Genomic DNA, 72,089 nt, shown 5'->3' on the forward strand with positions numbered 1-72,089 from the left:
CTTTGTTCTCTAGGTCGGCTTGTACAAAAGACGCGGGACCTTGAGACAACAAAAGACGCGCTGAACAACCTGCAATTATGGATTGCAACAACGTTCCGGGGCATGTGACATTAGATTTCTATTACTGCCTTTACGCGAAACAACAGCCTTAGCAGTGTACCAGTAAATTTCATGGTTATAGATTAGGTGACGGTCACGCTTCAGCGCATCTATCGCCTGTTCTTGCTCAGTTATTAACAATCGGTGCAGAATAAATTTGGAAGCGTTTTTATTTCGTCGCTTAAAAAGTGAACAATTCACCCACTTAACAAAGAAATCGGCATAGAAATTGTATCTGAAAACCAATCAATTCGAATAATAACGATGGTGGGTGAAATATTTTATTTGTTTCTTTGCGATTGTAGTTGCTTATACAGAAGTTAGGTTACAAAAACTTTATGTTGACAAATGTCACACGGACAGTGTTATACTTTGTCGAAAAGCAAGTGAAAAAAGTATTTGACCTCATGAACGAGGAAAAGCATTTTGACCCTGCTTCCCAGGAACATATTTTTTTATAATATCGAAGTTCTGGCCTAATACGCGGATTTAATTCGAAATCCTACCGCGTGTCCTAAGAGGAAAAACAGACCACAAGACTTGCATTACTTGTAGAAGCTGTTGCATGAGTAAAATGAAGCCGTGCTTTCTTTCCTCTAACGTTACTTTTCGTTTTTCCTGCGTCCATCAGCCTGCATGCTTTTAAATGTAATTTCCATTACCTATAGCAGACTGAAACACTCAAAAGTGAAAGGTAATATAGCATGACATAGCAAGAGCTTTATTTTGGTTCAGAGAAACTATAGGGTTCGAGGGCAAAAGACACATGGCTAAGTCGGTGGCTCCGCCCCCGCTCCGGCACCAGTAGGCCAATTAAGGCATTTCTGATAGCTGTCCGAACGGCCAGGAGCTATCTCAGAGGACTTCGCTACATATCCGCCGAATCCAGTCCTCTGTACTGTTGAGAAGCAAAGCCCTTTCTTGGAGCACAGCCAAAAGATATCAAATAGACACAGAGTGAGTCTACAATTTTTACATAGCGCAGAGAAATCCCCGTCAATATTGTTAGGCTCGAAAGGTGCAGGTCACAGACTTTTATACGTCTGGTCACGATTTCAAAAAGCTTTTCGTGCGTCCGGTTTGTTAAAGGTTGGCAAGATGCTTTCACTCATAACATGTCCAGTGACGAGATTGGCTGAAGTTTTCTCCCAAGAACATTTTTAGCGTAAGATGATTTTTTTAATACGGAGCATGATCTCCGAGCTTAACTTAACGCTGACAGCTTATGTTCGAATAGAGAGAGAGGTGTACTGATACTATGAAAAAAGCTGTGGAGGACAGCGTACGCCCGCTCAGCACCGATAGGAAGAAGGTGAAAGCGGAAGCCCGTCAGTGATCGGATGGTTTTCAGTTTTATGTATCCCTCGACCTTTCTCCTGTAAAACTGGGCATCTCTGTGCCCATTACAGAGTATACAATACAATACAGATTCATTCACTTCATAATAATTTAGATGTATAGTGCTAGCCCTGCTGAAATGTTATGTATTTACTCCAATAGTCCCATGCATCTACCGTACGGTAGATGTATGAGATTTCCGTGTAGTTCCGTGTAGTTCCTTTGAGAAAACTACACCGAACTTGTATGAAATCCATATGGATTCTATCCCGGAAAAATTCCACGGAAAAAAGCACGGATCATCAGAATGACCTATGGAGTGATTCTTTGAAGCTAGAACGTGGGAGAGGGAGAGAGCGACCATCAATACGAGTTTACTATGAACGGTAAGGCATAAAAAAGCAACAAAGAGGGGTGTAGATGAGTTAACGCTTCTAGAAAAAAATCAGCTTTGTTGAAGAACGACAGACGTACTTGGCTGAACTCGTACCTCCACAGACAGCCAATCAACGTCAAGCTCTGGGTTCAATGAGCGAAGACACACCTTGGGCAGCATTTTGTTGGCGTGTATTGCGGTAACACCGCCCTTGCGTCTCCCGGCGTAAACGGGTGTGGCAGCATTTCCAGAACGGGAGAAAGTTGTGCAAATGTCGCAGTGAGATGTAAGCTTGCTGGCTTACTTTGTGTGTCCGTGCAATCAAGAATTTACGACTTCGAAGTCGGTAAAGGTACTGCGAAGGAGAAAAAAAAAGAAAAATGCCGGAATTTGCGTAAGTGGCCTACGCGGATCGTGTCATGCATCGTAAAAAGATAAACGGTTAGTGCGTAGGGGGAAGACCGAGCAGACGCTCGGAAGATGCACACAGGGGACATTGGCTTCTTTACACAGACATAAACAAAGAGTATAAATCGAGGAAGGGCGATGCTAGCCCATTTTCTACGTAGCTTGCCCGTTTTGTTACACTCCGTATCAGAGAAGCAAAGTACTGAAAGGTTCATTAGGATGGCGTGTCGGCCTTTTTTATATTTTTGTTTTACTATCGCTCGCTTCTCGTGGAAATGATGATGCCGTCAGACGGGTAACCTTGCGACTAGTCCCGGGACCAGGGAATGAGACCTTTGTGTCAGCCAGGGCGACGGAGAGAGGCGGCTGACGCATAAAGAGTTCTGAGAGAGGCGCGACTTAAACCGTTAGCTCAATTGCCTTTCGGGTACCGGTGCAAATCAGCAGCACCTATTCCAAGAACATCGCCGACCGCAGCCAAAACGCAAACGTGTTTCCCATGCCGCTTGCTCATCAAAGGGCGAGAGGTGGGGTGCGAGAGAAAGAGCGCTAACCAAAAAACTAAAGAAAGAGGCTCAGGAGACTCCATCACACAGGAGCCTCTTTCGCTGGGACTCTCCTTCGGGAGGAGGTCGACGATGCTGGAAATGGAGAGAGCACACCTTCCCATTGACTAGCCGCTGCGCCGCTTACGGAAAAAACGATTAGCATTCTCGCCGGCCGTTTCAGATCAATTCTGCGTTGTCTTCCTCCTCGGTCGAGTGTGTCTACTCCCCGCGTGACGTTGCCAAGGCCACGTGACGCCAGACGAGGAGAGCCCGCAGAGGAGGAAGGAAGCGCATCCCTTCGCGTATCCATTCCTGCTCCCGGCGGCGAGAGAGAGAAGGGGGGGGGGGGCGTGCAAATAAGAAATAAACAAGTGCAAAAGATAGGGCAACCACTAAAAGTTGACTCGCGAGCCCCGGCTTTATCAAAGCTGACTGAGAAATCGTCCGTTCGCTATCGGATCTGCACCGGTGTCGTTTACGCGCTCAGAATCCCACACCGTCAAGTGTTCTCGAGAGAGTAGCGGCCACATAGAGCGAGCGCATCGACCGCGCAGAGAACGTTTGCAGAGCTCTTTTGCCCGAGCAGTTGGTCGGTAGCTGTGTTTGCAAGGACTGTTCACGTCGTGTTCCACTTAACACGGTCGGAGGCCCCCCACAGAGTCGCTTAGATTTGACGCCACCCTGTGCCAGGCAACTCTCGTGCAGAGTGCAGCGAGCCACGTGTAGAAGATGGGCCGAGTTCGCCAGTTCCGTTCCTTTTGCGGCATCGATGAGGTGTCCGCCACGAGCAGCCTGTGGAAGTCCATGGTGGCCGAATACATCGGAACAGCCGTGATCGTCCTCATCGGCTGCGGCTCGTGCATCAACTGGGGCTCGCCCGAGAAGCCGCAGGGCGAGGCCACCATGGTGCAGATCGCCATTGGTTTCGGTATCACCGTGGCCAGCATGGTGCAGGCATTAGGCCACGTGAGCGGGGGCCACCTGAATCCAGCCGTCACCATCGGGATGCTGTTCGTAGGACGCGTGTCGCTGCTGCGCAGCTTCTTCTACCTGTGCAGCCAGCTCATCGGAGGCATCACGGGCGCTGCCATCCTGCGCGCAGTCACTCCGGAAGCACGACACGGAGCTCTCGGCGGCACGTCACTAGCCGAGGGCGTCACACCGCTCATGGGTCTCGGCGTCGAGGCCTGCATCACCTTCATCCTCGTGCTCACGGTGTTCGGCGTCTGCGACGCCAACCGGCTCGACGTCCAAGGCTCAGCGCCACTGGCCATCGGTCTCTCCGTCACCACGTGCCACGTCTTTGCGGTAAGGCCCTGCTGCTGCGAATCATTGAGCACGCGCCGATCTATAGCCACATTCTGCATAAATCATGGCGTGGCGCACATTTAACAGCCTTTTCAAGGAGTTTCAACGTGAACGCGCGCTTATACTGCATACGTTGGCAACAGTCGCTACAAGTGGCATATTTGTAGCCATTGCTGTCAGCTCCTCTTAATGGCTTAAAGTAGCAGATAATGTGTTGTTACTGATTTCTAGTTGTGTTCCACTGTTAGTCACATCGCGAACGTTTCAGTGGTCTGCACAACAGCTCAGGGAGCGCTAACACGCATTGTGACATTAAACGTACCACTGCGCCAGAGACATTCGACTGGAATAGAAACTTAAGTACTACAAAAACATGTCACGTTTAAGCGTTGCGCAGGGAGTTGGAAATGACCAACCATGACACTAACGAGCAATCTATTTGTGTCGTCGCATTGTGGGTACATATTAAAGGGCTTCGTACGGTTGAAAACTTGAACTCATGGGGTCGTGTGTTACGCTAAAATAGTAATAATTTGTACAGGACAGTAATGAACATCCGTCACTCGTCGTCTAAAGACCACTGCTTCAAACGATAAGTCGTAAAGCACCTTAACTTCGAAGATGCAGCCTTAACACTCCCTCAACAGCACCTCGAGCTATTCGCGTAAATTTGGTGGCGTATATTAAACGGAAACAGGTGAACATTTTAAAATTCCACTGAACTAAATTTAAATTTACATTGAATCTGGAAGTATATATATCAAACTACATTTTTCTTCATTATTCAGTGGCAGAAATGATTGACTGGGTTTTATAAAAGAAGCTTACCGTCACAGGTTCCCGCAATAAATAAATAAAGGTCGGTCTGGTGAATCGCAGTATCATTGTATAAATTCTCTTTCGAGCCCCAATGCGATAAAGATTTTCTTCAATCATGCGTAATAAATTGAATACACGCCTTGCGAATCACTCCGAAAAAAAAAAGGAATTGAATTTCTCCGGTCAGTTGCACTACAGCACTCCGGGCCATATGCGGCATCAACGCCTTGTCATGTCAACCTCAAAGCGGAAGCTGCTCTTCAAGATGTTTAAAATTACACACAGTTAGGAAAGTTGGAAGGCTGTTACGTGGAACGTTAGTCATGGCGAATGACTTTCGGCCTTGTCTTGATTCACTAAACAGATCAAACAGCGTACTGGATCTTTACGATGCGCATGTTCTAAATTCACTGAATCTAAAATTATCACTGTATTGTTTAGTGCGTCTTTTTTTTATCGTTTACGGTAAAGAGAACATCCACGGTAAACACCCCCTTCTCCTTCGAATATAACCAACGTTTTTCGAAGAATTGACCCGTAGAAGATGGCGTGACCTAAGTGCAAAGACGACTCTGAAGAAGATGATATCCTGAAAGGTACCTACGTCCATGTGATAGAGCCAGACATCGCAAATGCATAAAATAATTTCACTGGTATTATGCTATCATCCATTTATAACCATCAAACCATATAGCGCAGCTCCCTTGCCAGAAGTAGGAAACATGAGGCCAGTGATGTCATTTTCCTTGGTTTGCATAGTGAAATTTCATTTTGCCGCGAGAATGCTTAGACGAGTTCGCGATAGAAAAATTTCCTCCTAAAAGTTACGTACAGGCGCAATTTTTTTTGTCGTAATCTACAAATAGGAGACGCAAAGCAGGGGGCGGCCTGTCACTTGCACCTAAGTTTCCCGTTGATGCTGCGAGTGAGGTATACTCTGAATTTTCTGATGCCCTTTCTGATCTTCATGTCTTGCGTCGGCGAGGACGCTGAACGCCATAAATCTTGCTGGAGTGCACCTTGGCAGACGGGCCAAGTAGGAAGCTGCTCGCAATGCTCTTTTTTGCTAATGCCCACAGAGTTAATAGATTCAGCTTCGCGTGTAGGCACTTGAGCTGCTTTCTTATGCACGCACACAGAGCCGGGTGCGCCCCATGTGTATGCGTGTGTGAATGAAACAAGGGAGGCCTGTTGCTGCTTTCTCTGTGTGTGTCTTTCTTCCAGCAAATGCATGTCGTCTGGGTAGAAACGCATTCCTCGCAAGCACGCAAGTGGCCTTGTATACACAGTTTTCAAGGTCAATCGAACAAGTTTCTTGACCATCAGCAATACGAGAAAAAAAAAAAAAGCCCGAGAAAGAGACACAGAGAGAAAGAGAGAATTATACTTATGCCATTTATTTTCGACGCAAGAGCAAAAAGACGTGAGATGATGTTTTTTTATTATTGTAAACAAGAACTAATTCAATTGCGCGTTAAATCTTTAATGCGATGCAGGAAATGAGCGTCACAAACAGCATGTAATTGCCGAAGAGATGCTAGCGACCATGGTTTCACATTATGAAGGCCATCGAGTACTGTCGACGATTAACCACACAAGGAAACGTTAGGCGCCTATTAACCGAATCGGTCATCACCAGCTTTATCAAAGTCCGCTGCATAAGTGTACCAAAAGCCGTATAAATTCCTGATAGTAATGCCCCAAGTCCACTGCTGGATGAAGGTCTCTCCTTGTGATTCCCAATTTGCCCTGCCTTGCGTGAGTTGAGTCCATGTAATGCTTGCAAACTTTTTCATCTCGCCTAACTATCTGGCACTGTCAGGTGCGTTTTCCAGCACTCTATATCCATTCGGTCCCTCTCACATGCAATCACAAAAAGTAATTAGCGAGGAAGACCGGAAATTCTCGCAAGCTCCAACACGGGACACTAGTATGGCACGTTTCAGTTTTTCCCCCCTCAAGATTCAGTTTTATCATGAAAATGTTCAATAACGTGTGAGTAGGAGAAAGATGGGGTGGGGCGTGTCTGTTACGATGGAGAGTGCAACGGACTATAGACAACGTGAATAATAAAAAAAGAACCTTGATTCAATGAACACGCGTGAATGACGCCAGTGGGGAGACAAAAAAAAATAAAAAAGAAGTCGTGGCCGTCACGGGAAACCCAGAGAGCCCCAAGAGACGTCGTCTCAGCCTCCTCAGCATTCAGCATCTCACGCAGTATTTCGCGCATCCCTTCGTGCGGCCTGGAAGTCTTCAGCAAGATGACGCCCGCAAGGGGTGTTTACAAACGTGACTCGTCTAACCCCTGTCTAGTGGACAGTTCTGCCAATTTCCCCCCCCCCCCCCCTTTCGCTCTCTTGGAGCTTTCTTCCTTTGCCGTGGCTAAGCTTTGACGCGCCACACAAAAGCGTCGTTGGCAACGCTTCCAGGCCGGCGACCGAAAGTGCTAGGCCATCGGGAATCGACATCGCGACGATCAAGGTCTTGGGAGAAACCTGACTGCGGCCTTTCCGAGACAGCGCTTAACTACTTTGAAACGCGATGAACGAAGCGGCCTAGTTTTGTCATTGGGTTTATCCGCCAACGCACTGGTCATTTCAATGTCATTGTAAGAATTACGCAAGGAAAATTTCCCTACAATTTTAGTAGCGTCCACGGGTAAATTCATGTGCCGATGTTGATGCTCAAATCACCCTGCAAGTGATGATTCCACATACTTTTCAAAGCATTGGTATCATTAGGCCCTGCGCAAATTCTCACGTTACCCAAGTCCTTGAATTCTCACTGGTGTGTGAATACCTTCGCGGTGATTGCTCGAATGCTTCATTCCAATTATGACCTCTCGAGCACGTCCTGCTTCTTGCGCACGACTAGGTTCACGAAGAACCGGGACAAGAGCGCGTGTAATATTTATTGCTCGAGCAATTGGCCTTCCTTAGTTGCACTTACATCATGTTTAGTCACCAAGCCGGAACAAGCGATGATTCTATTGGCGGCTCTCCCACGTATCGTGTAGAGAGCGTCGGCAGTGCGTTACGAGGGTTGTGACCTGCGCAGTCACGTGGGGTGATGGAGCAGCTGCGACTCTAACGCGTATCGCACACATCCGACGGGCACGTAATGCGCGAACCGTTCCCCGACACGACCCTTGGCTGTGCATAGGGGCGTTTTCAAAGAACGAGAAATGGCCTTCCGCGCAGCGGCTAGAATACAGAGAGTTACTCCACCACATATGTGACAGCGCACAAGAGTGCCGTTGTCATTACTTGCAGAGATATCACTTCAGTCTATCCCAATTATTCAGGAGGGAAATTATTTTCTAGAGGGCCCACCGAGGTGTTGATGGTTTTAACGTGGAACTGCTAACCAGGAGGTCGTAGGTTCGCTTCTTTGCCGCAACACATTGATGGCAGCGAAACGCTCGCCTTTACGTTTGAATATAGCTGCACCTTAAGTACCTACGGGTGGTCGAATATAATACGTAACCCCACAACCAGCGTATTATTGGCGCGCAAAATTCCACAATTTTGTTTAATTTCTTAAGGAGCGCTGTTGTGGTCATCAATCGCCACACACTCAGGAAATGTTTCTTGACCGATGGTTCAGCGCAGTGAGGTGGGAACGTTTAACGACGCGTCCCATATGGTGCATCAGGTATGCTTATATATAAATATGAGTGAAGTCATAGTAGAAATCAACAGTCTTACGTACGTATAACGTTGCGAATTGGTACGGTATGTTTTTTTATGGAGGACAAAAGCGTGAAAGTGAGGTTTGATGGGCATGCGATTCACGCGATATGAACGAATGCGTACACGTTACGCACTCAGCATCTCCATAGTCTGTGGCGTGCTGGCAGTTTGCTGCGCTAGACATTGGAGCTGCAGAGGGAAACTGTCACTCAAAAGAGGCGCCAGTTTCCTTTGCAGTCAAGTGCACATCCATTTCAAATGCATCGGTAAAAAAAAAAAGTGACCACGCCTTCGAACATCTGATGAAGCGCGTGGGGTCGGAGCTAACAGGCAAGGGAAAATATAACGGCGATACTGCGCTGCGCAAAATCTTGGTCTGTGCGCTGCAGCCTCCACGCTCCTCTCACTCGCTTGACAGGAAAGCCTTGAAACACACTCGGGTTCTCCCAGCTGTGCGGACTGCGCTGTATACAGTGGCGCACAATGAAGGACACAGTAGGCTATCAAAAAAAGAGCTGCTTCTGCGTGTATCCAGTTGATGGAGCTGCAAAGTTAGGTCGGGCTATGCACTCATAACGAAAAAGACTTGCCGAAGAGCAGTTTGCGCCAATATATGTCGACACTGCATGCACAGGTTTGCCGGAACACATTGAAACGCACCGCGTTTTCCCCCGTCAAGGCTCATGGACGCATGCGTGGATGGGGGTTGTTTCATATAGACATTCGGTTGTACGGGATTCGTCCGCCAGTGTATAAACGCACAGTGCTCTCTGCATCGAGTAAAACTAATCGAGATCTTATAAAGCGGATACATTGGCCGTGAACTAAGTTTTGGCGATGGACGCAGCACTGGCGCACCTGCGACACGACCTTAAACGATCTCCTGCTGCTTCCTTCACGACTCCGTGCCTCCGAAACTTAAGCGGAGTTCACTTGAAGACCGAAGCACCGTCTCGCACGTCCGGCATCCACGCCTGTGGTGCAGGCCAAAGGTCGATAACTTATTGATAGCCGAAGCGCGTCCGGATATATGCGACTGAGCGGACGCGCCACTCTGCCTGTCCGGGTGCATAAAAGAACACGCGCATTTGTCGTCGATCTCTTATTTTTTGCCTTCTTTCTGCAGGGCGAACTCGCGCTGACAGGAATTTATCGCGCTTAAGTGAAGCCGGGCGCGGAGCGTTGTTGATGGCTGAACCGGTCCGCGGCTGCTTACATGCGCTGCCCTTTCCAACCATTCACCTAGCGCGGAATGTCGGGCTGCAATAGCAGCGGGGGTACCACACCATTCGCGCGGGTCACCGCTGCTGCTGCTTCACTGCGGGTGTCGCCTGCATGCGTTCAAGACTTCATTCCCATAACCGAGTGTGACCTCGCCAGGGTTAGTGCACCGGCCGACTGTCATGGTAGTGCACTCGCTCACAAACGCAGTCATGGGTGGGAGCTTTGCATATGCTAGCGTTATCGTTCTTTGTGCTTTTTTTTCTGAGGGCTGTAGACAGGGAGGAGGCAGAACAAACTTTTGTGCAGTTCTTGTCTAACAAAATAGTCAAACGTCACAGTACTGAATGCATAAGGCAGCGTGCAAGGGGACACAATTACTACAAACAGAAGAATTACAACTGTAATACAGTTTCAGGCAACTACCTCTTACAGCTAAGAACCATTTCTCATATATAACAATTTTTTTATCATGAAAGAACATCAGCCAGATTAAACGGTGAGGTTATGCGGGAGGACGCAGCTAACGAATAAGCAGGGAACGAAAGCGATTCCGCGGGAGAGGTTCGACATTCCACAAGCTAGAAAACCTGGTTTCCATTCTGAGCCATGACCGCCGAATTTTGATTCTGGCGCAATGCAAGAACATGCGTGTACTTAGATTTTGAAGCAGGCTAAAGGAAGGGGCCCCAAGTGTTTAAAATTAAATTGCATTCAGTGGCTACACAGCAATTCTTATAATCATATTGTGGTTACTAAATTACTATTATTCAACATTACAAAGATCAGGATGGCTCTGATTAGTACACCGAGGTGAATGACAGAAAAGGATCCATCAGGTGAATACTTCTGAGCGAAAGATTCAAAGCCGCGGAAAATGTAGCCGAGGTTCAAGGGCGAGTGTTCGTGTCGTTTGTTCGCATAATGAGGCGAGACGACAGAGGCGATAGTGTGTGACAATTTTAGTCTGTAGCTGCAAGAGACGAGGTCAGCCTAAGCCTGGACTGGTGTAATAACACCGGGGAGGAACTGCATGCCAATAGGGCAGAACAGTAAAACACAGAAGTGGTGGCATTTATAAAGCGGCGGCAGAATTATTTAGCGACACATAGAGCAAACGCCCTCTTTTCATCCCATTTTATACAACGAGTGACATGTCTGACAGTTTCGGCCAGTATCCGGGTTGACAATGAGGACTCGCAGGTGCAGACTAACCCTTTATTTTCTCTTTGGATAAAATTGTAGGGTATATAAAACGGGAACACAAACAGTGAACTCCGATGAGGGTACACAATAAGGGCGAGAAATAAACTAGTGTTACAGTGCGGGCTTGTTGATGTGGCATCTTTAAATGAAAACATGACAGCCCCCTGGGCGGGGAGGTAATCGAGATCTTTTCACATTACCACATATTTTTTTTTCGTTTTACTGGTCAGCATGCATTATTATTACAGGGCACGACGTTGTTTAACAATACGTCCAACGTGTGGTAAGCTTCGTCACTCAAGCAAACCACGCGTGTCGATCCCCACGGCAACGAATTCATACGTGCACAGCACACAATTCATATCGAACATAAGAGCTGCGGTTTCAGGCGCGAATAATTTTCAGGGTGCAATCATGAGTGCTATGTATCTACACCTTCAGTACGGACACGGTAATACGCGGGTGTTTCAACTGCGGAGGCTTGGACTAAAAGTAGCGGACGACGTCACAAAGCTTATTGTGACATATTAAGCTACGAGTTATTCGGTGAAATATAAAATTGGGGGGGGGGGAGACGAGTGACACATACTATAGGCGCGATTACGCCATCGGTCGGGCGAACGGAAGCATACTCGTGTGCAGAACATCGGTCTCGCCCCCCAGCAACTGCGGGAGGGTGTGTGGGCGTCCTGCCCGTATAAGCACACGCTGTAATCTAATCTTGTTCGTCGCCGCCGATGTCGTCTCACACTAGCACACTATCTGCCTGAAGAAGAGATTTGTCAAAAGGAGCCTGGTACTCCAGTAGCGTGTTGCACGACGCAAGCTTTTATGCACGCAGTGTAAGCGTGCGTGTGTGAGCTATTATACAAAGACATGTTAGAAATACTACAAATTTTATGGCGGATGTGGGGTTTCCTGCATAGGTATAGGGTGCCATGTCCCGAAGCGACGCAAGTACATCAGAGACCCCGTGATGCAGGGCTACAGCTTCATTTTGATGCGCAGGGTATCTACAATGTGTTTTCGAATACACGAGCGTTGGTGTTTTCCGCCTTTATGGAAGTGCACAAGAATTCGAACTCTTAACTTTGAGCTCAGTACATCTGTTTCGAAAGCAAGAACAACTAAAGGAACGGGGTGCACAAAGAGCAGGCTGGAAAAATTAAATGTCTCGGCTGACTAAAATTGGAAGTCCTAAAACGTATCTCGCTTGTGTCCTTCAGACAGATTTAACGCAGTTCTTGCACTTATAGGGCACCGGATGTCCGCAATGCGCAAGACGCCCGTGATCACCAGGTGCCTTGGCCCTTCATGACTCAACATTCACTCAAGCGATACACGTGCAATGGCGCCACGCGAATAAGACAATGTGGGAGCGTCGCTCTGGTACAGAAATTAATAATAGCGAAGAGAAGAATTCGTACGATGCCCTCCATGGTCCATTTATGTATGACTTGAGAAGCGGTAAGAAATAGCACTAAGCGACGACAGTTTAGCAAACTTTGTTTCCGCTGTGTAATCGTTCGCAATTCGTGCGTCATGTATAGATACACGCCAGCACTTATTGTTACTTAAGCAGTGCTGCTGAGACCCGTAGAGGTGCGCACGATTTATGTACGACGCAGAGAAAAGCAACTGCCGACGATTACAGCGGCAAAATTCTATCAAGGCAGAGAACGAATGCCCAAGGTAAGGGCAACTCTTCTCCACTGACTCGCCGTTATTATTTCAGTTATAAATGGACGCCCGCTTCACGCGGGGCCACCCGGTAGATGGAGAAGAGCGAACAAGGGTTGGCGTGCGGCCACTCCTGACCAGCGCGGTCACGGACCCAAACTTGCAGGACCACTTCCGTGCATGTCCTCACGTAGCACTGCTCCTCTATCTCGCGGCTACGTTTCATTATTCGTGGTTTCCTGGCAAAGCCTGCGCGATGGTCCCTCCTCCCGACAAATTGGGCTGCAACACTGCCCTGAGCGGAGGCGCGCACAGTGTCGAGCGCGAACAGCCCACGCTATTTTCCCCTCTCTCGCACCATCCCAATCCATTCGTGGCGACCGCTGAGCGATGATGCAGTCCCCTCACTGGTTCCACTGCGAGCACCAACAAGTGGTGGGCTCAGAAAGCGCGATTAGTATCTTTTGCTGCACTTCCTATAGCGAAATGACGTCCACTCTACATCATCGCTTGATGGCTTTGAACACCAACCGTGAGCGGTAAAATGCAGGTGCGTGCCCACGAGCCAATGCGTGCTGCTGCAGTGCACAGGAACGCGCCGCTTTTCGGGCAGCAATTTTTTGTGTATTACTGCTGTATACTCTGTAAGGCAGAGTGCTAAACAACTGTCCCAGTTACTGAGGTCTCAATAAAATGTCCCATCAAGTTATAAGGTGAGAACATTTCCCTTATCTGAAAAAGCTTGGAACCTGATTAATGGTTCGTAAAAGTAGTGACCATGAGTGATTAGGAGTGCAAATATCAAATCAAGTGGGCTTTGTAAACCAGTAAAAAAGGACTGGCATACAGAATACGTGTATCTCTGTGAACGAGATGACTGAAGACAGTGAAATATGGCACAACACAGAAAGGTATCGTCGTGCCACAGTCTGAGCAGGGATTGCAGTAGGAGTTTTCGAATGCAGTTTAGACATAATTTTTGTGGTCTTCCTTACTGAAACGGCCTAAGGTGCAGGGTTGTCTTAATAGAATTTGCGTATGCTTGAAGCAGCTTTTAGCTTCAGTTGCCATTTAATCTGAAGCACATTCGTGAGATAATAGAATCGCCAAGATTGGTGCAGCAAGCTTGCTGGTTAGGTTCAAGGTCCATTTACAACTTCATTTCTATTAGTGTAAACAGGAAGCGAACAGAATAAGCCAAAGTCTTCAGCAACTATATGCAGGGTGTTTCCGATAACTACCCTGCGGTGCTTTCTCATTCCGGGAATAACTTTTTGATGCTAAGCCCGACTAAATTAAAAAAAAAGCGCATTGAACTCTTTCTCGTGAGCCCACTCTTTCCTCCTTGCAAGTCCGATGACCGCTCTAGCTAAGCAGCGCACAACCAGTGGCTATTCGTTTCGAGAAGTTGCTCTACAAGTGCTCGGAAAAAAACCGTCAATTCTAAGTCACATGACAGGTAAAGCCAACTGCGCGCGGCCATTTAACGGAGGTGATTAACCATGCTGGTTTTCCGAGAATATTCGAACGCGTAAAAGCGCTCCCCTTATTACGGTTCATTGTAACATGCAGACCGGCAGCTCGCTGCCGCGGTGACTCTGTCATCGCGTGCACCGTGCCATTAGTTTACCATGCCGGAAGAACCCTGCTGCTGGTTAATGAAAGCCCGTCGGGGACTGAGTCAGCGTAACCCAGAGAGGCACGCGACCAGGTCCCTGGAAGGGAGTGAAGGGCACGCTTCTCGGAACAAACGCCATTACGAAAAGTTAATCAGGCTCATGAGCCACTCCCGCTGAGACCACATCTCTGCAGATATATGGGACCAGTTTTAGGCTCTTACTGAAACAAAGAAGGAAGATTACAACGACGCGTGCCATATAGCATCCCAGCGTTCGAGAAGCAAGGTAGATAAGGTACGCACCAGTGTTTGTAGACAGGGCGCGCATAGGCAAGTAGTTCATTTCGTGGAGTGGGTCATGGCTGCCGCGATGGCGTCCGTTTACGGTGCTGACCGAAAAAGAGACGCACGAGACCCCCGCTTCAATATTTGCGGCTGCCGCAGGCGCTTCGTGGTCGCCGCCCTTCACCAAGCTCATCAACGGGCATAGAGTGAAAGAATTCCGCAAGCTCCGCGACACAGATACAAGTGACCGTGATATATACGTGAGCATGCGCCTCTGCGCGTACACTTCGCTCTTCCGGCCTGCGAACATGCGCGTGGCATCTTCTCGAGCCGAAAGCAAGAAACGATCGTCACTCAAGGTTCTCCACTGCGGATCTGTGGAATTCAGATCCAAATTATCTGTGTCCCACAGGTACGCCACATCATGAATTGCATGTTTGGCCCCTTTAGCGCGTTTTGTAGCGCTGTCGTAAGATGACATTTCGCGGGAAACGCATCGCCAGATACACTGCCAACCCCAATTGAAACCGAGGTCGGCATTGCCTTATTTGCGATGAAGGCCCCCGCATTACCGCCACACCCACCCTCCCCTCCATTGATGTCTGGAGGCGTCAGACAGTTCACACCTAACGATTTTGTATTAGGAGTGCAAATGCTGCCAGCCCTTGAGAGCCCCGGCATGTGCAACGCGGAATATCATTTCTTGAAACCACGTGGTTCGTCCTTGACATCATGCTCGTCTAGTTCAAGAACGCTTTCACTCGGCTGTAGTTACACCGCACCCATACGCAAGCAACTGTTGTCGAATAGTGCGGTATGTATTTAAAGATCACGTTTTAAACAAAGAAATCGTAATAAAAAGCACTGACGTTATTATATATTGAGTGAGGAGTACAAATTCCCTAGTTGTTTTTTTTTTTTCATCCTGGCTTAAAAGCCGAGTGAATTGACTGCATGAGATTCATCGTTATAATCTGTACATGCCCCGCATACTATACACACCTCACAAATGACACCCCCCTCCCCCTCCGTTGGTACATTACCCACGACTAAGCCTGTAAGCAATAATAAATGCGAGTCTTCACCTCGAGCATTACACCAGATGTCGCAACCAACACCCCAGCCAAAAGGCACCTCGTACCGATGTCATCATTTCGTTGGAAGGGACACCACTTTCCCAGTATAATGCGCGTATGTGTACAGCGTGAAAAAAATTAGGGAGGGGCCGTACTTGTTCTTGTTGGGGGTTTGTAAATATTCCAAGTACAGGGCTTGCGTGCTCACTATTACCAGGTAACGGCAAAGAAACTTATGGACGTTTTGCTACGCCGTAGGTAAGCAGGGACGTCATAACAATAAAGACAATATAAAGTCGCGGCGAAAGATCATTCCAGTTAACGATAGTGAAACGGAGACATCTGACGGCGTTCTCAGAACCATCTTTTTTATGTAAGAGTGTTTCATATCACCTGCACTTTCACGTATATTGGGGGCAGAAAGGGCTATGTGAGCGGGCGCAGTGGGGCAGCATTCTCGAAAACATAGACAGAGGAGGAGAACTTGGAAGCATGCAGATATGAGCCATCTAGTGATGGTCTCTCGATGTGTCACTTCAACCGGCTGCGGTCGCATGATGGAAATGTCGACCATTCAGTTCATTCGCAACGGTCCCGCTAGGCCCTCTGTATTGTGTCTATAGGGATCCGATAGTATTGTTAATTAACCACTATGATGACCGAAATAGCTGTTTTTTGGGGGGTCTAGTGAAACACACTTCGGTTGCTGTCTACACAGTGTGCACATGCGTCACGCAGCGCCCCTTCGTCACTTCAGAAATGACATGTCTGAGTAACGTATACCTACTCGCTCTGTTGCGGACCGCTGCCGTGTTGTTTCCTCGTGCTTGCGCCCGTTCAGTTTTGCCTCAGGATGCAAGTTTGAGGAATGATCAGCTGTTCGTCAGGCAAGTTGATTTACATGAAGAGGGAGCAAAACGTCGGGGGGTTTTCTTTGCCGAAAGTTATTACCTAAAATTGAGAATGCACCTTGCGATTTTCGACAAGCACCGGCGTGTTTGGCTGGCGCAGATTAACAAAAGCCGCTTGAAGAAACTCGATGATATTTGCGTCTTCAAGTGTAACTTCATTACGGGTAATTGCCATAGCCAGTCACTTACCTGCAAACAGAGATAGCTTACGAAAACGCTGTACATACAAACTTGTCCGCGGCCACTGCGTGCACAATCAGCGTGTCAGGGAGGCGGTTAAAATCGTGATGACCATCGCGGGTATCCAAGCATTGCATTGAAACATTCTGAAAATGGATGTGAAATAATCTTTGTCGCTCGAGCACGGTGGGCTTTCCAGGCCAGAGGGTTCCTGGAATAAGAGACCATCCCACCTTCACTCACAATCGTTACTCAATAAATGTTTTCTCTCTCTTTCTCTCTCACTTGCAGTTTGAAGTATGGGCGATCGGTTCGAGTTGGGAAGTCAGGTTTTTTTAACATTAGTCGATTGATTCCCCGAAACAGTCTCCATAATTTTCAGGGACTCCACTGTACGTTAGCGCTCAACAACAAAAGTAAAATACAAAGAAAAAAAGTGTCAAGACATACGCGAAAAATAAAAAGTGACCGGCATTACCACTGCACGCAGCATGCGAAGTCTCTACCTCGCAGAATATTTTACTCGGCTGTTTCCACAAATTGCTATTAAAGAGCCTCAACATCAGCACTGTTTAAAATAATTGGAGAGCTGCGCTACATGAGCTACTTTAGTGGCGTGGGCCGCGGCGATGTATTTGAAAAATTATCAATATTACATCGTCTGTAAACTTGCCTAGCTCCACACGATGACTCGTTTTCGACGAGAGCTGCTGTGCTTCTCTCATCCACTCTTAAAATTACGGCTCGAGAGACTTAGGGCTTTCGCGTGTTCTCGAGCCACGCAATTCGTAGTGAAAGCGAGATAATGTGCCCTCGTAGGTCGTGGTGGGCAGCCGGACTACGTGGTGGCTGGTATGCGTGTCACACGTCGTGATTTTCTCGTCTTTTATCGAGTGAACAAGCTCGGCCTTCCTGATCCGATCGGCTCGTTAAAGTACGACAAAGAAAAATTGGCACATACCACATACAGTGGGAATCGATGATATGCGAAGCACGAATGAGGAAGGTTGATTTGCCACTTCAAGATTAGCACAACGTTACGAGGCGGACGTAAACTGTGCCGTACATGACTTCCATGCCATGATTATGTTTGCGCCTGGCATTTGTGTTCGCCGTCCATTCACGTCACGTAATACCAAATTTGGAATATATGTGCAGTTAGCGAAACGGCCACGAGCGCGCTATGAGTGTAGAATGCAATCCCGTTTTACATGACACGCATATCATCATTATCATGTTTGGACATGTCATTTACCTTCGTCGTCTATTCACGTCCCGTAATACCAAACTTCGTTTATGTGAAGCCAGCGAAACGACCGCGAGTGCATCACGAGCCTCATGTAGCGCATCGTGTAGTCATGTTCTCACGTGACACGCATGTCATAATTTCCACGTGAAGGCCTGCCGCTTATGTTCGCCATGCGGTCATGTCATATGATACCAGCTTTGCGATATGTCATGTGAACGAAACCACCGCAGGAGCAGCAAAATCACGACATGTAAATTATGACAGTCATGAAATACGCGTCATGATTTTCATGTTATGACTAGTCATTTATGCTCGTCATACAGTTATGTTATGCCATAAAAAATTTGGTATAGATCCTATTATTCAAACGGCCAAGAGAGATAAAAGTCGTTGGTGGCTAGACAGACAGACAGACAGACAGACAGACAGACAGACAGATAGATAGATAGATAGATAGATAGATAGATAGATAGATAGATAGATAGATAGATAGATAGATAGATAGATAGATAGATAGATAGATAGATAGATAGATAGATAGATTCAAACTTGCTGAAGTTTTCGAAGAAATGCTCCGCATTTTAAATAGCACGGCTTCTATTTCATGATCGCGCACAGAAACAGATGACGCGCCCTCAACAAACCACGATGCATCACGCGAACTGCTGTAGACACCCAGGGAGATAACCGGAATGGCGGGAGAGGGCGACAACGGTGGAAGTGTTTGTTGTTATGATGGGTTTAACATTCCAAAGCCACCATTTCATTATGAGAGACGCCGTAGTCGAGGGCTCCAGAAATTTCGACCACCCGGGGTTTTCAACGTGCACCCAAAGCTGAGCACACGGGCCTACAACATTTCCGCCTCCATCGGAAATGCAGCCGCCGCAGCCGGAATTCGATCCCGCGACCTGCGGGTCAGCAGCCGAGTACCTTAGCCACTAGACCACCACGGCGGGGCACGGTGGAAGTGACATCACATGAACACTATGTATACAGATGGTGCTGCCTTCTTCGCTTAGAAGGATAGTCGACTCAAACGCCCACAAATAAGTGTAGAAGCGCGTGCGATGGGGATGGTGGTGGCATGCATGATGAAAAAAAAAAAGAACAGATATTAGATGATGACGATGGACCACCGAGTATGTGAGCTGTCGTATACAGCCCATATATACGGCGGTCGCATCATTGTCTTATCTGACGAAAATGGCGAAGTCGACGGCAAGAAGACGTACAGATTATGGTTTCCTTGAGCGAAATTCCAGAATGTACCAAGACGAATTGTAAGAGTGAATGAATGAGTCGTGCCGAGACGCTTTGAGCCGAGAATTGCGCAAGAGCTCATCCTTTTTAATGAAGGCTCGAGGTAGCACATCATCTTTTCTTTTTCATCTTTTCAGGAGCATGGCTTTCATTAAGGCCCTCACATACTCGCTTGACGTCACTCCTCAAGTCGCGCGTGTATCTCGTTATCTGTAGAGAACGTTCTTCTGTTGGGACGAAAATTCTCGGCACATGAGGCTTCTTGAAACCGTGTTCATGTGTAAATGAGCCGGCGCAATCGGAGAAGTCTACCACACGAGGTGTCTCAATATCTCTGAACAAATTGCTACCTCGCAAAAAAGGAATAATAATAATAATAATAATAATAATAATAATAATAATAATAATAATAATAATAATAATAATAGAAATGATGGTTAGCTGAAGTTGCACACAATTGCGGGGGTGTTCCCTTGGCGTTCATTCACGCTGAAGCGAAAAGTACTTGACAAGCGGTGTCCTTGAATCGCTAAAAGGGGCGTCTGTGGGGTTTTCTCTCATTGGTGTCGCCCAGCCGTTCGGTTGCCCAAGCACGCGACGCTTGTAAGCCCTTTTTCGCTACGACCACGTTGTTCGTCTTTCCTGGACGCACTCATTCAGCGCCCCACAAACAAACACAGTTGCGAATAATAAAAAAAGACGAGCTTTTCTAGAGTCATCATCGCCTTCCTTTTTTTTTTTTGTTTTTGCGTGGACGACATGTCACCGAGTCGTGGCTAGAGGGACCGGTGCCAAGAGAGAAGACATGCACTCTGGGAAACTTCTAGAGGGAAGCAGTGGTTAGCGTGAATCTGCTCTGGGATGCTGACGCTTGCACAATCCGAGCAGGCTGCAGCAGCTCTGTCCATATGTAGGCTTGCTCACTGCGCAGCCAATCACAATTACTCCAGACAGGTGGACATTAGCACAATTGCGTCTGTGCGGAATGAAAGAAGAGGCTTCTTCGGACGGGGAGAAGGTGTTGCGCTTTCCTCGTTCGTTTTGCGAGCACGATGATTTCACGCATTTTGTGCAAGTTGCACACGAAGTCTGAGAGCGAATAATGATGCACGTATAGGTGTGGTTTTTCGACTGATACAAGGCATAAATAAAAACGAAACAACTAAGTCTGATGACCACTGAACGTGGAGAATGATTACTGCGAGACCAACAGAGAAAGGACGTATACGTGCGAGAGGGCTGCCCCTGTGTAGCGCGTTAAGATCAAATCTGGACGTGATGCAACTTCAGTTCAAACGAAAAGGCGATGAATGGCCTTGATTCGTTGTATAGTTATCAGCTGCGATATAAGATCGTAACAAAACGTTCCCGACGAACGAATGTAATGCATTTTCGTTACTAAGAAATTATGTACCGAAGTAACAGAGCAGCAAACAATTGCTCATTCTTGCTTTTTACTCCCACTCATGGGCTTACTTTTTCTCTCTCCTTTTATTCACCTTTCTGTTTCAAGGTGTCGAAATTTGTGTTCCTTTCAGAACAATTGCTATTGATTTATCTATCGAGTCTCTAGGGTAGTTTATTAGTACAGTTTTAAGTGGGAACTGATGGCTCGCGATCATGACAAACCTCTTCACTATAGGTTTGGTTGTTCTTCCCTGCCGTTATCACCCAATGACGCTTTACCAACGGCTTCACTGCTGGAGCCGTTTCAAAACAGAAAGCAGTTGAACAGAAAAAGACACACAATTTTAAGTCATTCGCTTTGTACCTATAGGTATACAAATGAAAGAAACGGTAATGTCATCGTAAACAAATTAATAAAGACAAATCAAATAAGTATGTATGTCCAAGTCTGTTTCCTAGTAGTGGGCACTACATCATAAAGTTAATATTGCTCCATATGGTGAATGCCAACTGTGGTGTTGACCAAAATTAGCAGTGCTGATTGGCAGCAAGTGCTATGGCTAAATTATTTAAATAAAATGTATTCACACGTTACTGTGAACTCACTGAAAAATAAACAAACAAAACTAACAGCAATGACAAGGTTGACACTCTGAAATGCACTCGCAAGAAATTTATTGCGTTTAAATTTGCTTTTTGTCATTAACAATTCAAACATTCGTCACACGTTTCTGACACGCTGTTTGCAGCCGGACGCTTGAAGGCACAATTACTGTCACATACAATATGAAGTTTTTTTTGTATTTTTCTGCTGTCATTCGTGTTATTTATCAGCAATTTGCATCTGCTCAATGCCTAAGCGAGTGAATTCATGCTATTCAGAACAGAGCAATACATGCCCTGCAGTTCAGCGGTAGTTCTTGGAGGGACTTCGCCGGGCAGTCGATTGTGGAGTCGGTATCACGGCGATTGATAAAATTGCACCTCGCTTCATAAATGACGGCTCTTGAGGAAACTTTCATGCGTCGACCATAGAAAATTCAATGTGATGAGAAGCCCCACCTCCCTTCTTTTCCTTTGACCTTTGTTCGTTCGTACTAAAATTCGCCTCTTGACCGAATCCACAAGAAAATATCAGCCCCAGTTTACCATACTTCTTTCCAGGCATCCTCACTAAATATCGATGGTTCAAATCATGCTCTCTTATCTCTTTTGAGCAGTTACAAAATTCCTGGATTTTGCAAAAAAAAACAAGAAAAGCGATTACTTTGTAAGTGTATTTTACAGAACGAACAACATATTAAACGTAGCTACTTTAACACAACATATCAACATACCTAACATATTCAGCTCTAGTTTTTAGCGGTACGATTTTTTGCGCGTATAATAATAAAAGATGCATTTAGGCCCTGCCGCTATAGCAGAAGGTTTACGTTCCACGTGTCTCTGATGTCGATATCTCTTCTGGTGTTGATGGCATGGGAGAAGGCAACGCTTTCACGCGTGTCACACGTGCGCCGCATACAGACGTGGCCAAGATATTGACATGTCATTTTCACAGCTTGTTTCTTCTGTGAGATAATGCGCTCGCTCTGTTGGGTAGATCACGCTCATCCATACGCCCACAATCTCCGTCTCAACATGCATGATACGGCCAGCGCATCTAAGAAGTCGGGTGCCTTAGGCGCAGTCAGTCACGCGTTCTTAGAAAGAATTAATAAATGATCACGCGGAGGTAAGTCTGTTTACGTAACAAGCTCGCCGCTGTTGCGTCATTCGGATATCTCTTCAGGGCCACCACATTCGACAAAACAGAAGGCTGAATCGATTTGGGACCAGCACACGAATTTCGAGCGCTTGTCTTTTCTTCGGCGCGCTGGCACCCAGCCGCGTCGTTTCCCGCCAGTTGCTGTGGGCGACATTTACGCACGTAGTTCCAGAGGCCACAGCAAAACGCCGCCCGAGTGACATTAAGTGTCCTCGCGCGAGTGGGCGTTTACTCAGAGACATACTTTTGCGCAAGGATTTCGCACGCGCTTTCCCGTCATGATTACTCGGCAATAATGCGATATACCATGCAGTTCTCGATATGAACACTGCCACCTTGATGAAGCAATTGGACGCGTTTTCTTCGCAAAATGAATTGATTGCATGAGCTTTCGAAGACGTTGAAGCCCTTGAACATAGAATAATAGCTAGCAGCACGGCCGTGAAGTGGTGACAACAATACTTTTTTTACAACTATAGCGCTGTCTTACGTGGACCTTCTCGAGGAAAACCTTCGACCGGAAAAGCGAAATCCATCCAAGAGGTCAGCGTGTAACATTCAGGGGGCATTACGGATCGTTTCTGCAGAGCTTACTTCGCCAAGTACATATCCGTTCGTGGCGCATTGTTGAAAGCTCAAAGTACAGGGTGTGCAGCTTTGAAGAATTGGAGGCTTGACGAGTGCAGCGCTGGTATACGACCTCGACCTTCCGTCCGTACTGGCTCCGCTCGAGCGGTAACCTTGGCCGAGCTGCTGACACGGCGGGATTCATCGTTCTCGTCAAGTGCTCTCTGCCTTCACCACCGCTAGCTTACCTTGCGGCGTGTATACCGGCAGTAGCATTAGCTATGCTCATACACGGCCGGCAATAATCCGACGGGCTGTATGCTCAGATCGTCATGAACCTCCTTTTTCAAGGGTCGAACGCCACTCGTGATAAGAAATATCCGCCTGGAAAGTGTATCCGCCGCTGGCGTTTACCTTAGAATTCTATTGTTCTCTCGCGATGGCCTCGTTCATTGGGCTTTTGGATGAGAATAACAGCGTCTGTAATCTATAGCTATTTCGCAATTCCTCGGCTGCTTTTCCATTGCCATTCCTTCTTTTTCTACCTCTATGTCTGGGAAACCCTTGACGAAGCAAACAGTATTTTACTTGTAGTAGCGGGTAATACATGGGCCGTTTGGATACACAACATTTGCGAACGCACTTATTCGTTTCGTGCACGCGGTCCTGCAATGCAGCCTAGACGGCAGGGATCCAAACTGTATAATTGTTTAATAACTGCATTAACTGCGTGCTCAGCGAAGCGACTCCTGTCCGAAGCACACATGACCACAAGGGTATGTTTGTTTCAGCACATAAATTTCTCGCAGTCGTATTTAGTGCCCATTGTTATCTTGCTCTATAGAATTGTTCTCGCAGGCATTGTTATCATAAATTTAGCGAGAGATAAAATACGCATTTACGGGGTCACTAATTGTGAATAATAAGTGGAGCTGAAGGGCGTAAACTCTACAAGCTTCTTGAATATAAACGTCAATAAATACGACGTATCATCGTCATTAAAAATTACTGACAATGTTAGCCTTATCGTGAACACAGACTTGGTGATACTTGAATAGACGTATACGTGAAGGGCGAGAGGCTGTACATCTTTAACGTTACCGCAGTTCCTGCACCCGATTTTGGTGGCGTCACAACTGTTATTCTGCTAATCAGTTATATTGATACCGCATTAGAACAATTTCCCTAAATGATTTTGTGAAGTGTTGTATTGAGCTTGCATCCTTTATAGCCTTTATAATGATACGCACCACTTTAAATATGCGTGGGTGCCACCACCACACCAACGATGACCTTCTCCTCAGCGTTACGTTCTTATACTTCAGATGCACTGGGAATCAGATCTCGGGAATCAAGTTCCCGAGATGATTTTCTTACTACGAACTTTGGGGAAGTACTTCGTAGTCTATGCCACGAGTGCGCTGTCAAATGTACGAAAGATGATACGTGCGTTTTTGTGTCGTTCCTGTTTTTTTCCTCCCTAATTCATAACGTCATTGGAATATGTTATTCGTAGTCTGCTTGTCTTGATGCGCCATATTTTTTGTTGTTGAGTGTTCAGAATATTAACATACCTGACATATTCACCTCTAGTTTTTGGAAATACGATTTCATGCGCGTGTAGTAACAAAAGACGCATTCGGTGGCGGGCCTTGCCGCTATAGCACACGGTCCGTGTTCCGCGTGTTCGAGACGCCTTGTCTCTGATGTCGATCTGCGTCTGTATATGTTGATATCGTTTCAGGTGTTGGCGGCATGTGAGAAGAAGGCAACGCTTTCACGCGCGTGCACACGTGCGCCACATACAGACATGGCCAAGACATGTCATTTTCACAGCTTGTTTCATCTGTGAGATAATGCGCCAAATTTTTTGTTGTTGAGTGTTCAGAATAAACTGAGCCATCAGACGCCGACTGTTCAAATTTTCCGTTGCCTGTGGGAATAATCTTCAAAAAGAAACTAGAACAACAATAAGCCAGTGTGTGTAAATATTCTTAACACTTTGTAAAGTTTTCATTGCGGTTATATGTGGCATACAGGTATACACTTGACGTGCTGAATTCAACTCAGGATAGTTGTTTTTTTAGAGGAATGAGAATCCTGGCAACGTATGTGAAATGAGGTATGTTTCATATAGCAAAATGGTAAGCGTACTATTTTCTAATCTTTTTTACGGTGCACTCATTTTTCGTGTTCTGTCGTTCCAGGTGCGATACACGGGAGCAGGCATGAACGTGGCTCGTTCTTTCGGCCCGGCAGTCATGTCTGGAATGTTCGACGACCACTGGGTAAGCACAATGACCATGATACGTGTTTTTGTGTGACTGGTACAGTTTGGCGATTTGAGCATGGTCACGTACAAAGCACCGTTAGCACGTTCATGTGCCTATCGCGACGACTTTTATTTATAATAATCGTTGAGGTTTTACGTCCCAAGACCACGAAACGATTATGAGAGACGCCGTAGTGGGGGGTTCCGGAAATGTCGACCATGCGGTGTTCTTTAACGTGCATGGAAATAGCACAGTACGCGGGCCTCTAGCATTCCACTTCTATCGTAATGCAACCGTCGCTGCCGTGATGGAAACCGTGACCTTCGGATTAGCAGCTGAGCACCGTAACCGCTGCACCACCGCGGCGGACGACTTGTATTCCATTTCGTACATCAGGTGCAATGCTACAAGAGCAGCGAGAATTCTTGCAGTATACGGGCAGATGCGTTCGCGGCATGGAACAGTTCGATGATTTTACCACCTAAAGGTCATGTTTTTTTTTAGTAGACTGAGTAAGGCTTTGTTTTTAGACTGAGTATTAAATGAATACACTTTGCGCCTTAGAAATTAATGAACCCCGTTATTTACACGACTCCATAGGCTATTCTGGATCACTTATAGCGTCTGTTTTAGTTTGATATCGTCCATGGCCTCCTCGAAGAGTTCGGATAGCGCACAGCCGGAGCGAATCACGGAGGCCACGTTTGCAACGACAAAGTATAGGAGCGAGACGCGCGAACTTGCACATTCTGCTAACCTAAACTTCCAGCATATATACCTCCCACGGTGCTGCACCAAATGAGTGAGTGAGTGAGTAAAAAAGATAGGCAATGGTGGATGATAACCACATGTGTGTTCGGTTGGCTGTATACTCTGCATACACAGGAAATAGGGCTAAAGGTTAGTAAGAAATAAAAAGCAAAGAAGAGGACTAGTTTAACGCACAGAGTTGTCGAAACACTCCAGATACCATTTAGCACTATATAGTGAAGAATAGATGCGGACGAGTTAGAAACAAAAACCCGCAAGTCAAGTTTTCGCACCTCCGACATCAGCGTCACGCGCATACATGTTTCTTGATGCAGTGCAGGCATGCGAAAACGTGGAACCTTGGCAGCGAAGGCAAAGTGGTAGTGGTGTCGAGGAAGGTGGAAACGCAGAACATTTACCAAGAACTGAAGTGCGTTTAGACATCAGCGCTCGACCTGTGACCCCTCTATCGCGAGCCGTTTAAGTACGTCAGCGTTATATATGTGCGCCTCACCTTTCTCGAGAACCAAGCTCACGCCAGTCCCATTTTTTACTTTCTTTGGCAACGCATGCGTCTGACCTTTTCGTTTAAACGAGCCGTGGTGAGGGGAGGATCGGGCGCATCCTATTTTCGTAAAGAATATTATCGCACATCTTTAGGTGTAAGCTGCATGCATTTCTGTTAAAGCTGCAGTGTAAAAAATATCACGAACACTGCTCAAGAACCTCTCTTGTTCCAACACAGAACCGAATAATTGCGCTTCTCTTTGCCAATCGATTGGGGCCCTTAGCAGGTACGTACGTTACGACTGAGGCTGCAGAAACGCGTGACGCATTATTGATACACCCATGGTGTGCCACAGTTGGCTCTTTCGTGACACCCTGTCTGGTGTGTTCACGACCTATAATGGGACCCTGTTTAGCTCAATTAGTAAGTTATTCCACAAAAAGGCAATCATTACTCTTAGCATAAGATGAAGGTTGACAGGCCAGAAAAAAAAAAAGACGCAAAAAACGAGAATACAGACCATGCATGGTGGCGTAGAACCACCTTTGAAAAGCCTGCCACGACGTCTCATATATTTTGATATCATCTACTGGGATTTAGTTAGCTGTTTGCATGGTTAAGAAAATGAGTGTGCTATATTGTTTAAAAGAACCACAAGATTAAATATACGAAGCATTCCAAAGCTTCCTGGGCCGAAACTACCTACAAGAAAGCATAGTACAAATTCGTGTTCCAAAGTTACGAAATAAGCTCTATATAGTTTTCGGAGTGTCTCCGGCTTTTATATAGAAAACGAAAGTCTGATCTTCAATTCCTACCAATAAACCTTGATTTGTCGTGCCAGAACCACGAAAAAGGTGTTTTGAAGGAATACAATATCAAACGAAGATGATTTCATTTCACGGTGTTTAGCGTTCCTTTAACGGACATACATAGGAGCCACACATCGCTTGTGACCCACAGCAGTGAGCGTCATGCACAATGTGCGCGGCGTAATTTTGAACACCAAGGGTGGGGCGAAATTATCGAAAATCACCAGCCACGTTCGAAAATGTAACCTCCCTTCACCCCCACCCCTTGTATGGAGTAGCGCGAATGCGTTCTGCCGCAGCAGGTATGCCATCATGAACCGCGTCTCTCGTGCAGGTCTTCTGGCTGGGACCGATCCTCGGAGGTGTGATCGCTGCCGTGGTGTACGAGAACGTGTTCCAGGCTCCGCCTATCACCAGCGAAGATCTGGACAAGGCCCAGATCATGGCCATGGCCAAGCTTACCAACAAGGAGGTGGTTGCCGATCGCACCACGTCCATCTGAGTGGCACATATGAGTGGCGCCGAGGCAGCCTTCGCGATGCTTTGGTCGTGCACCGCGTGCCAGCTTATTTATCCCCAAGGTGTCGGAAGTGCGGGCTCCCTACAGTGTTGCTTCTTTCGCCCCTTGCACTCGGTTCCTATCATTGAGGCGCAGCGCGTGCGTCGATGAGGCTTCGAGCGAAGCTAGCTACCCGTCATTCGTACGGAAGAGTTCATGAGCTGTAAAAAAAAATGCCCACTGATACCGGACAAGTCCGTTCGGTATTGCGCCTGCCTGGCAGTTGACAACGACCACTAGCTTTGGCCTGTATACTTGTTCGTCTCGCTCTTGTTATTCACCACGTCTCGTGTCATTTTTTGTTTGTTTGTTTACGGTGTATCATTGTTTATCATAAACCAATCACGTCGTCTCTGCAATGTCATGCGGAATTTGTCAACGCTTTTTTACGCTAATTTGAAAAAAAAAAATAAGCTCTAGAGTTTACAAAACCGCGATGCTCACACTTCTTGGCACTCCACAATAAAGGCGTCTGTGAATCCTTTATACAACGCACAGTGTTACGGCACTTCACTGTTTTAAAGATAATAAAATTAGCCATGAATAACAAAAATCTGATGACACTGTTCGAAAAATTCACTGAGCGACTGTGCGCTGAAGACTGCGCTGAAGACAAGGCGTAGGCATTCAGGAAACTCCTTGAGGTATAATACTGGAAGCATCATAGCAGACGTGTGCAGATCATAGTTATTTCAGATGTCACCACAACTCATGAGTGTCGTTCTTACCGGTGGACCATACCAGCACATAAAGCCGGTAATCTTACATTTGTCAGACCACCACGCTCGGTTTCATAGCGGGCAGGGCACAAGAGTAACACATCATTTTAAACCGCATAATTTTCTGCAAGTTCAAAAATAACTGAAGGTTTTCTGAGGAGAACAAACAGTTTGCATACAATGACATACACTGTCGTGCGCATAGCGTGTACCGCGAAACGCTCAGGTGATAACGTACGCCACATTTCATTTTAAGACGGCGTGCATTGTTGGAACTTGTTTCGCGTGCAATTACAGCGAGAATGTTCAGATCATTTGGCAATACTTCACACTTAGCGTGAGAGAGATGTAAATACTGTTTCACTAACCACGTGGACACGCTGTTTACCCTGCAAGTGCTCATGCACGCGTTCAACGAACCAGTGCTGTAATTAATAATTTTGTAATAAAAGAGATATTTAATGCACGAATCACTGTCTCCAGTAACTTTATCGCCTGGATTCACCAGTCAAACCGGAGGAAAACGAGGATCAAGTCACAGCGGAGGAAAACGTGGGGTGCGTCTCCCCAGAGCCGTCTATTTTACGGCCGCATTCCAGGTTTGTATGCATTTCGAAAGGATGGCCTGGGAAATGTGAAAAAGCAATGAATGTCGTGAAATCAACCAAAATTTTGAAAATAAGAGCCCCTGCGTATACCTGGAGACATTAGGGATAGGGATGGGGGGGGGGGAGATAAACAACAAGAGGGAAGGCAGGGAGGTTAACCAGGCACATGCCCGGTTTGCTACCCTATGCTGGGGGAATAGGAAAAGGGCATAAAGATGAGAGAGAGAGAGGAAAGAGAAAGAGAGAGAGAAAAAAAAGAGGATTGTCAGTCAATCGGCTGGTGCGTATGCAGCGGTGGCACTACACAAAAGTTAAAGGTGGTCACATAGGCCTGTAGTCCTCAAAAAGCACAAGACAGCTTTGACTGGGCGGCTCAGGCTCCCTCCGGGCTGCTTCAGAGGGTGCTCGGCCCCCCACTGGTGCTGAGCCAGGATGTTATTTAAAGGGGCCCTGCACCACTTTTTAAGGATGGTCAAAAAACGCTGGTGACCGGTAGTAGAGGCTCCTGAAAACACGCGAGTGAGCCGAACATTGAAGTGCAGCATGCGGTCTGAAATTCGCAATAAATAATCGAATTCATCTCAAAATTGCTTTCTCTCCTTTCGACGAATGATGGAACACGCTCAAAAACCATTCGTAGGAAGATACCAATCATTCATTGGCTGATTTGAACATGGCAAGCTCAATTCTTACAGCGATCGCCACACCAGGCCGTGACGTGTCCATGCGTGTACGCAGGATCACACCAAAAAAGCTGCGCATTCGAAGTAAAAAAAAAGAAGAAAGTGCTCAAGGTCACGAGGAACGCGTGACGTATTTTCTTTGCCACTGTCATCTCTCCCTACTTAGCTTGCAGTGCTTTCGTGAAGACAAGAGAAGAGATAAAGCGATTGCAGCGTGTGACCCTTGTTTGTAATTCCGCTCGTACGTGTCGGATTCTTAAAATTATTCACGTATAGGCGAATATGCAGACACACTCGAGGTCTTTAGTACACGATCATTTTAGACATTTCTTTCGGCTTTGCTAGAAGTATACATAAAACTGACAATGTGGCATATGGCGAGTGGTTTGTATATCTATTTTCACACGAAAGTGTTTTGTTCCTGGGTCCACCACGGCTCCGCTGACGTACTTCCGTCCTGGAAGTGACGTTGAAAAACTGGGACCTTCTCCCCGAAGGGAACCATGATGGGATACGAAGCAGCATCGTTGCACAAGAGTGGTGTCGCGGGCAGAACAGCGTTAACGCTGGTGCTGCGGTGAGTGCTGGAAGACATATGTTTGAATCAATGGCTGGCCTAGGTCTTGTAGGTGACACATACAGACATGTTTCAACGCGTACGTTAGGTGCGCGTCAGGTTTATTGCACGTGAACCGATGAGTCGGTGGCGTAGCAAGTGGCGGTTACGGCAGGTGTTGCAGGCGAACAGACGAGGCGGTAGCTGCGGGCGCCGCGGAAAGCACATGGCAGGTGAGGGAGAGAGTTACGTCAACGTGCAGCAGTGGCGTGACCTACTTCGCACGGCGCCAACACCTGCGATGCGCAGTGCGTTCGTACGGAGGGACAGCGTTGCACAGGCTAGTCAGAGCTGCTTCGCATCTGAAAAATACACCGAGTGATTGGAAAGAAAAAAAAACAAAAGACAGGCATTCCGCGCGCAAAATTGAACCATCTACCTCTCGATTCTCAGCGCACGGTGCTAATCACTACGCCTGGAATATGCGTTGCCTGAAGTGCAAACGACAAGCCTTTTATATGCACCATACACCGTTTTACACTCCTCAGAGCTTCGCAACCTTAGCGCATTTGCGTTATCAGTGGCGAGATGGCACGATGAGCTCGCGTTGGGCACGCTCTAAAGGTTGCCGCCTCAAAGAAGCACCACCTCCACGGAGCGTGGTTTCATGTGCGCGCTTATCAGTCCTGCGCACGCGCTTATCAGACTCGTAATTCGGGAGAGTACGAAGGTCACTTCGCTTGCTGCCGCGGCCACGTTTACGAAAGGAGTACGCTGCTGAAACACGACGCAGGAAGTGTGACAATTATTCACACTAGTCCTGTCCACTTGTGCGCTTGTTTCGTGCGTCTTTCAGCGTGCTTAAGTGTCGAGCTGTGACTGTTGTTAGTACGCGTTCATCCTGTGTATGCTGATTTCGTGCGTGCCTTCTGTTTGAGGTCTGCGCTGACAATTTTGAGCTGGTTGCCGTTGTTAACATCACTTTACAATACGTTACTCTTGCTGAAACAATGTACAATAAACGCTCAAGTACATCTTCAAAGACACGTTGTACTTTCGTGTTTTACCGATTCCCATATTATGCCACGTTACTGTTTATTCTGCGCCACGAAGAGCAATAGTATTTCTCCATGGAACTTTTTAATGCTTTTAGCAGCTTCGACGTTTTGTAAAAATCACGTTTTGACAGCATCCGAGGTTTCCATTGCTGATCCGACATTTGTGAGTGAAGAAAATAGCAGACAACTCTGTAATATATTTACAACTGGTATTCATTACCATATGACACCGATTCCGATAAATAGGAATCACACAGTCAAAGTGAACGAGCAGCACATAAATGATTCAAGTGTTGTAATCACGCCCACATAATGATTCAGCTGCTTCGAAGTTGAACCAAGAGAGGATAGCTTGACACGTATATTATGACACTGTTACAAGACCACACGTTTTCATTGATACTGACGTGTCGACCACATCTTATTGGTGATCGTAGTGGAGCCATCATTACCGTAGTGCATGCTAAGTTGAAGTCGCCTCGAATACGCAAATGTTCTTTTTTTTTAATGCGAAGCATTTCTTAGCGAACTTCAGCGACTTTGAGCGTATCTATTTATCTATCTAGCCTCGTACGTTTGGTTCCCTCGTAGTCACCTCCTTAACTTGGCCTCAACCAATATTAGCATGGAAGGGTAAGATGGTTCGACGAATATGACGCGCTGGTCAAGACATGAATAATGTCACAATGTTGTCGCGTACTTCGTCAAACACTTCCCTACAGACAGTGGCACACACCCACGGGCGGGTTTGTGCCGCGGGTATGCGGGTATGTGCCACAGGTGATTGGCACTTAATATCGACCCAGCAACGACTAGAACACACCTAGGCAATTTTAACGCGTGAGCGTTAAGCAATACCTGACATTCGTAGTGCCGACCCAACTAAACCGTAGAATAAATGTGAAGTATTAAGAAAAACCTGACATAGGCAGCGTGGACCCCCTGACGAATGCAAAAAATGAATTTCAGCGTCCCAGCAGGAATCAAACCCAAGCGTTCTTGCGTGGCAGTAAAGCATTCTACCACAGACCTACGCCACGTGGCGAAACTACATTTTAAATATAGGCTAATCTTCGTCAAACGTCTAAACTGGTTGCAGTGCTGCCTGCGCAATTTTAAAAACATCATATGTGTACTCCTTTTATACAGCCGTCACATCCCCTTAACGCCAATTGTGGTTAGGTGCCATGCACTCAAGTTTATTTATGTATAGCAGTGTCCAGGGCCATTATCTCCGCGAGCATGAGCTCTTCATATCAGCTTCTGATGTTGCAACTACGCATGTTCCAGTTGACTTCGTTGCGCAAGTGCAAACAACTGGTTATATAAACATCTTCAACTCTTACACATTTGTCTGAGCGTGCAACATTTGAACATACGTTTAGAGTCATTTCATTAGGTGTCGCTCAAAAAAAAAATTGCAACACGGTCACCTTCCCTCCGCATGCTTCGCATAAAGTCGATTCCCAAGTACGTGGGATCTGCCGATTTTTTTTTTTGTCTCCATCTTCTAAACAGTGAAGGTGACGCGTTTGAACTCGGCCACCACAATTCTGCCAGCCCGTGTCTTTCAGGAAGCGACTTTCATGTGACGTGTTCCGCAAAGGCTCGCATGAATTAGCGTACGTATATAGACGGTGCATAGTGCTGGGCGAAGAAAAAAAAAACTCGAGGCATGCCCAGAAGAAGTGTGAAAGAGTGGAGAGCCATGATTTTGTTGCTGTGGTGCATCTGGCTCATTAATGCATGCGATGAGTGAAAATGCTCCTGGAATGCGTCGAAGAAAGAAGACCGAAGGAAAGAGGAGGGTCAGAGCGGTGGCCGTATAAAATATCCTGCAAGCCATTTTCTGTGAACAGTATGCCATGTACTGTAATATGTAACCTCTGCTTTCACGCAAGAACACTCAATATTGTGGACGGGTACTAAAAGCTATTTCCGCAACCACTCCTTTAAAAGTTAGTTCGTGCGTTTTAGTAAAAGTCAATATTGCAAAGGTTACTAGATAGCTTGTGTTTTATCGGTACACAAGTTTGTGAAAATGTGCATATTTAGTAAATGTCACCGTGCGCAGAGTGGTATACTAGGGATATACATGACGATGCCACTAAATTGATAAATGACCAAAACGTCACCAGAAGATAACGACATTTATTTAGAGAGCTCCAGAATGAATTTCAAACTCGCACGCAGTTAGACGAGAACCTACAGAGTGCGTGTTTAGAATCACCTCGCATTATGCGCTCACTGGAACTTTACAGATCAGACGTCGAAGGATGACGTGAACTGGGCAGGTTTTGAGGTGATCGAACTTCAGGGCTAAGTTAGGTTCAAAGAGAGAATAACAAATATGAAAGAAAGTAGAAGTGAAGAAAAATGGTTCGCGCATTTTTATAGAAAGACTATTGGCTCACAGAGTAGCAAAACAGCAAAAAGTTTCAGCAAGTAGTGCAAGAGAATGACGACACAAGCGAGGAACAAGTAGACGAGACGAACATGTTTGACATCAAGTCCCACAAACTAGCCCAGCTATTTGATCCCGTAAGGAGTTTCACCTGCAAGTATGCGACCAGCCGTGTAAGGAATTAAGCAATAGAGCAAAATCAGAAAGCCCTATACATGTTCTGGATAGCAGCGACGAAAAAAAAAACAGCTCTGCGTAATTACCGAAGGTGTAGTCAGGAAGCAAGCATTTTACAATTATTCAAAGGGAAGCGCTTCAGGGTTTAAAGAATGTTGGAGGTCACTTGAGCTTTATATATATATATATATATATATATATATATATATATATATATATATATATATATATATATATATATATATATATATATATATATATATATATATATATATATATATATATATATATATATATATATATATATATATATATATAGTGGGAGTAATAATTCAATGGGCCAGTTAGTCTTCGTGAAGGTATGGGATATGTCACAATGGGAGCGTTGTCAACAAGGATAAATATATTTATTTCCCAACAGTTTCGGGAGGGGACCTCCCTTCATCAGGGGATGAGTTATACTGACATGAACTTCATTGGTGCCGCGTCCCTCTCGCCTTGAAAGACGTTTGCGAGAGTGAGAGGGAACTGGAAGAAGGAAAAAAAAGAGAGAAAAAAGACGAAAAAAGAAAGAAAAGAAAGAAAGTAAAAAACAGGAAGAACCACTGTCAACACTGAGAGAAGCCAACTGTCCGTCTACATGCCCAGCTGTCTACATGCCCAACTGTCCGTCTACAGAACCCGCAGGGCGCGGGTTCGGATCCCGGCTGCGGCGGCTGCATTTCCGATGGAGGCGGAAATGTTGTACGCCCATGTGCTCAGATTTGGGTGCACGTTAAAGAACCCCAGGTGGTCTAAATTTCCGGAGCCCTCCACTACGGCGTCTCTCATAATCATATAGTGGTTTTGGGACGTTAAACCCCACATATCACTCAATCATTTTTGTGAGGGATGGGATCTTACGCCATAAGAGCACCAAGCCAGATCGAAGGAACAAGATAGGAGTAAAACAGTTGTGGTAATATATGTGCATAGCACCTCACACAGGCTAAAGAAGATAGGTGAAAGGACTAGAGTTTAGGTGGTTTTTTTCGGTCCCTGACAAGCTCTTTGGCATGTGCAGGTAGACTTCTCGGGTGTACAAGAAATGAAGCTGCTACACAGATCATAGGCATAAGTTTGTGCCTTAGGTTAAATGCATTGCGTATGCTATCCCTCCCATGTGTAGCAGGAGGCACGTGCGCCAAACAGAACACTGCCTGAATGACAGGCTCTGTGAGCACCATTACAACATCCAAGTGATGGCATCTGGGCACTTCAGTATTCACGTGTGAAGTTGAAAGTGTAGGCCTGTCTTTGAAGGCACAGTGGTCGTTGCACGTAGACTGAATCAAAGGGTGAAGGAAATCAAGGCAGAGGAGATTACACGCTCTGAGGACTAATGCGTCAGCATGCACGCTGCTGGTGCTGTTCATACCACTTCTGAGAACCGCAGAGAGAGATGAGCAAGCTGAGAGACGCAGGCAAGGGCTGGCGTTGTTGGCTGGCCCATTTCGGGCGTTTGTGGCGTGATCAAGTGCCACCTGCTCTAATTCGTGGCTCGACTGCTAGACGTGGTAGTATGTGAAAAATGCATCAAAATATATATCTTCTTGTAGTTTCTGCATTGAATGAAGGTTGTCTCTATATATTTGAGGGCCCAATATTTCAATTATACTGAAAGTCTAGGCAACAAAAATTTCATTCAGTAACCACCAGAGAACCACCAGTGGAGTCAATTTCTGGAGAAAAAGACATAGCGAAGCACACAATAGAAAATTGTAATATTGGTGCAGCACTCACTTAAATCATAAAACATACAGGGCAGTTAGAATTATCAGGACTAATCTACATAAAATGGCAGTCAACTGTATAAATTTTGCTTGATTAGCAACAAGCACTGAGCTCTAATGTATGACTACCTCCAGAAATGTGAATAGTGAACATAGCCAATGCAATGTTCACGCAAATATTACAAAATTTACTAAGCTCAGTGATGAAAAGTGCTGAAGAATTTCTGTGTAGCTAAACATAATGCCAGGAGTTACTAGTCTGCAGCAGTGAAGAAAGCAGAGCGACGGCTGATAAACTTAAAATTTTTTTTTGTACACGTACAGCAGTTCAAAAAACTCCCCACAGTGATTACCATCTTCGATGATAACATTGTGAGTTGTGTCCTCTACAGCAAAAGCATGGTAATGATTATCAAAATACCTTGTGTTGAGTAGTGAGGCAACCACAAACAGCTTCAGGTCACACAAAACTATCAATGTGACTTTAGCAAAATGTGGCAAGTCATCACTTGCTACATGGATGGGTATCACACAACCTACACACAGTGTTCTTTCAGCAACAGTAATTGAGGTCATACAATGCATGCCCTTCAAATCTAAACCAAGTCCTGGAGCCTATCATGCAAGAGGTCAGGCAATGTGTTAACATCCACTTTTTTGCTTCCTACAAAAGTCAGCAAATCCAAGGGTTGAGACAATGCATACATGGACTTCATTTGGTGTCGGCGACAAAGTGTTGAGCAAATGTTCTTAAAGTTGCGAGTTTTCCTAGAAAGTGATTTGAAAAATTGGTGTTTGGCCTCAAAGCGTATGCAAGAGAGCTTTGACAGAGGGCCATACAAAAGCATCAATCTAGGGTAATGAACTAAGTAGTGCATCTTTGGTATTATGTTTACTGTGTTAAAAGTATCTTTAAAGGCATAATAGAAGTCTTCAATGAGCACTTTCAAATAAGCACACGCGCTGTGGGATACTTGGGGAGCCAGAACTATATCTACCACAGTACGCAATGCAAGATAGACTTCGTACGCTGCATTTCCTTTTGGGACAATGTCACCGACAAGAAAAGAAAAAAAAACGAAAAAAACATAGCTTTTCTGCGGCTGACCCCTTGATGGTGGTTGTTCCGAAAATTGCCTGCCGTGTCAGAGGAGGCAACCTGGACTTCTTGTCTGGTCCTCGAAAGGGAAATGCAGCAAGTCTCTCATTTAACTCTTCAAGGGTCAGAATATCATCTCTTATAATCTGCCGAATGACATGCTTCATTACGAATGGTATTACTCCTTCAAAAATATCATGCATGACGTCGGGTGGCAGTCCTTGAGTCACATCAAACGATTCCAAAGAACTCAGGCAGCTTTTACCCGTTATGCTGTAAATGCTGGAAAGGCTTGGGTCCTGCTGAATCAGCTGGATGTGACGATCATGTGTCTGCTTATTTCGAATGCTGAAGTCCTCTTCATGCCACTTTTCATTAATTTCTGCTTTCGTTGCCAGACAGTAACGGCAGATAGACCCAGATGAAAAACATTCCCGAAAGCCACCAATTTGATGGCTAGCCAGATTGTCCCCGCACACGAACAAAAGCGACCCCTTCAGTACTTCGCCATTCATTTCAATGCCAACTTCTTCAAGTGCCTGGAGATCTTGAACGACTGGCCGGAGAACTTCATGCAAAGAGTACTTGGCTACAAGGGAGCTTTTTACAAAAAGGACTAGGTATTTGTCAGTTGTCCTAGACCGAAACTTTGCAGGAAAGTTCAGGATGGTCAAATATCCAGCCAAGAGCTTGTGCTTTCCTCGTTTACTGCCCAGGGGGTTACAAATTTCAAAGTCGTCAAAATATAGTTGCAGAGCAATTTGCTTATTCCTGCTGGCATTTTTGAAGACGCTGTGTCCTTGATAATATGCGCCGTCACACATATCATATAGAAGGGTTGAGTGGCCTTCTTTGATTTCTTGAAATAAATTACGAGCTCTTGCAACAGCTCTAATTGTTTCCAATATTGAAACATATTCAAAGTTGTCACTTCTACATTGCCTAGACAGATTTATAGTATTAGAGGGCACAAAGTCAAAAAAACTTTTCCAATGGTTCTCCCTACCCAATTTGCTGCCGAGCTGCATCAGTGCATCTGAATTTAGTGATTCTTTACAAAGGGTGGTGAAATTGATCAAATCATTAGCTATCTCATTTATCGTGCTTTCCGGCAGTTGCCTGCCCTCCTGCCATTTTAAAAGTAGAGAAGACAAATGCATGACGCACTGATCACTGGCACTAATAATATTATTACCAGGCTCAGCACTGCCTTCCTCGATAGTTTCCTCAATGGATTCTTCGATGGTCTCATCCACTCCATCATGTGTGCCAGGCAGCAGCAGGTCCACAGATTTTTCGTTGATGCTTGAGGAGAACAAATGTTGGTGATGGCGGGTGACATGTTTGCGAAATGAACTATAAAGTCTGTACTTTCTCATGCACCCCTCCAAGTTGCACCTCCAGCCGTCCTATGTGCCATGCGAGGCACAAAAATGCCGAAAAAGGGCAGCGAAAGAATGTGTCTGGTGCTGGCAGCGGACACATGTATATGTATTCTTTGCATCCATCTGGAATGAAAAGAGGATGAAATATCAATACCTTACAATGTTATGTGCAGGTGTTTCAAAAGTAAAACAGAGCACACAAGCTGTGGCCAAGCTACACAAAAGTGAATGCTGGCACACTCCATCAGACAAGTGGTTCTTTATTTTTATAGAACAATGTACTAGAGGATAGTGCTATCATTTTCATTTAAAAATAAAGAACCACTTTTCTGATTGAACACACTGGTGACAGCTCATGTGCTCCGTTTTACTTTTTAAAACACCTAAATTAGACAAGCAAAAGAGGCAGATGCCCGGGGGCTTTAAAATTTGGAGTTACGGAAATGCAAACTAATTTTTAGAAGCCCCATGCGAAGTATAGAAATCAAATAATGTGCATGGTACTGGCACTCTTTCGGATACTATCTGCACAGTTGTGTACATTACGAACTAGTACTGGTTCCTCCAAGCATGTCACAGATGCTGCCGGTTTCAAGGTTTCACATGGTTTCTCCATTTCTTGAAGTTGTGGAGTGAAATGCATGTGAGAGGGAAGCTGCATAAAACTATTCTGTAAAATATTGAACATGGCAGTGCCATTTGGCCGTGCCATATGATTCATCTTTTCCCTGCAATTTCAGCTTCATCGACAACTTTAAAAGAAGAATAACCATTGATGTAACGACTATGAATGATTTGAGAACAAATAATAGCCACGCGCACTGGGTACAACATCAGTTACGGTGTATATACATTCATAAACGTGAACAAAGCATCATGGTGGAAGTGCTGTGAACACCAAATGCAGCAGTGCACCATACAAACGTATTGAAACTGGGCTCTATCCGGCTGCCCTTTGTATCACTTGACTTGAGATGAATAGTGCAAAAAAAACATGATTACATAAAAGAAAACATACAGACCACAGCTTACTGAGCCTATCCCTTCTGTGTTGATTGCACTGCTTTTTTCCACATGTTATGAGAGGAATCTGAGACAAGCTGCTGTAGATAAAAGAGATCCTGAGGATTCTCAGCTGTTCACTCCAACTACAAGGAGGTGAAGTAGATTTTGTCAATTCAACTAAGAGTATGCAGAAGAGAATGTGCCGGATGTATAAGCAGGCAGGTCGCTTTATCACTTTGAAGAATTGTGAGAGACACTCACAATCGTGTCCAAAATTTCAATGAAAACAGCTGCTTTCTCAGTTCCCTATTATCTCTACCACCAACACCACACTAGGTCAGCAAGCTGAAAAGCTCTTATATATGGCCATCATGCAAACAACACACAATTTGCGGGGACCATTGCAGGGAACATGCCTGAGCTAAACTTCCAAGTTGTGTTTTGAGGCGGTAAATGTCTAGTGCTAAAACAAAAACATGCAAATGCAATTGCGTTTTTCAAGGAACAAGTAAAGGAGACAATAAGAAAACCACTTTCTCTACACCAAGATTCTCAGTGGAGACAAATTCGTCCGGCTTCAAGGATCGAACACAGCCCAAACGCCTTTGGGGGCAGTCGCTTCATCAACTGAATGATTTCAATTTGCTTTTATGACAGGATATGTCGGAAAATGGTTTTCAAATGGAGAGCACTGTGAGAAGGTTTTAATTACTACCATTTAAACAGAGCCGGTGCCAAGCCACCAACTGTATGTAAGAGGAAAACGAGCCCTATTGAGAATGTGCTGGCTTTCTTAGACAAGAAGCCTGTGCTTGTACAGTTTTCACACTTGATACACCCTATTGCTTTTTGCAACCACAATGATGATTTGTACAAAAAAGCTGTGTACTATACTTATCAAGTGACCATAGTGCCTCATGCTCGGGGGTACGTGGTTCTATATAATAAACTGTTTTAAAAATGGCACGCAGCATCTGAAAGGGCTAGAAGAAAAGGGGCTACTTTTGACATAACAGCTTCTGCCACATTAAGCAATATGTATATTTACGCTACCGAATATAAAGTGGAGCTGATTGTCAAGATAAAAAAGTAAGGAAATTAATATTTTTCCATTGTTTTCCGAAGTTTATAACACTCACGTATCCCTGCAGGTGAGTACTTGAGGAACTTATCAGCTGTAAGTGCACAATTAGATTCGGCATAAACCTTTAAGTATCATATTTAATGTAACTTTAGCCCACCTCCCATGCACTATTAACGCGAAGAAACCCATGCACGTCAGATCGGCATATTTCACCTCAATGAGTTTATTGAATTCTGGCGTTTGAAGAGTGAAAACTATGATGAAACTTTTAAGATCGAGTACAAGACTGGCTATCAGGCACGCTGTCAACGCCGTTCAATGAGGGTTCCCTAATTGATAATAATTTAAACGGGCTTAGATCCCCGAGACACAAGCCTATTTTTTTATTATTTATCCCCGTTGGAATACAGAAATCAAGGCTTCGACGTATGCCTGTCCGGTCGGAAAGAATCATTGAATGAAAAGAGGCAGACCACCACCACAACAAAGAAAATAAAAAAATGAAGTAAGACGTTTCCGCATCCAGAACGGCGAAACGTCTTATTGCATTTTTATCTACTTTTGTGGCCAGCGTTATCGTCTTTTTTCAGCCGCTCATTGATCGTTGCATTTTGGTGAATAGCAAAGCGGAAGCGGACGGTGTTATATTATCGTGTTGGAATACGCATTTCTATATCGATTACAGCATCACCGGATCCCTTATCTGAACAAGAAAAACAGCCAAAATACGACTCACCTTCCGCCAGGCCTAATGCGGCTCCAAGCAGTTATTCAACCTGGCTCCAAGTACGCAACGCAGCAAAACGCACAGGAACTCTAGGGGCTTGTTGAAAAGCACGTGCGCTCGTCAGTTCTCGTATAATCAACAGAATAATACACGAAGATGGCAGAACGCACAGCACCAGAGGACACCTGACAGCACCAGCCCCGCAATCGCTCCCAAAGAGCTTTCGTCCCGTGCGGTTTCGAGAGATGTCGCCACAGTTGAAAGAAAAAAAAAATGTGGCGTAAGTTTGTAGAAGTACTTAAAGTGTGTCTAGTGTGGTTTTATAACAATTCCACCATGAGCGTTGTACTGCGTTTTATTTCAGGGAACGGAAAAAGACAAATCGAAAGTAGAGCGAACCCAGCGAAACATAACTTCGTATGTTGTCTTGGAGTAAATGACACCACGGATAGCTGTAATTGCTTGGGTTTTACGTCCCAAAACTACGATATGATTATCAGAAACAGCGTAGTGGAGTACTCCGCAAATTTCTACTATTTCGTCTCCGTCACGGCCTCTACCGAAATGCCACCACGGCCGGGCTGGGGTGTTCTGCTTCGGTATTGCTAACCTTCGGGTGAAATCTGCTAAACCACTATGCCGTGTAGCTCCATGGGTAGCACTTTGGAGAGAATTGAGCGATTTTGAAGTAAAACCGTCTCTGCAGCGAAAGGAAAAAAAAAAGCCGGTCGGCACTCCTTTTTGAGAGGGAAACGACGGCCCCCATGGTGCGGGTTGTATGCCAAAAGAAAATTTGTGACCCTTCGTTTCGGCCGGAACGGAGAACCTTTAGACTTTATACCAATATAGTCGATCAGCATGCATGTCAGTTAAGTTGAAAGCATCAACAGCGAAGTCATCAAACAATTGATGTGCCAGAAACGTTCTTGTGGCATATTTATTCTGATAGTTACTGATAAGTCCAGATTGTTTTGGGTTTCTTTAGGACTTGCGGGTTGGGCATTCAGTTAAGGTTACTTGTCTTGACTCATTGCCGTTTTCGAACTGCTTCGGAGTAGTTGTTAACAAATACCACAGTTTGGAGCAGCACGATTTCTTTTCTGGGGAAGTTTGGGCCAGTTGTGGAAGCCACAGAGTTCATATACATGCTTCCATCAGTGGAACAGATTGAACACGTTGACGAAACAGCCATTTGATTGGCATGATGTCTCCGTACCAAGTTTCACGTTATAACAGCACATGTCATAGCTAGAAATGCAGTGTTGTTTAGAAAGCCCCTGCGTGGCAGGGAGGAACTGGTCGGTGCAATATAGGATGCGGTGTTACCGGAAAGTGCCTGTCGAAACATTACGTTATACACTGAAATCAGACCAGCACCTGCAGTACATCGGCAGCCACATTGAAAGTTCCGTGCTGTTCCGCGTCGCCTAAGACGTGTCTTTGAATGAATAAGTTAAGTGTTGATTAAGTGTTAGAACTTTAGTCAGTGAGGAGGCGCAGACTCTCTCGTTGCCATTTTTTTTTCAGCCTTCACATAACGAACCTTCTAGCTTTTTCAAGTACATGCTTGCTTTGGGGAAGCCTGACAAGCTCATCGACCGAGTTTGTTTCTTGACACGGAGAAAAAAAGCTAACCTCAAGCGCTCGTTTTGATTTTTAATGGGGTCTTCTGGAATTTATGTCCCCTAGGGCCTCTTCCATTTTGCCTGTATATTGATGGAAATGCGGCCGCCGTGGCCAGAATTCGGTCCTGCTACCTTCGGGTCTGGAGAAAAGCACCGTAGTTATACTATTCTTCACCTTTCTTTAATTATCACTACAAGTAATACCACTACATTCAACTTGTCTGTACTATCTGTACGTTCTCATTAGGCCTAATATTGTTCATGTTGCATAAGATTGATCTGAGTTTGTTGTACAATAAACAATTTTTTTATATCTAACACGGCCTAAAGATGAGTTACAGAGCCATGTTTATGAGTTGTTACGTCTGCCGATAATTTTCACAAGTCAATGCCAGCAGCCACTTGCGCCACTCTATTTTGACAGTTTTTATTATGCGTGTGCAGCCTGGTTCCCGCAGCAGTCCTCAGCGCCAGTTGGCGCCAATAGTTGTGTTGTTCTTGATCAGCGCATGTGAGCTCCGGGCCCCGACATACGAATTTCGCAGTATATATCATCAAAAACGTTTCGTATAACCGCGGCGAGCTATGGAAACCAGCGTTGCTTGCGTCGTCATTCTCGAGGACGGCCAAAAGAAGAAAGTTAAGTTGCAGACTGGGCTACAGGACGAGCTGCTCTTGGCACTGTCGTCACTGACTTCTGTCTCTGATGACACGTTGGTAAGTACCTTGGTGTTCGCAGCTTAATATCGCGGTGCCGCGCCAAAGCTTTCGATAGCGATCAATCCCCGCTCGCTTTTGAGAAATTTAGCTGCCGACTCGACCGCGGCCAAGAAGGCCTCGCCTAACCCTACCAAGGCCTCGCGTAACCCTACCAGTCACCCTTTGTTGCAATTTATTGGACCGCCGAGTGGAGGACCCTGCTGTTATTCCTACTACTCAACCCGGTATTATGAGTTCCTGCCGGAAAATAAAGGCACCTCAGTGGTGAAGTTATTTTTCATTGCTGGGGTCTGTTAATTTATCGCGCCCATACAATGCCTTGGAACACAGTGAATTACAACTCGAAAAAGCCATACAAGAAAGCGGCGCTTCGAGAAACAGATAAAAATAATCTAGGGCATGAATGCATTTAAATCAACGCGTTGATGAGTGTGTGCATGCCACCAGAAATTTTGGGTACTTGTCTAGAAAGTGCTGGCATACACACAATTCTTGCATGGCTATAATGCGTTATTGATTAGGCTCCTCTAAGCTTTCAGAACATGCCCCTTTCCCCTCATGAATAGTCTCTAGATAGTGAAGCTTCCTACATTAATACCGCACTGCGATTTCTCCTTAGGATAGTGTCGTGATTTTGAAATAATCCTGCTGATGTGACAGAGTTATGCCGCTAGCTTTTTTTAGTAAGTTTACAAAAAAAAAAAACGCCTATCTACACAGGCTACAGACACTCGTAGGTTAGGGCGAATTGGTTCATGATGCGAGTAACAAGCAGCAGCTCAAAAAACGACTAGAAACAAGAAGCGGGTGTTTCTTCTTTGTTGTTTTTCTAATGCTTCTTGTTAATCGTATACAGGCATTATTTAATTTTATGCTAATATATCTCTCATGTGTAGTCCAAAATGTGTGTGCACCAATTTGCTGCAGCTAAGATCAGAAGTATTATCTAGCAAACTTTACTGCATACACGACCAATATGCATAGCAAGGAATTGATTTGGGTCACTAGCTTATATTCATTCCTGCATATTAGTTTTAATTAATCTATTCAGGAGCTTCTGGAAGTAAGCTGTAGCCTTCAGAAGTGAAAAATTTATTGCATTGTGTGTTGTCAGAAGCTTCTTACTGACCTACAACTGAAATATATCGTATAGATCCAGATGTATGATGAGGAGGTGGACGACCTCATTGATTTGGAGCCTGACACATCTGTTCATAACAAGGCGAAAATCAAGCTGTGCAGGAAGTTGAAGCCACAAGCAGATGTGAGTATTTGTAATAAACATTTGCATGCTTTAGACTGCTGGAATGATGTGTGAAGTACATAAATTTTGCATTAAGGTTCTGTTGAAAATGCCATATTTACTCAGTTCTGTTCTGCCTCTTGTTCTTAGAATGAAAAATTTATGAATATGTTACATTTGATTAGAAAGCCGAAACTGTAAAAGCTGATGCCCAAAGTGCCTCTTAGAATCAGTGCACCTTGCAAACTCAAAAGGCTGAGGCACCTTGCAAACTCAAAAGGCTGAGGCACCTTGCAAACTCAAAAGGCTGAGGCACCTTGCAAACTCGGAAGGCTGAGCTTTGCTGCAATGCTAGTGCGGAAAGCTCGTGAGAGCTCAAGAAGCTTGTCATCATTGTACAACGCCCATAGTCTCATACTCTAGAGAAGCCCTTCCCAGGCGACAGGTGAGGCAGCTGAACACCTTGTGACTGCACAAATAGTCCCGCTCATGTACTCGACAATGTTCTCTAAAGGCAGAGTCGCAGGCTTGTATGCTTGCATTGGTTTAGGCTTGTTTGCATCAGTCATAGAGAAGAAAATGCTGCATACTTATAAAGTTTTATCAGCCTTTAAATATAATGGCCCTGTTTTTAGCATGAGAACTGAAATGCAAGGTATCATGTGGTGTTTACGGTACAGATGCGGCCACGTCTATGTAGAACACGCGGACGGTCAGTTGTTGTTCTGTGGGGCGATACTTTGGGGCATTATCAGGCTCTGACATCTACGCCGTGCGTGCTCTTGATACACTACTTCAGAGGCCGAAACTGCCTCAAGGTTTCGGCCCGCAGAGCAAAAACTGGCTGCTCGAGTGCTCTACACAGACGTGGTTGTGGCTGTACATGCTTTTAAAGTACAGTATTTGATAATCCTTTCTTTCACCATTCATTTGTGTAAAAGAAATAGGCATGACTAATCCTGGCAGCGCACATATTTTGTCATAAAACCCTGGATTGCTGTACTTCAATGTTAATTGCATTGGAAAATCATGTTGCCTTTAAAAGTACAACTTCAGTTCCTGTTGGTGAGTTGCATTAGACAAATCTTGTGCAGTAGATTTGCGATAATTCAAACCCTGATAATTCATACTTTCGGTAAATCAAAACAGAATCCAATTTTTCGGCTGGCTCTCTATTCTTTCAATGTATTTAAAAACCTCTTAATTCAGACTCTGTCATTCGGTTAATTCATATTTTTTACACTTCCGTACCAGGAAATATCTGCTGCTTTCCCACTCCGATTTAAAAATTTGCGTGCTTATATTCCTGACAGTCTAAAAATGAGGAATAAGCACCTCAGGCCTGCAAAGAGGACTGCTTTGCTAGTAAAAAAAAATAGTTTCAAGCGAACCACGTGCACGGTAAACTCTGATGCTTCTCAAATAGCATGGAGTGCTTTGTGCTGAAGACACATATAGCAAGGAAGCTGTTGGCAATTCATGATTCCTTTAAAAGGTCTGATTAGCAGTAAATGGCCAATAAACTTGTGGACCGTACACCTTTGCTTTTTGTTCATTGTGTGCAGTTAGTTTTTAAAGAACGCTTTAAAAATTTGTAAATTCGATAAAATCAATGCCTAATCTTAATGTGTGGTGTCACCTCGCCCAGAGTCTTATATTTGAGAACTTCTGATAATTCGAACCTTTTGATTAATCAAACTAAATTGAGAGGTCTGTTTGAGTTAACGAGAGTCAACTGTATATGAATTCCTGATGCTGACTCATTTCTTTGTTGCTACCTTATGTGAGGGGACCTGAGGGACTTGAAAAATATCAAAAAGTGCTTTCATGTTAGAAAAATATGGGTCAGCCATTGAATATATATAGTTAATATTCTGAACAGGTTTCATTGCTCTAAGCAAGTGATTAATTTAATTTTTAGAACAATTTTTTGAAGAGAATGTTGAAATATAGTATACCTTTCTATTTCCTCACATTTTTTCAGTGACAGATGTTTTTATTTTTACAATAACTGTCCAATGTATTTTCCCTTATTTTTTTAAGAACATTTATTTTATGGTCTGTCCTCTCTTGATTATATGTTTTTCTATGTTTTTGCAAGTGAACATTACTTTTTTTTTCAATGCGAGGAAAGGTCAAACAGTTTTCTTCAAATTCCTGGGACATTTGCATATTTCAAACTTGAATAGAAGTGGTACATTTTGCTCGGTTTTAGTGTTGTGGTTATGCAAAGCACCACATTTTACAGTTATGGCTAGTGGCACGCCCAACAGTAAAATTGTGATTTTTTTAGTGTGCATATGCAAAGTTATACAAATGCGCTAATCAAGCATACTAGCACATTCCTTAGGTGTGAGTGGTGTTTTCAAGTGCGAACCATGCTGCTATTTAGCATGTGCTCAAACACTTTAAAAGAAGTGTTATTTTTATCTACAACTGACTAGAGTTACTTGCAGGAAGAGTTTCACTAATAAGCACCAACCAACTACACTTATAACTAGTCTGCTTAAATGAAAATATTATGTTGGCAATTACCTCACATGAATGCAATAGTGAAAATAGTAAGCGCGTAACCAAGCCCAAAAATTTAGCTCTTGTGCATCTCAGGTTTCTCATAAAAGGGACAGGAGTTTAAGAGAATAAGAAATTGTGTAGTGCTAATAATGTTACTAACAAGCTGTTGAGTATCCTGGCTGCTTTAAAAAAATGAATACCATTGATACACTTACCACATCGCTCAGCAGTGGAAAAAGGGATACACACCTTTTCTCATAGGGAGCCACATTTCATTATAGTGTTTATGCCCTGTACAATACCACTACATTCTCCAAGCAAAGCTTTAAATGATGGAGGGTATATGTGTGCGTTCGAGCTTTGTTCTCTATCTAAGGGCAACTATTTGGTGGTACTTGCACCAACTGGAATGTTTCGCCTGCAGAACTTGCATGGAGGTACAAATGTAGCTTGTTGTAGGGGTGCGCACTTTCACAACTAGTGTCAAAAAAGAAGCTGTGACTTTTTTGTTGTTTTTTACTCCAGTGTGCCACATCTGTAAACAGGTGGGCGCTAAGGCCGGCCTGATTGACTGATGTACATTCTTTTCTCATACCACACATCGAACTCGTGATATTCTGTTGTATGTCCTGAAAATGGGCTATTTTTTTAGTGATATGTTAATGTTACACATCACCTGTTGGGTGCCAAAGAAGGCAACTTAAAGGCACCAACAACTGATTTCATGGCATCTGTCCTTTTCAGGCCAGACGAAAGTTTACTTCCCATAGTGCCTAATACTGCCACCACAATGTGAGAAACAGTGTGAAACATTTCCTGTATATGTTTCTCAATCATTAACTCTCAACTCGTGCTTGAAACATTGGTAGGGGAATGTAATAGTGTTTATACACTAATGAATAACTGAGGCCTTGTCCGTGAAGCTTGTGTACGGCACTTCGTTTTCATGTGCTGCGGCATAGTGTGTGCATGTGCCGTGGCTCTGTATCTTCTTTCTGGTTCTATTAACTGCCGTGAAATCGCCCCCCTTACTCTGCATTGACTCCTTTAGCTCGTAGTAAGCTCGCAATAAAGCAGGGATGATGAATAATATACAGATGGTAATTTAAAGCACAAATTATGGTAAGCCTAAACAATAGCGCACTATGTCCAGCAATTCAAACGACTCTTTTGTGCAATTCCAAAGCTTTTGTTCCAACAAAGCATCATAACAATTTCGTGTCTCAAATGCAGTTAATAAATTGATATCATATTCAAGTTGTAGAATGAATGCTTAACTTTGTCTTTCTATTTTCACTAGTTTATTGCACATTCTGGCAGATTGTCTGACTCTTTAAATTAGGTGGTGTGATCTTTGGTAAATCACGCAAGAAGTAGTCATGTTTGAACCTCGTGATTGTGACAGCTATGGTTTCATGCTGTCAAGTCTCTAAATAAAATATGGTGTTTGTTGAAATCATATTATACAGTTGTGAAGAAAAGATAAGCATTGCTTCATGCATACATGCTCTCAAGCATACAAGCATGAGAGTATGTGCAAACAAGTGGTAATGCTGCGATTGTGCTTCTAGAGTACCAGATCAGATGAAAACATTTTTAATAATGTTGCCGGCGTTCCAAGTGTAGCGATGCTTTCAGCAGCATACTGGTAACACTTGCGACATGTTTGTTCTCCAACAGTCCAAGCAGTTTACAGCTACGATGATTAAAATGTGTTTTCACAAAGAACAGAAATGAACATCCAACCTGCCAAGTGTTCAAGCAGTTACCTGCACTTCAATAATTATATAAGTGCTCTATAAGTTATCATGCTTGCTAAGGTCTTAGTACTGTTGTATGAGATGAAATGCATTAGGCAATTAAAAAGGCATTTGGGCTGTAGTATTTACTTCAACGGGTGTCCACTGAGGTAGAAACTAGGCAGTTTTGCACACGCACCTTTTTGTTTTGCAGTGCGCCAGCCCCCTAGATGAGGTGATCAATCAGCCTGTCTATACCATCCAAGCAGCTGCATTGAGCAGCGATGCTGTTGATCCCACGTAAGGAGTAACATGTCTTTACAATAGTATTTTAATGTTGCATATTAAAACTTCAAGAAACTTAAAATGCCATGGTTTTCATTTATGTGTCTTGGTTTCACTGCTGGTACTTCAAACCTTGTGATGATTGAGGCACCTGTGCCCGTGGAAGACCGGTGGGACTATTTAAACTTTGCCCTTCCGTCCTTTGGATGTTACGAAGAGGTACTGGCAAGGGGCACGCCCATCAGCGGGCCAGTTCGACGCGCCATCGTCGATAAACTTTTTCAAGAATGCTTCAAGCTAGCTTGGTATGTGTTTTATATGCAGGCCTGACAATGTGTTTCCTCCCTGCTGCGATTGTTATCGGGTGATAAATTTTTTAATGGAATGCTGAACAAAAATTGTAAAATGTTAAAAAAGAACTATGAAATCGAAAGTCTACTTGGAAGATGCAACTGTTTCCAAAAGCATAATCTATTTCATCTATTTTTAAACTGGTTGCTATACTTTTGATGGATTGCCAGCACGCGTGGGCCGAATGCCAGCGCGAGTTGTGACATCAGATTGACCACAGTGCCTGCAGTGTGTGCATGCTCCTGTCCTACTTTATCTCTTGACCTCTCCTTCACATTTCACTTTTCCCTTTCCACAAAGACAATGAGACATGCGCCATTATTTAGGGGCTTAACCCCATCCATGAGCATTGTTCTATCTTGGTTTTGTTTGTAGTGGCTGAGAACCGTAATGGGAGCTGAGTGAATCGACAAATGCGGGCGACGGCTGGCATTGTTGGCTGGCTTGTTTTCGGTGCATAAAATGTTGCCAAATGGCACCTCCTCTATTTCTTGGTTCAGCCACTAGACTCTACATTATCATTATTGCCCTCTAGTTTCTTTGTGAAAGCAGGGTGGTGTCTTCATTACAGCACCCTATCTTTCAATTAGGCTCAACATCTTGGTGGCAGGAATTTTGTTCAGTATTCTTTACTTTGGGATAATTTTCAAAAGTATTATTGCCAGGCAGCATTAGCACTGCATCAAAATATCAACAATTTACTTACAGGTACCCATCACGGGAACTTTATAGAACGGCAGCCGAAAGGCTGGTGCAGAAATACCCGCACCTGGCCGACAAACTTGGTGCCAAGACAAGTGGCTTGGTAAGCATCAATATTCTTTTTCTAATGATTGTCACTGTATAACTGCTTTATATATTAAACTGGATGGTGCAGTGTTATGCTTTCATGTGTTTGTTTTAAAGGGAAGCTAAAGACAAATGCGACTGTATGTCGAACTGAAAATGAAAGGTCAGTGCTTGAGAACATCTGTAATGTCAATTTTATGCACAGCAGAGCTTTGTGCAAAAGAAATGAAGGGAAATGTATAGAAATATTTGCAGACATTATGGTAGCGTCAAGGCAGCCTTCATTGAACGGCACATTGATGACGAGTTATGCAGGCTTTGTGTGAATGGACCTTTTACAAAAATACGCGTTTTACTTTAGTAGATGTGGAATCTGCTTTTTTTTGTGAAAGAGCTTTGCTGGTAGAAAGATACTCCTTAGGTGTGTGTCACACGCATGAGCGCCTCACCGAAAATATCCTCATACATAGAGAGTGCCTGAGTGTCGAGGTATGAGCATGAAAACTTGAACCTCAGTACATGTATACAGGCATGTGTACTACTAGTTGGTTGAATATTTAGGCCTTGGATTTGACTTCTTGCCCCTGAAGGCCTGATGAGCACAAGGTTGCAGGGAAGCATTTCCTTAAAGACCATTAATAATTCATTGTACAAAATTAGTTCCTCTGACTGAAAATAAAAATGCTAAATGTTCCCAAGTGAAAATTGAGGGTCTAGCATTAAGGCATTCAGCATTTCCCATGGTAGCCTCCATTCTTTATTCAGCTTGCTGCACTTCTTGAGGTCTTGGAAACAAAAAAGGTTTTCATTGGCAGCTTTATTGGCTTTGTTGCTGCTTTGTTGCTGATGGTTGAGACGTTTGGTTTTTCTTCTGCATTGATTATTGCCTATTCCTAAAGCAATAAACCTGGGCACCTAAGCTTTGTCTAGACTAATGGCCATTGATTCGTCAGGATTTACTTTTAATTACTTCAAACTCCAAAAATTAAAAACGCATTGTGAAAGTTGAAATAAGGCTGTGAATTGCGAAGTTAAAGTTTTTAAATAAACTTAGTAGGTCGAGGGTGCTCGACTCTTTCTGGAAAACATTTTAGCGTGTATTTGCAAAGTAGCAGGAACATTGGGAGCACCCTATTGCTGTAAAGCAGCTATATTGAAGGCAAGAGCTTTTTTTAGATGCACAAATTACTTCAAAACTGAACCAGTCTTCAAACATCTTTATTACACATCGTATGAGTATTCTTGGCCACATAGCTTACTCGCCTTTTCATTATGCAGTGTTTAATTTGTTAATTCATATAACTTGCAGGAGTCTTGGGTCCTGAGTCTCAGGAACAAATTCAAAAATATGAGAAAGAAAGTGGAGAATTGCCCACCAGAGATGGCTGAAAAGCGGGCCCAGAGCCTACATAAAAGGCCGCGGCAGCCTCAAGGGGACGTTTTAAACAAGTTGTGCCGCCTCTTTGTGAGTCTTACGTCTATGACTCTTCATACCCAAAGACAATTTGTTTTCACATACTGTATTTACTCGTGTAATAGACGCACTCGCTTAAAAAATGCACCCCCAACTTCAGTTGTCAAAATTTGGATTTTTTTTCTCCCGCATCATAAACGCGCCCCCTGCATCCTTCCGCTGCAGTCTTGCAAACAGACACCTGGCACCCCTTTGCCCGTTGGATATCTTTCATTTTTTATTATCATGCTGACTCCTCTGCTACCGTGGCTCGCTACCCTACCCCCTTCACCTGCTGCTGCGCGCTGTATTGTTTCTATCTGCACGCGGCACATCCCATTTCTTATATCTGTGCGTCACAGCGCGTTCATGAACCTTTCGAGTGTAGACATCGCAGCTCATAAGCACACAGTGAGGAAGGCCATGAAACTGCCTGCGCCAACCAACGGTTGCTTTCTTCGAATCAAACATTAAGGCCCACCCAACTGCCCGTGATTTTTGAGCGACGAGGACAGGGTTTGCTATTGCCAGTGCTGTCGCCAAGGGCCATTCAGTCGCGTCGCACGTTTGTGGAAAATGAAAAAAAAGGTCGCTTGTCGCCCAGAAAAAAATTGTGACGATTTCTGAAACATGGTAGCACCCCCGATTCTCGTATCGGTTGCAATTTGCTCTCATGTTTGTTATCCACGCGTGCTTCAAGGTTACCTTTTCTACTTGTGTAACGTGTGTGCACAGCAAGGCTGGAGCCATATTGTTAATATTATCGACGGTTTGTTTTGGATGCTTTGGTGGTAGCTTGATGCAATGTCAACAACATCGTCACTGTTGTCATGCGAGGTTGCCACGGCATTGGCAAAGCGCATCGTAGTGTCGTTGCGCATGCTTCTGGACACCCCTCGAGATCACAGCATATACCACTGTTGCGGTTAAACGATTGTGAGAAAAGAAAGCTGTGAAATGCTTTCATGGAGTGTGCAGGGACAGTTTGCAAAAGATAGCGCCTTCAACCAACCGAAGATGAGTGAAGTGGAACAAATAAACTGTTTCCAAACAGCGTATGCGTATGTCAGTTGCGAAAGGCTAAGCGACCTAACTTTTTTTTTACATTACATATTTATGTCATCCCGAAAAATTTTTTATATAATTTGCCCTGCATAATAAACGCAACCCCAACTTAGCTACGATTTTTCAAAGAAAAACAAGTGTGTTTATTACACGAGAAAATACGGTAATTGTTCGTATAATATTACAACTAATAGTCATTATTACTCGCAGTTCTTCATGCTTGTATGAGGCTGCTTATCAAACAGTATTTTGTTAATTTGCTTTTCCTCTGACTTCCTTTGTGTCGTGCCTGTGCCTGTTCATTTCTCCATAAAATGCACACCTGGCCTCATACTAGACTAACCTCCCCATTGTTATGAATTTGCTCTGTCGCGATGGTAGCGGTGGCGAAGAGCGGCGAGCCGTCGAGCGGACTTCGATAAAGCCTTAGCCCGAAGGTGAAACAGGGAGGCAATCCGTTTGGAAAACAGCAACAAAAGTAGCGTTTACTGTAGCAGGTTGTCGTTTGTACAGGGCCGGCCAGCACGACAACGCCGGCTGGGGCAAAATCTTCTAACATGGGGCCGGCTCGGCCTTAAATAGCGTCTTTGGTCCATTCTCTCAGACCAGTTCTCGGGCTCGGAGGGGGAGACGTAGCCATACCCGGAACTGCAAAGTGGTTCGGCGGAGGAAACCACGTTATCCCCGGACTGCACGGTTCTCCTGCACAGAAGGCGCCGCTGTGAGGGGGGGAGACAGTTTGTCGAAACGGGGCTCGATCTTGTGAGACGTGCTCCCGAACGAGGAACATGTCTGTGGCACAACAGCACCCCCGCCGCCAGACAATGCATCCGGAGTTTTGAGCCGTCAGCGCGGCTCGGAAAGAGGGATGCTGGTTGACCATCGGTAGCCGTTTCGCTCTCTCCGCCCATGTAGACTTCCGTAGGCTTGCAGAGGTTCACTGGAACGACGGATGGATGGATGGATGGATGGATATGGCTGTACCCTTTAGATCGGGCGGTGGCTAGCGCCACCAAGCCGTAACACCTAATGAACCAAAAACTATATTTATTTTTTTCCTTAAAAAGTGAGTTTGAGGATTCGTACTTTGCAGTGAAGAGTTTAATTTTCACTCGTGTCTTGACTTTAGCCACCAATCAGATAACCTCCTTCTGGTTAAGTCTACCCGCTTAAAGTTTACTTTGCCCTCCCGGTCCCTAAACCCCAGTGCTTTGAAGAACTCTGCGCCATCATCCTGAACTATAGGGTGAAGCCCTTTACAGAACATTATCAAGTGTTCGGCAGTTTCTTCTTCCTCTCCACACGCACTGCATACTGTGTCTACCCCTTCGTATTTGGCCCGATATGTCTGGAGTCGAACACAAAGGCGAACCACTCCGGCCAAAGCAAGCACCCTCCAAATGCTGATCAAATCGCCAGACCAGCAGAAACGAAAATATTTCCTCGTGATTTAACTGAGCTAAAAAAAATAGCATCACGAGCAATGTATCTGAGGAGCAATACATAATGTGGACACTCCTTTACAGTGCATGACACTGCTAAACCAAACAGAATTTTTTTTTCGTGAGCGATTCTCGATTGTGACCCGGGCAGATTAGGGACGATCGAAGCTGCCGAGGTTAACTCAATTTGGCCCCGAATCTACAATTTAGAATACCAAGCAATTATGAATCACGCACATTGGCGTCGCTTGCAAGCGTCAGACTGTTAAACATAACAAAGTTCGTCATCCTAGAAGCTCTCACTTCAATGAGCCCCGCCAATGATCATCAAAACAAGAGAATGCACGCTTGAAAAGGTGAGAAAGTAACACTAAAATTTAAACTTGCGCGCGTTACACAAAACAAAGTGAAAATTAACCTACAGTGACACGCTTACCAACACGTAATGTCAAACAAAGAAGGTATTTTAAACAGGGCTTTTACTCAGCCTTCTCTGTTAAAATAGAACACGTCAACTGTTACCTTTCGAGCTATAAGGAAAACAAAAGTAATGAACCAAACATATCAATAATATCTGCTTCTGCGACAAGAAAAGTAAAACTTACAAAAATTTAGATCCATTTCTTGCTCGTCAGCAGAAGACAAAACTAGAAAAAGTTATTCTCAAAATTAAATACAAAAAAATACACTCTTCGTATTAGCGAGGCGGCTTTCTCTCAAGCGAACTCTGGGGAGTCGCGCACTCCACAGCTTATGAGGGTTGCGGTCTGGACAAAAGGACGACGCATCAACCTGTTCGCCGAACTCAGTAGCAGCGACTTTTGACCCGCAGCCGCTGAACTCGAAGAAAGGGGCATGTGCACTGCATCGTTTACGCCACCCGTTCGACCAGTAACCCTTTCTCCACGGTGGGGAACAACCGCCTTTGTTACAACTCAGGCGTGCGCGATGCTTTCCCTCGTGGTTGCCTCTACGCAGCACCAAAATTTATGAGACCAGGCGAAGATCTCGGCGTCCGAATTTTCCTGAAAGTCGGTTTTTCTTGACGCGCTTCCCGCCTAATGTCGATCCTCGTGATGGTCTGAGCTTCAAACATTTCCCAGAGGGCCCTGTCGCGATCCTACGCCTAGCCGTGAACATGGCGTCTCGACGAATGATGTCATGGCACCTAACAGCAGTTTTAGCACTCTTGGCGCCCGTCGTCTTTACCACGTTACGCTTACGCCGACGCCTCTTTCTGTCGGGACTTCTCGCAATACTGGCAGCCTCGACACACTTACTTCCATGTGTGCTGCCTTTGACAAGTACTCCCGAAACTCCACACTGGTTATCTAGATTATCCTCGGGCCCGTTGCTAGCTGCCTCTGCTTGGGACAGAACGGGAGTCCCGATGCCTTTAAAAGCAACTAACGCGCCTAAAGAGCTTTCGATCGGTGGGGGTTTATCGCTGACGTGGTTAGCCCTTGTTCTCTGCCCTTCGAAGTCAGCCTCGTGCTCTCTTTTAAGAGCTTTATTCTGTAGCGCTTTATCTCGCGCATCCTGCTCAATATTTTGTCGACAGGCGTCAACCTGTAGCGCCTTACGACTCGACTTGTCAAACTCTTTTTGATGCGATGCATCTGGATCATGTGTGCTGTGAAGCGGCTCCGTCTCTAGCGCTTCGCGATGCGCCTCGGCGTCCTTAGCCGTGCGATGGGCCTCGGCCCCAAACTCCTTGCGATGCACCTGAACATCTGGCTCTATCCGACGCACTTCGGCGTCTCGCTCTCTCTGGCACACTTCTGCGGCTTGTGCTTCGCGACGGGCCTCAGCTTCCATAGCTTTTCGGCATGCCTTATCTTTACGCGCTTCTCGATGCGCTTCTGCTTCTAGCGCTCTTCGGCGAGCCTCTTTTTCACGCACTTCCACCTCCATCGCTTTACGGCGCGCCTCATCCTCACGCTCTTTTCGGCGGGCGTCGTCCTTTAGCGCCCTTCGTGGCGCTTCAACCTTGTCTTCATCGCTCCGACTTTCCTCGTCAGCATGACTTGAAAGAAAAAAATATCTTATCAAGGCATATCTAACATAACTGAAGTCTCTTGCTTCCTCGAAGGGTAAGCAATTCAAAACACGCGCTATCTTGCGCGGCAACAACGTGGCGAGCTTCTCCACCCAAAGGTCACGGCTAACACCCACATCACAGCAGACAACTTCAAAATCCTCAAGAAAATGGGCGATGTTCTCGCCTGCCTGAAAGTTGTGGAGCTGGTGTTTCGCTCGCTTTCACTTAAGGGCTTGAATTTTAAGGTCAAGCTCTCTCATTTTGAGAGCATGCTCTGTCCTTCTTCTGCTCTCCTCGGCTTGCCACTTTTCGTGCCTTTGAGCTTCGAGCTCTTCGCGGCTTTGCTCGCAAACGAGCTCCCAAAACTCGTCAGCCTCATCGGCAGTCACATTTTCGGCCCGCATCACCTCGAGAATCGCTTCCCTTGTTTTAGCGGACCCGGCGGAAATCCCCATGGCTTCACAAATTTCCAGGAGGTCCTGCACCAGGTACTGCTCCATCGCGATCTCGTTCCTCGTGATGCTCTGCTATTGATATTCACCGTACTCTAAAGCTAATCTCATGGTCTAGAGCACGTGAATAATAGATTACAACCAACAAAACCCAAAACGCTCTCCTAACATCTGCCTGTGCTAGAGAGGTCTGGCGAAATGAACAGTAAACGTTGGGCACTCACCAAACCAAAGTAGCCGACGATGGTCCAACTCGTGGCGGCCGTCGAACAGTATCAGGCCTTCCGGGATCCGGTCCAACTTGCCAATGTTGAGATCCAAGGTTGCTTGTCCCAGCTTGCCGAACGATGAGAACAGGGTAGCGTATCGCAGCGTAGCCAAACGCTATCACGGCGGTCGTCCTCGTGCTCAGAGATCCGATCCAACTTTTCAGCCGTTGAGATCGGGGTAGCGGGTCCCAGAGCAGCAAAACGTTGAGGACAGGGGTCTGATCTGGCTTGCCAAACGTAGGATATCGTATCCCGAAGCTGCCAACCACTGTTATGAATTTGCTCTGTCGCGATGGTAGCGGTGGCGAAGAGCGGCGAGCCGTCGAGCGGACTTCGATAAAGCCTTAGCCCGAAGGTGAAACAGGGAGGCAATCCGTTTGGAAAACAGCAACAAAAGTAGCGTTTACTGTAGCAGGTTGTCGTTTGTACAGGGCCGGCCAGCACGACAACGTCGGCTGGGGCAAAATCTTCTAACATGGGGCCGGCTCGGCCTTAAATAGCGTCTTTGGTTCATTCTCTCAGACCAGTTCTCGGGCTCGGAGGGGGAGACGTAGCCATACCCGGAACTGCAAAGTGGTTCGGCGGAGGAAACGACGTTATCCCCGGACTGCACGGTTCTCCTGCACAGAAGGCGGCGCTGGGAGGGGGGAGACAGTTCGTCGAAACAGGGCTCGATCTTGTGAGACGTGCTCCCGAACGAGGAACATGTCTGTGGCACAACACCATGCACCACTTGGCTTTCTTTACCACGTAACGCAGTGATTATTTTGCTGGCCTAATATTCTGGCATAGCACAGCCCATTGCTTGTTCCTCTCAGACCGAGCAGAGCTTATCGAAATAAGTTTGAGGTTTCCCAATTTGTTTCGTTAGGCTGGAATAACACCCATGCTTTTAACACTTTGGCCTAAAATTCTTGTTCATACATTGCAGGACTCTAGCCATCTGATTGTTTATGGAGAAACAGTAGAATCGATTGAGCGGCACAACGAATGGCTGCACAATCATGCAGAATTTGCCCATCAAGAGGATATTAGGCCACGCCTTTTGGCCACAGCTCAAGAGCGGCATGAGCGCCTGCAAAGCCTAAATATTTCCGAGGCGTTGGTTCTATTCCCTTTTTTGGGATCAGAGGCTTCGGTATGCCCTTATAGTGTGTTCTTTGGGGGAACTTGTAGTAACGCTATTGCATTTTATTTTCAGCTGCTGCTTGAGTTCGACATTCTTTACAAAAAAAATGTCGTGGATGAATTCAGCCAAGGGTGCCAAAAGCTGTGTGATTTGGCGCTCAGAAATGGAGATGACATAGAAGTGACCAAATTCAGCGAAGCTGCTGGAGGTAAAACATGCAAGTGCCATTTCCACTTAGATATATGGGGAAGCTGGTAAAGATGTTTAATAAGTACTTTTGTATGCTTATATCTATCTGATATATGTACTAGAATTGTGGGAATGTGCAGTTGCACAAGGATTAACCACCACAACAGACAGTGATAGCCAATTGTTTCATAGCTCCTTTGATAGCTTTGTTTCATTATGTAAAAATTATAGACACACTGCAAGTGAGAATCAAACTTGCATATCTGTACTGCACATATGGAATCCTAATGATTGAGATACGGCGACTGGCCTGTTTTGAAGTGGTTTGTATGCAAGAATCGCCCTAAATTAGACTGCGATCATGTTGGTATGTGTGCATAGGGGCAAGGCAGCTAAGGACACGTGCCAATGTCCGCACGGTGAAGCCCACCGTTGACCTCTTCTTTATTATGTTGAGCCAGTTCAACAACATATCCATACTACAATTACAACACTCTGATTTAATATAATGATGACAGTGTCACTCGTCTTCTGCACAACATTCACCACCCCTAACACCAGTGAAGTGTCTAACCTCTTTTCTACACGAAAAGAAAAAAAGAAAAGCAAAATATAAGCTACTCACCTCACATGACATTTTGTCTTGAGATGGTATCATGACCTATCATTTTGATTCATCTTATTTGTATGTATATTCGAACCCCGATTATACGACTTTGAGGGAACCTTGCAATACTGTCGCACAATATGGGTGCCATATATCCAAAGAATATACAAGAATATAGGCAATGATGCACTGTATTGTCCTCCCATAACCCATGTACAAACCACATGATTAAGGCTGCAGCACTAACCTGCTCTTATACAAGGAAGGTAGATTAAATTATTAAAAAGTGCACCAACCATTTAATGTACAAATGACCATGTACGTTTGTATCGAGGCAGTTGAATGATTTCTTAGAAAAGCGTTTCATGGCTCCTTTAACAAAATCTAAAGGTCAAAGAACTGAACTCCACCTACTGTTTTCAGATAGCCCTATACTCGCAGCTCTGGAATTTGCAGCGGCTCGCTGCAATGAAGCACTCGATGTGATTCTGCTTAAGGTGAGCACTTTAAAATTAAATGCATGTCAACATGTTCACGTGATTTGCACTAATGATTTGACATATGTTGTAGAACATTGCCTATAATTTATCTTAAAGAAATGCAAGAAGAAAGTGCAAAAGTGTGCAACTCAGTATATTTACCTGCTTTTTACGTCAGTATGTTGTGAAGTATCATGCAAGTCTTTTGGCTTGAAAAGCAACACAAGTCAAGGTGGTGGGGCTTTTTCAGTGAAGGTAGGGTGTACTAGAATAGAGGGAGCACCCAGAACGCCAGCAGCACCAACAAAGTGAAGTTCCAAGAGGGTCCATCCGCTTGTCGCGTTGTGGTCAGTAGTCTGCAGTGTGTTGTCGCTTCAAGAGTTGCGCACGGCTCTGCTGAAGTGGTTCGGGGGTAGAATGCCCGCTTCTTACTCAAATGGCTGGGGTTCGAAATGAAGTTGTAGATGGTGAATTTTTATTTTCTTAGTGTCATGTGTTAGAGTTGTAATGGTTTGCCTTTTGTTTCCTAATTCTAGCTTCATTTGCTATGTATAACTACAAAAAATACCGCTAAATGTGAAGTAAAAAAATTTTACTCTGAGTGTATTTATGGCGAGGGCAAATATTTATTTCCATTATTCGTTTTTACTTAGGTCTTCCATGAATACAGCTGGAATTTACATCATTATCAATTATTCAAGGTATTTATTAACAAAATCAGCTGTATGAGAATACAACATTTTCATTCACAACCTCAACACGTTCACCTGTTTACAAACACCTTGTGATTGCTTTAATAAAGTTACCAGCCAAATATCCTTTTCTTGAATGTGAGGAGGAACACTGAAAGAACATATGGAAAATTGCTATCTTTTCAATATTCAGACCTTCACGGTGCCCTACTGACTGAAGATTGTAATCTTTCAGTTTTTCCTTTGAAGTCGGCTAGTTGCCAGTGATAGAAAGCAGAGTTATCGAGCACACACAGGACGAGTTTCATATTCACTAAAATATTGGAGGCCACACTTTAGATTTTTGCTGAATCTTGTACGGTGGCACTGCAAAAAAGATACGCTCGCTGTCAAGTTTAGTCTTCTTTACTTCACATTTTGCGTAACTTTTTTGTAGCAATATGTAGCAACTTGAGCTATATTAAAGTAACCAAGCCAAACGAATACAGCTGTGCAAATGACCCTAAAAATGAAAATGCACTATCTACAGCTGTACTTGGAACCCGGGCCTTTTAAAAGGGAAGTGTTGCATTTTACCCCTGCACCATTTTGACCGAAAAGCACGCAACTCTCAAAACGACGACGCCTTACAGACTACCAATGCTTTGAGATACTGTCAGTTGGATAAGTGCACGTGGTTGCAGCGGCGAGGAGCGGTTCCTCTTGTATTCCGTGCAGCGGCGGCGCTGCTGTCGCTTTGAGATTGGCGCAGGAGCGTCGTCTGCTACCTCTGCATGCAAAACAGCGGGAAATTCGTTTTAATATGCGGGGATTGTAGTTAAAGCAGCTTGACGAGGGCCGAATGAATACTACTTAGTGATAATTAAGGTTCGCACCTGTACCTAAGAAATTTATGATCATTTCTTTGCCTGCAATGGCTCAATGGCGTGGCCAGCGGGTGGCACACCGGGCCAGTGCCGTCCTCTCCCCTCCCCCCCCCCCAAAAAAAAATATTTTCGCTCTTGCTTACAGAGCAAAAAGGGACACTTGACCACACTTATCTGTCCGGCACCCTCTTCAGATCAAGGTGGTGCCCCTACCCCTCTCCGAAAAACAATTCTGCATGCGCTTCTGTAATAAATAGGGTTCATTTGCGCCTTCAGGTTGTGCACGGTTCTAAGCGAATAAGCCTGCCGTAATTACACATTGTATAAACTGCCTGTAAGAATATATTTAGAAACGGCCGTGCTTTCTTTTTCTTTGAACAGCTAAGGAAAAATAGACAGGCCACATGGGCAGTCTTGCGCAAATCCGCACCGCAACCCTGCTGTGCTTTATATCAGTGAGCTTGCAAGCCTCACGCTGGCACAGCTGACATAAATGGTATAGATTTTACGTGAAGATGCATTTCATACACAAACTCCTTGGATTGTAGCTGAAATTATTTGAGGAGTTAGGAGAAAGGCTTCCAAAAGTTATGGATGACTAATTTAAGAAAAAATAGAACACAGTGCAATAATGACATACAGTCTGTATTTAAATAACTTTTAGTTTGGAAAAGCTCTTTCACATTTTGTATTCCACACGTGACGGGACGATCAAGCATGCTTGAGTGAATTAGCAGTAGGATAGTAAACATGCCGGCCTGTATCGCGCCGGGCTGTTGAAGTAGCTATGCCTCCGAGAAAAACACTTGCGATAGGCCGCACTTAAAACTCCAAATAATTCTGCAGTTCTCAAGGCTTGGACAGCTGCTATTCCACGAAAAGCCTTCCAGGTGACAGTCGAAACCTACCTTTCGAATCCGAGGACCTAATTCCTTGCTGCGAGCACATAGTTGGTGGAAATGTCAAAATTCAATGTGGTACGTTGGCACTAGAGCCTGGTGCTCTTCCTCGAATTTTTACGAATATTCCTGCACACTTGTCTTAATCAGCGACATTAAAGCGCAAAAGGGAACCCCCAGAACTAGAAGAAAACACGAATTTCTGGGGCCGTGTGTCGGTGGTTGGTGGCAATCTGTCCGTTGTTAACATGGAGTACTGCTATGTTGACGAAGCTACTGGTGTCCCCTCCGATCCAGAGTTATGTCCAAAGGTAGCTACTTGGTTGCCTGCAGTACAAAATCGATGAAGGTTTCAGTCCAGGAATGTCGAGCTTATCCAGGAAGATTTTTTTTCCAAAGCTGTTCAAAACAAAGGCATTGTAGAAATGGACAAGGCAGTGGTAGTAACAAAAAACTTCACCTTTGTCCTCAGTTGTAAGGGGAAGCTTGTTCTCTCGTGTGCATATAGCGAACATGGTTTGGGAAGTCAGCTGAAACTCACCAGCTTGCAGATGGTATCCACTTTTCCCAGTTATGTTGATCACCTGAAGATATACACGGGCTGTCATAGCAGCCGATTTCCTTCGATTTCGACCGCAACATTAGCCCTGAAGACCCGGGACGTGTGGAGGATCCCTTTCGGGCTGTCCCGGAAAGACTTATGCGCACCATGCTAGAACACAAGGAAAAATCGGTGAGGTCAGTAGAAAAAAAAAGAGAGAGAATGCTACAAATTCAATGAAGCTTCACCAAAAATTATGCTCGACTACTAAAAACTGAAAAATACGGTTAATAGGGCCACAGTTCTGAAGAAAAGGTGCAGAACGACATTCGGAAAATTAAAACATGGCAAACATAACTTTTTAAAGGTTCTACTTGTCAAGTGGACTAACTGATGACCAGCCTTCCTCCAGCACAACTGATATTCCTGACCAAAACCTCTTTGAAGCCAAATTCGCAAAGCATTTGCTTGATAATTTATTTGTTTAAGGCGTGACGATGTCAACAGAGACAGTATGTTTACCTTTGACATCAACCTATAAGTAGCAGTAGGGCTGGATATTTTAAAGAGCAGGCAAGTAATGAGCCACATGGTTTCGTAGCGCAACCCTCTGGCTGACTTCGCTTTGAAGCTTTCAGCGTGGCAAAAAGAGCGAATTTGAAAAAAAAAATCTTTTTCCTGGATATGTTCGGCATTCCAGAATTGTAACATTGTTCGGCTTGTAATACAGGGAACCAAGTGGTTGCTACATCTGGTACACAACTCAAGATAGTAGGCGGGATAGTAGTAGCTTCACCAACATCGCTGTTTTCCATGTTAACTTCGACAGATAGCCACCACTTGCGGACACACAGCCCTCGAAATTCGCGGTTTGTCCAAGTTTTGGTGGTTTCTTTTTGTGCTTTAATGCTGCTGGTTTAAACAGATGTGCAGGAATATTCGGGAAAATTTGAGAAAATGCACCAGGCTTAGGCGTCCACATATCAAATGAGTTTCACGTTTCCCTTTACGATGTGCTCGCAGCAAGTGGTTAGGTCCTCGGATTCAAAATGTAAGTCGGGAATGTATGTCTTGATTATCACCAGGAAGGCTTTTCGTGGAATAGCAGCAGTTCAGGTCCTGAGAACTGCAGGGTGATTTTGGGGGTTTGAAAAAGTGCCGCCAATCGCAAGTGTTTTCCTCGGAGTCTTAGCCACTTCAACAGCCCAGCGTGCCACACGTCGGCATGTTTACTATGCTAAACTGCTAATTCAATGAAGCATGCTTGATTGTCATGTAACATGTTAAGTACTATTGCGATGACCGAAATCTAACCTTCAACCTTCCTTCGAAGCTCCAGCCGCTGTGGTCTGAGCAAGCGAACTAAAAAAAAAAAAAGCTTCGCTGCCGCGGGACGCCGGTGACGGCGGCGGCTCACTGCCAATGCTACACTAGTGCCACTTCTCGGAGCGCATACGAGTAGAGGCCGCCTCCGCAGCGAGCTTTTCCAACTGACAGTATCTAAAAACGTTGCAGACTACCAATCGCAGCTCCACAAGCGAATCGACCCTGCTTGTGCTTAATTTTTTCGAAGCTTGATCTGGGCACGCATTGTCTTTATTGCTTCAGCTAGCTTACATCTGCCCTCTTTGGTTTTGACCTGGGTCAGCAGCACCACTTGAGGCTGGACATTTGCATGGAAGTTCTGACATCGCAGCAATAATGATGTGTCAGGTTTCTCCTCTATTAAAGGCATGCATTGTGTTTCCAATGACACGGTGACTCATGTGCAGTCATATTTGTAAATATGCTTATCGTAGTGGAACACAGTGTGCAGTGACCATGAAGGAAAGAATTTTTACCCCCGAGTATTGGAAGCAAAAAACAATGTGTGTTTTCATGTGACACAGGCATGCCACTGCTGTGGTAGACTGCTGCTTCACTGTTGTCTGTGCCTTGCACATTTTTTGTTGACATGAATGTAGTGCTGGAAAACATGATTGAAGTTTGGAAGTAGGCTGTATGTTGATGCTAAGGTAACTTGTTTTTTGAGGGCATATTAGCAGCTACAAAAACTGGATAAGGCCCTTTCTAGTGTTATCAAATGCAATAATTGTCATAAGTACGGAACTGAATCATATAGAAAATGTTCAGCTTACTAGTGCTGAATGCTGGGGAACGAAGTTTATTTTTATGGCTGTTGTCAGTGATAGCCTGAAGATGAGTTAAATATTGCAATATTGTAGTTTCAAAGATGTGACTAATTCGGCCTTTAGAAGGGCAAATACCAGGCTCAGAAACTTTTTTTCATGTACATTTTGGTCAATCAAATTATGGCTCTAGCAAAACTGTAATCTTAGTTTGTGCTTTTGCTCTTTCGTCTACAGAAGGACATACCCCTCACCCCTTGTCTGCTAAAAGAAGCGGATGGAGGACTGTCCCTATACATCGATAGGGAGAGAATATTGAGAGCCTCTTCGCTCCTTGGGGGCACAACTTGTCTTTTTGCGTCATTTTGGGTATTCAATATTGAGTACCCAAAGAAGGCACACAGAATACCAACATTTTTTGAACATGCATTCTTAAATTTGTGCCACACAAACCCCCGTGTCAAGGCACTGGAAATGATTAATTTTTTCAGGGCCTGAGTGGCATTTCAGCAGTAGTGTTTGAACTTAGTGCCGTCTTGTTTTGAAGGGACCCTGAAACGGTTTTCTGAAGTTTTGTGAACGTTTAGGCTAGAGCATCATCAAATTATTCGCACCACAAATTTACTGACATCGTGTACCAAGGTCGCTACAGGCAATTGTATCATACCCTCCTTTTCACCTCTGGCTGACCTCCTCAACCCATGAGGGGCACTGGCGATCTCGGAGCCCTCATGAGCGCTCTCGAAGATTTCAGCTTCTATCATCCTAGACCGCACACTGACAGGTTGCACGCAGTCTCGGAGGCCGCCACACAGTGTGCCCGGCAGCTCAGATCAGCAGCCACGGTGACATCAAGTGGCCAGAGCATGTCACTCTGTTAATGGGCGGTTGAAAACGTGTTTCATTTTATTGCGTCGAATTTGGTATGCTGCAATGCATGGTGGAGTACCTTTTGGACTGGAAAAAACGATCTTCCTGAGGCTTATAAAAAGTAACTAATTTCACGCGGTAACTAATAAGTTAACGACACTTAGGAGTTAGAATATGTAGGGTTTAACGTCCCGAAACCACCATATGATTATGAGAGACGGCGTAGTGGAGGGCTCCGGAAATTTCGACCATCTGGGGCTCTTTGACGTGCACCCAAATCTGAGCACACGGGCCTACAACATTTCAACCTCCATCGGAAATGCAGCCGCCGCAGCTGGGATTCGAACCCGCGACCTGCGGGTCAGCAGGCGAGTACCTTAGCCACTAGACCACCGCGGTAGGGCGACAATTAGGAGTTACTCTACCGACCCGATGGGCTTGTACAAAATCGCCGAAAACCGTATCAGGGTCCCTTTAAGTCTTTTTTTCTTTTTTTTGTCTGTCTTGTGAGATAATTGGTTGGTTTGTTGACTTGTCCATATTTATTTATTTATTTCAACATACTGCTAGCCAACTTGGCTTAAGCATAACACTCATATGTAGAGACCGGAACTTTAGGCACAAAAAAGAATGTTTTAGGTGCCTATAATAGTCCCTAAAGCTTTCATTTAGGCATAAGGCGATAACAGCTATCGTTTAGGTATATATAGATACAATGTATATTTGCTTCAGTAGCGTGTTCAGGACAAATATTCAACTTCTAACAAACACAGCAGGCGAATTCGGTGCTTTGGGAAAGCTAAATTCATTTTTTCCATGACAAGAATGAACAACAAGCGTAATCATTTAAACAGATTTAGGTGAAAGCTGAGGTGATTTGACACATTGTGGTAAAGTCTATGAATGAAAACAGTGACAAACCAGCATCATCTCAAAGTTTTCGGGCTTGAATCATGCTTTCTTTCAGTCAGTATTTGCTTTTATGCTAAAAATAACGCTCGACGTCCACTGAAGTTAGTAAAGTGTACTTGTGGCCTAGCACTTTCAATGCTTTCATTGCATCCAAAATATCTGAATCAGCACCACTCTGAACTTTAGACACTTGCTTTAGCAGATTCAATCCGGGATTCTTTCCAAGACATATTTAAGCTTTGAGGCAATGCTGTCGGCGACTGGTCTATTGGGGTCGGGGCGAACCTATCCTGCACGTCTAGAAAAACTGGGAATCCGCAAACTTGCCTTTAAGCGTTGCGCGATAGCGATATCTTGTCCCTGGTGCGAACTTCAACCACTTAGTGCATACTTTTTATTGCATGATATTACTCAAGTTTAAATTGTGGATTACTATACAGTGGAAACGGTAAAGTTAAAAGTGGCATGTGTAAATGAAGCTGTTGCGTATGGCTGCATACTGTGTAATGGGTGCATGCGAGTTTGCAGATGCGGAGATAAAAATAGCTAAATGAAGCGGTGTGCCCGTAGAATTACCACTAAATACATGTTATTTGACCAGATTCAGCAGTTACTTAAATAAATTGGCAGTTGCCTAAGCAATGTTGGGAGTTTTATGCCTATGTGTGCTTCAGAGTGGACATCAAACTCAAAATATTGTTGATCTTTTCAATGTCTTCTCCCCTGTTTTCCACATGGAACGTTTCCAGATCGACGGAGTAGCACTGTGATCACTGTTACATTGCCGGACAAGTACACTTAACGGTTTCTTTTTATTCCGCATTGCTCGGCAGGCTTCAGACAGCTGCCGTTATAAAGAACATAAATGCCAATGAAACTTAACGTGTAGGGTGTAGGCGGCAGCGCTAGCCTAGCTTAGTTTCGTCTGGTTAAAGTACATTCTAGCTACACTGTACCCTAGCTTCCTTAACGCAACCGCCGAGGTGGACTACTCGAACTTAGCCACTGGGATCTTCAAGGGGCAGGGGGTACACTAGCGTTAGCCTCTCCTCTCTTTGCTACAGTACACTCTAGCCACACTGACGCAACCGCTATGCTGCACTACTCTCGGACCAGGCGGCGTAAATCTTTTAGGGGGGCCCGCTAGCGCTATAGATGCTATGCTAGCCTCGCTTTTCCTCGCTGGGGTATAAGCCCCGCTCACGTAAAAGTACGTTTATAGTGCGACGTTATTGAAGCGTTGGCAAGCATGACATGCATTGGAGCGCATTGGCCGAATGTAGATATACATTGGCTGTGGCTGTGCGTCGGCCTATGATCTGTTTTCGCTGACATGACACAGCGTACGTCGAACCATAATCTCGCCTTACCAGGAGCTAAAACATGAACGAAAAAAAAGAAACTAGCGGGCCATGCACGTGTTGTCGTTAACATGGCCGCACCAAGGGCTTGTTTTGTTCCATATGAACAGCTCATTTAAGCAAAACCTTTATTCGCCGAATGTAAAAAGGCATTTTAGGCACTGAAAAGCTGAAATAGACACGATCTTCAAATTAGGCACTGATAGGCACAATAAATGTGTGATTAAAATGTTTCACATCTCTTGATTCGTGTTTATATCTTAAATAGTCTCGAAACGCGCTGCTGCAAAAAATAGGCATTTTGCCTGAAGTTCCGGTCTTTACTCATATGCATTCAAATCAAACATCAGCTTTAAGAAAACATTTAAACTAACACAGAATTTGCTTTTCGAGAGACTGTGTGCCGAGACTATGACGAATAAGACTGGTTCTACATGAACATCTTGCTTTCTTTTTTTGTGTGTATGTGGCTCGTGAGCCTTATTATGTTCGTTTCCTTTCATGCATTGTTTCTTGCTCGCGAGTTATAAGTGCATTCTTTTGTTATGATTGTGGTTCAACCTTTGTCTTCAACTTTTGTAGTGCTTACTAAGTACCTGTCAAGCATTATATGATGGTGGCCTGAAAGTTCTCGACCTGATGTAGAAAAAGCATATGGGACCTTCAAAATTAGTTTTATTTTTCAACACCCTCTCTTCTCAATTCTACAGACTTGTCCTATCGGTGCACCAGAGCCAGGACTCTATCCTTAAAATAACTTCGTGGAAGTTCTGCAATGTACTCATCCACTGCAGCCATCACTTCTTTTGATGAAGAACATTGCTAACCAAAAAAGATTTTGAGTTTTGGGAACAGATGGTAGTCTGAAGGCGCCAAGGCAGAAGAATTGGGTGTATGCTTCAATAATTCCTACTTTAAATCAAGCAATTTAGCCATCGCAAGATGCCCTTTGCGTGCCAATGCATCGTCTTGATGAAATGTCATTTTCTTGTTCTGCAAATCTGATGTTTTCTCACGAACTTTCTGATGTAATTGAGCTAGAAGGCCAGAATTCTCTCCAAGTGTGGTTTACCCATTTTCAAGATAATCCCCTAGCGGACTGTCTTTAGCGCCTCGAAATACGGAGGCCATCACCTTTCTTGCGAAGGAAACTGACATGTCTTTTGGTACAGAAGAACCAGCGTCAGTCTACTGCTTTGATTATTGTATAAATTCGGGTATAGAAGGGTCAATCAAACTTTCATCCATTAGTATAAATCTGCAAGAAAACCGCTGGAATTTTGTTACACAACTCCAAAGCATGCTGTGACATCGTCATTTGGTTGCGTTCTTGCTCAGGAGTAAGAATACACGGCACCCATCTTGCACAGAGCTTGTCCATGTGCAGTTCATTTTGCAAGATGTGACACGTATTCCGCGGAGATGCCAACAGCCTCGAAAATTTGGCACTTCACTCTCCTATCTGCCAAAACCATTGTGCATATGGTCAATCAATTGAGGAGTTGTTGCACTTTTTGGGCGCCCTTTGCTCGGGTTGTCTCTCTTTTCCCCGCTTAAACGCAGCAGCCCCTTCTTGTTTGTGGAGTATAAAGGTGAATTTTGCTACTAAACATTTACAAAGCTACAGTAAATTTCATTTGGTCAATCTTCCTTTGCAAAGAATTTTATGACTGCAAGGTACTTGAGCTTCTCGATACCTTGCGGTGCTTCACCGCATCTACTTTGTTCGATTGTTAAAACCAAACTACGGATCGGCACAAGATGGCATTTCATCTGACACGTGCAGAGACTTTTATGAACATGCACATGAGTGTGGCATGTTCTATGTAGTTACATGTATGATTTTAGGGTTGAAGATGTCAGCTTTTCTTTGCTGCGGCTGGTTGCTGTGGTATGGGTGGCATGACCCAGTCATACAATGCCGCCTTCGACCGGGTTACTTTAGTGCGTTGAAGTTGATTCCAGTTTGCTGTAGTTTTCAGGAAAAAGCTATTCTTTAATGCCCTAGTTTCTGTTAAACTTGGTTTCAATTTATAAGGTTAAGTGTGTCTAGTTTATTGCAATGTAAAGGGATGAAGTTATGGCAAATAATTTATGATCAAGCTACCAGCAAATGTATTATAAAGGTATTTTATACAATGAAACTACCTTTCTCTGTACCTAACGAGCTTTTCGGGTTTCATTGCTTATTCACTTATTTATGTAGTGCAATATCTTCAGTGCAATTGAGGCTTTCACTGTCTTGCTGCAATGCTGTAAACGGGAGTAATGCTCAGTTGTAGCTGCATCAATTGTGCATGCATTTAATTCAGCACTGGTCCTGTCGGTTATTTCTTCGTCATCAGTTGTAGTTCGTGCTGTTTTTACCTTTTACCATGTTTTACCAACTAGCCCGACAAAACACTTCTGGAATGCAATCCCTTACGGAAACGCCATACATGGCCCATATATAAGTTATATCTGGCCATATATAAGCATATATGGCAGCATATGTGGCCATATATAGGCATATATGGCAGCATATGTGGCCACGTATAAGCATATATGGATGTATATCTGGCGGAGTCGGTTCATGTATGGGGTTATATACGGCCATATATGACGCGGTTGGCCCATATAAGGAGTCAAATCTGGCCAAATAAGGCACGGCCACACCATATATAACATATCAAGTGGATCCTTATATGTGGAAGTGCTCTCTTATTTGGGATGAACCACGTATATATTTAGCAACGTGATCACACTTTTATGCGAATTGTAATATATAACAATTTGTACACAAAGCTGACCTGCTTGTTTTTCATAACAATAGGAGTATTAAATATATATGTTGTTTCTGCCATGCAAAAAAACCGAAATTTCAGGTCAGCTTTGTGTACATGATAGTTGCAACTCAGTTGAATGCATATATGCATGCATTCGTGTAATTTAACTCGTACATTTTTCATAGCATTTAGGTTTGAAACAATAAGTTGCAAATAATACGACGTAAATAATGTATACAAGAGCAGACATGTTTTACGAGGAAGGAATCGTGTCAAGTCACAAAACGTATTGAAGCTTCCGAACCTCGCTATTATTATAGAGCAATCCTATATAGTATTATGTAAAGACAAAATGCATGCAACTTATATTGTTCACATTAATGCATTGTTTAAAGTGGCAGCAAAAAAGAGTAATTTCAATGCACTTTTAGCTTCCACATCGGTGGACAAAATTTCTGATTATTTGAAAGTTTTGATGGCTATATGCTCCCTTCATATAACAAGATTTCTCTTAATCCTGTTGACCCCTCATCTGCGATTGCTTTCAGCAGCCATTTACTATAATTGCATGCGCAGTGCAATGTTTAAGGGAGTATTTTCAAAAACAAAAAGAACTTACGTGAATGCAACTTGCAGGCACTATTATGATTACATTCAAGATGGAAGTTGTACTAATTTATTGCAAAAATACATCTTGCGTTTCCTTTGGCTACGTATAATGTTCCTGGCTGTGCACATAGTAAATTTATCGAAAATTTTATGATCGCACAAGTGAACAAATAATTTAGTGTAATGTTTGCAAGCGTCAAATAAATCTCACGTCATAGACATGTACGTTAAGAAAGGTGCAACTGACTCACACGTGATACATATTTAATGGACCATGTAATGAAATGCTGAAGCTTTATAGCAACATTTAACACAATTCACAAAACTTCTATTTTGTGTCGGTGTGTCATTACTTAGTCGAGGTCACTAAAGCGCACGTGCCATCATCAGGATTAGCCTAAACATTGCCTTGTGAATACAATAAGTATGACACATTTTTTTGCGGGCTGGCGTGATACCTAAGCCAAACTCTACATTAGGTAAACAGTCCCTTGTTGTGCAGGCGCGTAACGATTCAAACTGCTTGCGAACATATCCTTTCAACACCAACACGGTAGTGCACTTACTTATAAGATATGTATGACGGTACATACCCACCAAACTGCGCAAGTGCACACTCACGTATAGAGATTCATGGGCACCCGGACACTGGCATTTCATTCCATGTGGCTAGATATTTTCGGCCATGTCAGAATGATATGAGTGTATTATTATTATTATTATTATTATTATTATTATTGTTGTTGTTGCTGTATTTCGCAAAACGCCCAACAGCAAATCCATATGCTGTCATACTGCGTCGTTATGTAAGTTTTATGATATCAGTTATCTTGGTGTTCTTTTTGATAGCAT

General features: G+C 44.6%; 1 protein-coding gene across 1 annotated transcript; it reads left to right on the forward strand.

Annotated features, from left to right (window-relative positions):
- Positions 1-3,209: 3,209 nt before the first annotated feature.
- Positions 3,210-28,415, forward strand: Drip (aquaporin homolog protein drip). The gene is made up of 3 exons (XM_037427671.2): positions 3,210-4,077; positions 25,230-25,310; positions 27,700-28,415. Exons 1-3 carry the CDS (start codon positions 3,499-3,501, stop codon positions 27,865-27,867), a joined length of 828 nt encoding a protein of 275 aa, XP_037283568.1. The 5' UTR covers positions 3,210-3,498; the 3' UTR covers positions 27,868-28,415.
- Positions 28,416-72,089: the final 43,674 nt, after the last annotated feature.

Source organism: Rhipicephalus microplus, chromosome X (genome assembly GCF_043290135.1).
Source record: "Rhipicephalus microplus isolate Deutch F79 chromosome X, USDA_Rmic, whole genome shotgun sequence".
NCBI lineage: Eukaryota > Metazoa > Arthropoda > Arachnida > Ixodida > Ixodidae > Rhipicephalus > Rhipicephalus microplus.

Coding starts and splice junctions, on each gene's coding strand:
- Drip (XM_037427671.2), top strand. CDS start 3,499: ATGGGCCGAGTTCGCCAGTTCCGTTCCTTTTGCGGCATCGATGAGGTG. Junction 4,078..25,229: donor CCACGTGCCACGTCTTTGCG/GTAAGGCCCTGC, acceptor CTGTCGTTCCAG/GTGCGATACACGGGAGCAGG. Junction 25,311..27,699: donor GAATGTTCGACGACCACTGG/GTAAGCACAATG, acceptor TCTCTCGTGCAG/GTCTTCTGGCTGGGACCGAT.